Source organism: Helianthus annuus, chromosome 15, assembly GCF_002127325.2.
Source record: "Helianthus annuus cultivar XRQ/B chromosome 15, HanXRQr2.0-SUNRISE, whole genome shotgun sequence".
Classification (NCBI taxonomy): Eukaryota; Viridiplantae; Streptophyta; class Magnoliopsida; order Asterales; family Asteraceae; genus Helianthus; species Helianthus annuus.
Window position 1 is genome coordinate 118,266,662 of NC_035447.2, and position 72,089 is coordinate 118,338,750.

General features: G+C 38.8%; 4 protein-coding genes and 1 pseudogene across 4 annotated transcripts; 2 read left to right on the forward strand and 3 right to left on the reverse strand.

Annotated features, from left to right (window-relative positions):
- The first annotated feature begins 9,536 nt into the window (after positions 1-9,536).
- Positions 9,537-10,938, forward strand: LOC110893940 (NAC domain-containing protein 2). The gene is made up of 3 exons (XM_022141099.2): positions 9,537-9,798; positions 9,877-10,154; positions 10,256-10,938. Exons 1-3 carry the CDS (start codon positions 9,636-9,638, stop codon positions 10,661-10,663), a joined length of 849 nt encoding a protein of 282 aa, XP_021996791.1. The 5' UTR covers positions 9,537-9,635; the 3' UTR covers positions 10,664-10,938.
- Positions 10,939-10,943: 5 nt separating this feature from the next.
- Positions 10,944-12,600, reverse strand: LOC110893941. The gene is made up of 3 exons (XM_022141100.2): positions 12,227-12,600; positions 11,529-11,729; positions 10,944-11,157 (listed from the first exon to the last, which is right to left on the reverse strand). The coding sequence occupies exons 1-3, from the start codon at positions 12,365-12,367 to the stop codon at positions 11,140-11,142; spliced, it is 360 nt and encodes a 119-aa protein (XP_021996792.1). The 5' UTR covers positions 12,368-12,600; the 3' UTR covers positions 10,944-11,139.
- Positions 12,601-13,022: 422 nt separating this feature from the next.
- Positions 13,023-16,051, reverse strand: LOC110893939 (mitochondrial outer membrane protein porin of 34 kDa). The gene is made up of 6 exons (XM_022141098.2): positions 15,886-16,051; positions 15,679-15,746; positions 14,815-14,925; positions 13,870-13,956; positions 13,576-13,784; positions 13,023-13,500 (listed from the first exon to the last, which is right to left on the reverse strand). Exons 1-6 carry the CDS (start codon positions 15,932-15,934, stop codon positions 13,194-13,196), a joined length of 831 nt encoding a protein of 276 aa, XP_021996790.1. The 5' UTR covers positions 15,935-16,051; the 3' UTR covers positions 13,023-13,193.
- A 2,087-nt stretch (positions 16,052-18,138) lies between these two features.
- On the reverse strand, positions 18,139-18,669 carry LOC110892338 (annotated as a pseudogene).
- Positions 18,670-43,936: 25,267 nt separating this feature from the next.
- Positions 43,937-46,763, forward strand: LOC110892336 (serine carboxypeptidase-like 45). Its single transcript, XM_035984816.1, has 9 exons — positions 43,937-44,036; positions 44,117-44,212; positions 44,336-44,392; positions 44,477-44,562; positions 44,682-44,984; positions 45,460-45,593; positions 45,854-45,946; positions 46,171-46,288; positions 46,370-46,763. The coding sequence occupies exons 1-9, from the start codon at positions 43,967-43,969 to the stop codon at positions 46,544-46,546; spliced, it is 1,134 nt and encodes a 377-aa protein (XP_035840709.1). The 5' UTR covers positions 43,937-43,966; the 3' UTR covers positions 46,547-46,763.
- The last annotated feature ends 25,326 nt before the right edge of the window (positions 46,764-72,089 follow it).

Sequence of the window (72,089 nt, forward strand, 5' to 3'; positions counted from 1 at the left end):
GAGTCTACGAAATCCTAGCAAGTGTTAACTCTAGCGTGTAATACTTTATAAATATTTCATTAAATTTCTATTTTTCTATGTAGTAGTTCATTTTAATAATATAAACATGCATCTTAACATTTTCTAAAATGTCAGTGTAAATAAAAACTCTCAACATCATCAACAGTTAATCAAAATAAGAAACAAAACTAAAATGCAAAGGTCTCTTCTCAACTGTTGTAGCACATCTGACTTTTCACGATATTGCACGAATCTATACTTTCTACAAAAGGAGAAAATCTTCCTGACGCAAGAAAACCTGACTTTCGATTTAACGAAAATCGAACAATGCAACTCTCCCATCAAAGAAGATAGCACATGCAACTTTTCACGATAGAAGATACATATCGTCCATTCAAGCTGCAACTCTCCCATCAAAGAAGGCAGCACATGCAACTTTTCACGATGTTGCAACAATGATACTACAACATCGATATTGAAAGGTTGATGTGTGATGGGAAGCTTCATTGAAACGACGATGTTGGAACAATGATACTGGAACGATAACATGTAAACATAATCAACAAAGAAGTGTAATTGGAGATTAGCGGCTGAATCACGAGAAAGATGCATTTGAGAGAGAGAGAGAGATACGCTCACATATATGAGTGAGCGAGATTTGAATGTGAAACCAGATAATTATATCTTATTTATAGGATTAGAATATATGGTTATAAAATGTTGATTATAAAATGTTAAGGGCAGATGTTTATTGGGAACTGATGTTTATTGGGAATCGACAGTAGTGTATATCCTTATATCCTGCTTTATTAAACTAACTAAATATTAGAAATGATATGTAAAGTAGGAAAAAAGAGAGAGAGAACGTCAATTTTAAATTACCATTTTGCATATTTTGAATTTCAAAATTACTGATATTATCAGTAATTACTGATCTGATTTGAAAGCAATTGTCATGATAACTTTTCTAATTTTTATTTTAACTTTAATTAAGAGATAATAACTGTCAGTTTGAAATTCACATTTTGCATATTTTAAATGTCCAAAGCTCAAGAAATTAGCATTAATTACTGATTTGATTTGCAATAAATAGTCATCAAGAATTTTTTTTATTTTTTAACTTAACTTTAAATTTTATCATGAAAACAATGTTGGAGGAACTCTTATCTCATTTGAATGTAACGATTAGGTAAAATGGTAATTTCATTGTAATTCTAGTTTTTATTTGATAATTTCAATCTATCACTAATTAACACCATCAATAATAAAAATGTGAGCAGTGGCTGTTTTTTAGGAAAACCGCTGATGGTCAATATCAGTGGATGTCAACAATAAAAAAGTGAGCAGTGGCTATTTTTTCCTATCAGTGGATACCCAACAGTTTTTTAAACACTGATGTTTGGTCAGTCAGTGGTCAACACGAAGATTGAAGAAACATAGGTTGTATTTCAACAATGGATAACTTTTAACAATCAAATGTTTGAACCAACACAGTGGTCGTAACAGGCTTTTAAACAGATGTTGGGGCTTAAACAGATGTTTCGCCTTATATATCAGTTGTCTGGACTTAAACAGAAGTTTGACCTTAAATAGATGTTTGCCCATAAACAGAAGTTTGGCCATAAACAGATATTTGGCCTTAAACAAATATTTGAGCTTAAACAAATGTTTGCCTATAAACATCTGTTTGCAAAAAAAGACCAATTTCAAGAATACTATACCCAAACAATCAAAATAAGGAGCTTAATAATCATCCAAGTGTACTTGATTTTTATTTATTAGTATAAAGATGAAACAACAATGTCTTCATATCACCGGATTAGATCATGAACCCATATTAGAGGTCAAACAAAAGCACAACAGGACCACATGAATAATATCATTTCCACTTTTACTTCAATGCACTTAAATGATAGGGTGATTTGGGATTTTGTAAAAATGTTTGTTTTTGTACTTCTTTACAAAATAAGATGTTGACCAAAATTCAAACAGATGTTGACCAAAAGTCAATCAAATGTTGACCAATAGTCAAATAGATGTTGACCTTAAACAGATGTTTGGTTTAAGGCCAAACACCTGTTTATGGCCAAACATCTGTTTAAGTCCAAATATCTGATATAGAAGGCGAAACATCTGTTTATGGCCAAACATCTGTTTAAGGTCAAACAACTGTTTAAGTCCAAACCTCTGATATAAAAGGCCAAACATCTGTTAAAGGGCAAACATCTGTTTAACCCTGAACAGATGTTTAACTTAATAAGATCTACTGTCTTCTCACACTGTTTTCCTTTTAAAAACATTGTTCAACCTAACATGGGTTTCCATTAACTATTGACCAAAATGCAAACAGATGTTCAAACCACTGTGTGCTATTGTACTTCTTTACAAAATTACATAGAATTCAAGAAAACGAAACAATGACTTAAAGAACTATAATTTAAAACATAATCTAATCGGGCAAAGCAATCTATTATCTAACAATTCCCTGGTTTTTACAACATGAAACACAGCATCATCATCTGCAATAATCAGATGATATTAAATATACATAATAATACTTATTCAGCTTAAAATTACAACGAAATTTAAAATCTAAGAACAACACCAAGAAATTTACGAACCTAACGGCAAAAATTTAGTGCTTTTAGCTTAAAATTTAGTGCTTTTAGCTTTAAACTCCATCAATGTATATCTTCGACCATCGCCATGAACTCCACGGAAGTACTCAATGCATCAACATCAGGATTTATAGAAACCTGATCTCTCGTGAACAGACCAAGATGCAGTACATGAAAACACTTCTTCAGCTGTTGAAGAGTAGCCCTGTCCTCATATACTTAATCCTTAACTTTGTTCATAAAAAGCTGCTTTAAATCAAACTTTATGCTTCTTTTAATACAAAAAAGGCAGGAAAGACCATTACTCTAGTAAGATAAAATCTTATCTTACAGCAGTAGCAGATCCTTTCTTGCGTTTAGTAGGAACTACTGCGGCTTCTACATCATCATCATCTGCCCAGAGTCATATATAATCATCATTTAGTCACCAGCAAAAATTATTTTAAATGTACATTTAAAAATCTTTCTTTGTGTTTAATTTAAGTTTATGCTTCTTTTAATACAAACCTATAATAACCCGCAGCAGATTGTATCAATTTCAAACAACTGTGATTAGACTGAAATATAAAGCGAGAATTAGAGTATATCACTTCAAAATTAAAAACTCAAAATTTCAAAATTGGAGTAGCAAAAAACACATACTTTAAACAATGTTGGAACAATGATACTGGAAAGAACCGTAGAACAATCATCATCATCATCTGCAGCAGATCATTCACAATCATCATTTAGTCATAACTCAGATAACAAAACTTTAGTAAAAATCAAAAACAAAAACACATACCATGATCAAGACAAACCACATATCACCAAAAAAATTTTTGAAAGTGGGTCAGAGAGAGCTTCAGTTTTCTCTTATACTTTATGAACAAATGCCGTGTATTGAGAAGAAGAGATTTGAGGGAAAGATACATATCGTCCGTTCAAGTTGCAACTCTCCCATCAAAGAAGGCAGCACATGCAACTTTTCACGATGTTGCAACAATTATACTGCAACATCGATGTTGAAAGGTTGATGTGTGATGGGAAGCTTCATTGAAACGACGATGTTGGAACAATGATACTGGAACGATGGTTATATAAGGAGCAGTGGCTAGTTATAACAGTCCTTAGCACATGCAACTTTAACAGGGATTTGTCTTCAACAGTGGATAGGCCTCATCAGTCTTTAAGTCCATCAATCTTTATAAGGAGTAGTGGTTAGTTATAATAGTCCTTAGCATGATCAGCTGTTATAACCATTCCATAACACTTTGAGAGGAAGCAAGGGTCGGTCTATTTAATTGAGAGGAATGATTGCATTACATCCCTGTTGAAAAATAGAATTGATAAATTTAAGGAAAGTGAGGTTAAGAGATGATAACCCAACAGTGGAGGATCTCATTCTACAGCTTTAATAAATTCAAGGGTATTCTCAAATAATAGTTCCTGGATGCTTCCAAAGAAGCAGCACTTTGGACATCTGTTGTTCTTCAAACATCTATTATCTATTATCTATTATCTATTATCTATTCTATCTATTATATATAATATATGAAAGTTATTTCATCCCAAATAACTTTCATTTATTATATATAATAGATAGAATAGATAATAGATAATAGATAATAGATGTTTGAAGACAACATATGTCCAAAGTGATGCTTCATTGGAAGCATCTAGGAAGAATTACATGAGAATCCCGGTCAATTTATCGAAGTTGTAGAATGAAATCTCCACTGTTGGGTTATCATCTTTCAACCTCACTTTCCCTAAATTTATCAATTCTATTTTGCAACAGGGATGTAATGCAATCATTACCTTATTTAAGATACCTTCAACTGCATCTTCTAATAAATCAACATTCATTTCACTCAAATAATAGCTCCAACTGCATCTTTAATCATGAACTATCTAAAGAAATGGATGAAATCATCCAAAAATACCCAAAATAAAACTAATTAAACCATCCAATATTCTTGAGTACTCACCATTAATGTGATGACCAATATAAAATCAAACCCTAAAACCATACAAATCATAATGAAATATGAAATCAGGTAGTTGTATAACAAATCATTATATTATATGAAAACAACATCAAACAATAATAGCAAACAACATCAAACAACAATAGCAAGTGACCAATCAATCAACCTCATAATCATATAGAAGCCTAAAAATAGAATGAAAATTAGATAAGTGAACATCAAAATTGAACAGGAAACCTGACCAAAAATTAACCAAACACCTGATGTTAAATCCACTGTAGATGTTGAATCCACTGTAGATGCTGAACCACTGCTGTTACAAACAGATCATACCTCGGGAACTGGAAATTTAAAAGGATCGGCTTCAAAGGCTTCAACAATCGGAAGATTCAAATCTCAAGCAAATGAAACCCTAATTTCAAAAAGAATAATCAGTGAACATATTCACAGATTGGAACCATATGATGAGATTAGGAGTAGAAATTAGGGTTTAATTAGAAACTTTGTATGAAAATAAGAAGAAACCAACATAGATCTATAAACATACAAATCAAACCTCAAATGGAAGAACCTTGCCGATGAAGAAGATGAAAGAATCTTCCCAACTATAGCTCGGGATGAAAATTACAAAAGACAGATATTACCTCTTCATGGTATAATCAGACATGAAAATTACAAAGGCTGATTTCGAGTTATGTGTTCTTCAATTTCCGGTTCAATGTCGAATTAGGGCTACAAATTCAAGAAAACCGAGTTAGGATTGCGACCAAAATTAGGGCTACAATACTGAAATAAATGAAGATATAGGGCTTACCTGGTGATGTTTCGAATGATTCATGATGAGATGATTTGGTTTGATCTTTGATTCAGAAGGGAGAAGAGTAAAGGAGAAGGAGAAGGAGAAGAAGATTCAGATCTAGGGTTTTGAAAAGGAAAAAAAGGAGACAGAGGGAGTATAAAAGGGATGGAAGTGTGGTACTGTTGGATGGGAAAACAGAATTGAGGATGCCCTAATTAAGTGACATGTGGCCCAAATCACTTTCATTTATTATATATAATAGATTGTTTTGAACGATTTCACCTTCAAAAGCGTGTGTAATGTGTACACAAGGAAAGATTTTCCTTTCATATATAATCATCTTGGATGCGAATTAATAAGAGCTTTCAATAGGGAGAATGATTCCACCTTGTAAAGAGCGTCTATGCAATGTTTTGCCACAATGGAGTGAGTTTTAGTTTCAATTACGTAAATTTCTCAACACTCAAATCGAGCCGATCAGTCTATTTATCACTTCCACCTCTCACTCCTATCTTTTGATTGGAATCTATTAGTGGAGTTACTATAAGTCTTTTAAATGCCCATGGCTTTATAGCCTAGTGGCATTTTGTGGTGAGATAAGGTTTTGGGACCAATAGGTCTTGGGTTCGATTCCCACAAGGGGAGTTTTTCCCATATTTATTGGGTTTCCTCCTGAATTGGTGTATATGCATTATGCCTAGTGAAGATGGATATGATCGGGTGGTTCCGCTGATAACACGATGTTACTATAGTGATCAGTGATCCAAATTTCCCGTTAAAAAAAAAAACTATAAATCTTTTAAAGAATGATTTACCAATCTTATCTAGCAAAATCACCAATATGACAAAATTCATCTATTTCACGCCTTTTCATTAACTTGGTACATCTTCTAATCATGTTTCACTAGAACCTCTTATGTCTTGCAATAAATTGGAAATCAATTTGGAAGCTAAGACTATCCTTTACATTTGAGTAAATGAAGGTTAAGATCTTTTGCTTCCTATTTTCTTATTTATTTAATGGATATTGGATTTAAATAACTCAAACTTTCACCAATTGACCGATATCACTCTCAACTTTCGATTTGTGTTACACCATTCTCAACTTTCAACTTATTTTTCTCTGCCACTCCCAAACTAACTGAACTCTAACCCAGTTAGCTGATATCAGATGCCACGTCATTAAAAGTGCTATGTCAGCTGTCACATCAGCCGCCACGTCATAAAATTTGCCACGCCAGCTGCCACATCAGCCGCCACATCATCAAAATTGCCCTGTCAGCTGCCATTTCACCATACAACGTGCCACATATGCAAAAAACTAATTGGGTTAGGGTTAAGTTAGTTTGGAAGTTGTAGAGGAAAATAAGTTGAAAGTTAGGAGTGGTGTGATACAAATCGAAAGTTGAGAGTGATATCGGTCAACTGGTGAAATTTAAGATTATTTAAATCCAATATCGAGTTATTTAACAACAAACTTTATTTTAATAAGTTGGCGAGTTAAATGCCCGGATAGTCCCTGTGGTTTGCCCTTATTTCACCTTTACTCCCTAACTTTCTAAAATTACAGCTATAGTCCCCAACCTTTTCAATTTCATTCTCGGATAGTCCCTGGCACGGATGGGGGTTAGTTTTCTCAGTTAACTTGGTGCGAAATGACTATAATGCCCATACTATTAAAAATTAATAAATAAAAATTAAAAAATACATGGTCAACCCACCCCACCCTTTCTCCCTTTTTCACTCTATTGCAAGTTCCACCATCACCACCACCATAACACTTCCACACCACAAAAGTCTAAACCACAACCTCCACCCCGTCGTCGCCGGAAAAACGCACGACCATAACATCTCCAACCCGCCGCCACCCACCCCACCCCTATCCCTTCCTCTGCCGATAAACCCCTTCCTCTGTCGATAAACCCACGACCACAAAACGCCGACGAACCTGCAAATTTTCCTGTTTTTCAATCACATCTGCAACCATTTGATTCATCTCGCTGGCTTCTTCGTCCATGGGCTCGTCTGTCTCCATTTTATCTGCAGCAACAGAAGCGCAAGGACTTGAACAGAGTGCTCTGTTTTTTCGCCATTGATGAACCCAGATATATTGAACTGTATGATGTTGTAGATTATCATGGTCCGATTGTTGTCAGCTTTACTGCTCAACTTCTCTACAAAATCTGGCACAATTTTTGACTCCTAAGAAGTTTGTTCTTGCTGATCATTGATATGCTGATCAATTTTATCATTTATATCCGATTCAGAAGTTGTTAATGTCACCTTAGATTCATCATAGTTCATATAATCTTGATTAATCTTCAAATGTTGGCACTAGCTGTCTGATGCAGAATCACAATCTTCCTCTGACCAGAACGATAACCTTCTTCCCATTCGAGGTCGGAACACTCCGAATCCTGAGCGCCTTTGTTTACCTTGTCATCACAATTATAGGCTCTCTAACGACGGGGTAAGTGGTGGTTGATTGGCTGAAGATGCGATGATTGGAGGCGGTAGGCGGTGGTTGGAGGCAGTGGAGGGTGGAGGCGGTGGCTGAGGGGTGGAGGCGGTGGCTGAGGGGTGGAGGTGGTGGTGGTTCTCCGCTGGATACAGTGAACACGAGAGAGAGAAATGAGGGTAGGTTTATAATAAAACATGTTGGGCCCACCTGAATTATAATATATTAATTATTTTATTTTAGTGACTTAATAGTTTCTTTATATTAAGGGTATTTTAGTTATTTCACACCCACTTAACTGAGAAAACTAACCTTCATCCGTTTCAGGGACTATCCGGGAACAAAATTGCAAAAGTTGGGGACTATAACTGTAATTTTAAAAAAGTTAGAAACTAAATATGAAAAAGTGGCAAACCACATAGATTATCCGGGCATTTTTCTCTAAGTTGGCCCTTTATTCTAACATCTTTTAACTTTTAATCGACAATTCCTAGAAAATAAATCGAAAATAACAAACGGGAATCTATTTTCTTTATGTTAAATCTTAAATATAATACTAGTCAAACCTAGAAACTTTTGTTCAAACTTACAATTTTCGCACATTAACAGAATCGATGACTAAGATTTGTAAAGGTCCATGATGTCTGAACTAGTTGCCCGTGAAGAAAGCGACTAACTTGACTTTAACACAAAAGTAGACATCAACGACAGATAAAAGCATTGAGAATGAGATACAAGAGCTAAACAAACAATATGAAAATACAGCTTTATTTCGTCACAATACCTTTTATAGTTGAAAAATCGGTAATAGTCTTGCCTACTATTTGAATTCACATTCACACGTAACATTAAGGTTGTAAACGAATCAAGCCGAGCCTTAGCCCGTTTAGGCTCGAACTCAATGTGTTTTAACTTAACAGGACTCGAGCTCAACTCGTGAGTAGTTTTTCAAGCTCGAGCACGAGCTGGGCTCGTTTATTATTTATTAATTATATAGTTATTTTATGCATATATTTGGGCTCGTTTAATATTTATTAATTATATAATTATTTTATGCATATATTTTATAACCATTTATGTATACCTATTTACAATTATAATTTTTTGGGATATAATATACATCATTTAATATTATAATCATATTTTTATATACTACTATTATATAAATATTTTAATTATATTAGATAAATATATAAATAAAAACTCGTTTAGACCCGCAAACCGGCTCAATCTCTATATGTGGAGCTTAAGCGAGCTCGTTTACTAAACTAGCCTCAATAAAAAAGTTTAAACTCGTTTAATCTCAACTCAATTCAAACATTTAATAAACCAGTCTTAAATAGCTCACAAAAAAATCGACTTGATTACACCCGTACATAAACACTAACCAGTAACCACCAGTGCAAATCCAATCGACCTTTGAATGTGACATGAGTCAAAGCACCACCCACTTCACAAATCACACAGCCTACTTTTCTCCACCAAACTCCAAACCAAATGACGTACGCAATGACCCAACACACGTGGGGTCAACCTCTCACACGTGTCCTCTTCCCATTAGCCAGTCCACTCTCATTTATCTTACAGTGCACAAGGCTGCGGTCAACAAACCTTGTTAACCAAGCATATCCACCTTCTGAGAAACTTCACATCTTCATCCAGATTCAATCCCTCACGTGCCCCTTTTTATTATTATATAAACAACCCTGGTCTTTTCTCGACTACTGTCGAAAATTTCAAAACCCTAAACCTTAAACCCTAAACAGTTACATCAGAGTTAGAAACAACAAATGACCGGAGACAGCTTAATGTTGCCACCCGGGTTTAGATTTCACCCGACGGATGAAGAACTAGTTATGCATTACCTTTGCCGGAAATGCGCTTCTCAAACTATTTCGGTTCCGATTATTGCTGATATTGATTTGTATAAGTTCGATCCGTGGCAACTTCCTGGTAATTATAAGTTCTATTTGTTAATAAAAAATGTGGATGTATTGATTCTGTTATTGATTTTATTTGAATTTTGAATAGATATGGCTTTGTACGGAGAAAAGGAGTGGTACTTCTTTTCGCCTAGGGATAGAAAGTATCCGAATGGATCTCGGCCGAATAGAGCTGCCGGAACAGGTTATTGGAAAGCGACCGGAGCAGACAAACCGATCGGAAAACCAAAGGCCGTTGGGATAAAGAAGGCGTTGGTGTTTTACGCCGGTAAAGCTCCAAAAGGCGTGAAAACGAATTGGATAATGCACGAGTATCGTCTTGCTAACGTCGATAGATCCGCAGGAAAACGAGGCAACAATCTCAGGGTACTTTGCCAGCTCAGCTTGACTCGTTTAGAATTCAATATTTAAATATATTATTAATGAATTATGACTAATTAATTATTTTTATTATTGTATTTGTGTAGTTGGATGATTGGGTATTATGTCGACTATACAACAAAAAAGGTGTTTTGGAGAAACACGTGAACCCGGATATAAAAGATGCATCATTTTCCGATATAGAAATCGATACGAAGCCCAAAATCGCATCATTTTCTCCCATGGATAAAATATCGCCACTACCTCCTCAGTCGTCGATACACTATCCCGTTATGAACGATACATTTAATTTTGAAACATCCGAGTCAATCGTGACCTTACATACGGATTCAAGTTCAGAACACGAACGAGGAGAAGTCGAGAGTGAGGTCAAAAAAGGCGAGTTTCAGTTCCGTTACATGGATCCTTTTGACGATTCGTTTACGAGTCAGACTGGTTACTACAACGACCTTCAACTGTCTCCATTACAAGATATGTTTATGTTTCAAATGTAAAACCGTTTGGGCCCAAATACCACCATTGGAGCATGACGTACAGTACAAGTTGAAAAGCCCGGCCCACAAGAGCAAGTGGGCTTCAAGAGTAATAGCTATTTTGCAAGCCCAGTTCTAGCCTATTAGGTCCATATCATGTTAGTATATCCGTTGGTCCCATGTAGCATTCTTTTAGTTTAAGGTAATTACTAGTATTTGTACCCGCCGCGCGTTGCGGCGGCGTACTTGACTCTTTCCGAACTAAATTTATGTCGAAATAGAGTAACTGGAATTTATACCGTCGAATGAAAATATATTATATTTTAGCCCAAAAAATGCTATGTTAAAAACTATACTAACTCGAAACGTAGATATGTGGTTCTTGAGCAAAATTTATATCGAAAGTTGAACCAAGTAAAAGATAAAGAAAACGTACCAATCCCTCCCTCATTGCGGCAGGTTTAAACAGAAACTAACTCGAATTAAATACCATCGAATCAAAATGTATGAAAGAACTGCAAGCCCAAAACAAAACCATCAAACCCCAAAAATGTATGAAGAATGCATACACAACTATTTCAACTATAATATTAACTAATTTAAACAATCTGATTAAGATTCAATCCAAACACATGAAAAGAAGATTCAAAACAACACTAAACAAACCTAACAAAAAAAAAAACAATTTTAAAAAAATATATAATGAAACAAAAAAGTAGTAATTTCCTAAATCTGGTAGGATATTAACTAATTTAAACAATCTGATTAAGAATCAATCCAAACACATGAAAAGATGATTCAAAACAACACTAACTTATCATAAAAATTAAAACAAAAATAAATAAAAATAATAATTAAAACTGGAATAAAGAAAGAACTCACTTACATTTAAGACTTTGAACCCAATCTCCCAAGGAAGAAACTCATTTTCTTTATACCAGAAAGGGTACAAACTGAACAAAATTCTTGATCCCACAAAAACGACACCGTTTGGATCAACAATACTCCCATCTTTTGTAACCTCTCTCTTCACTGTTCTCCTCAATGAACCAAGAGTGATCTTGGGTCCTTTCCACTTGATCTCCACCTAAGTAGCACTGGAACGGGTACGGGATCGGGGTACGGGGACGATACGGGAACGAGGAACGGCAAAACTCAAAAATCCAAGATACGGGTACGGCAATAAAAAATATAAAAAAAATAAAAATATATTAAACAAATTCCAAAAATACATCTTCCAAAGGTAATTAATTATCAATAATCAAATCAATTTCTAATTCCGGTTCATCTAGTAAGAGATCGGCAATCGATAGAGAATTAGAGATGATGAGACTTGAGAGTTTAGAGATTAGAGAAGCCGAAGATGATAGTTCTATTTATTTAATGGCCGGTTATGGAATTTGAAAGGGTTAAAACCCTAAAAATAAATGGAAACGGGCTGGATACTTCTACCGGATACATCCCCGACATTGGAAACGTTTGGGAAACGTCCCCGACGAGTACCCATGGCGTTTCCGTCCCCGACAAGTACCCGAGACGGGTACGGCCACATAAATGGAGTCCCCATGCTACATAGATCTCCACAACCCTATGATAATCTTTCTCTGTGTCCGCATGTACAGGATCACAACCCCCAAATTCCATCTTTTTCACCACCACTTTCACCTCAAACTTTCTTGATAATATTGGTGGCCAAGGTCTCCATTTCATCATCTTTACCACCATTTTGGGTCAAGATTGAAACTTTATAGCAATTCAGATAGTGGGTGTTGATTTTCTTGATGTTTTAATGTTGGGTTTTCAAGATATTGTGAAAATTCAACGTATTTTGGGTCAAGATTGATAAAGACTGAAACTTTACTGAAATTGAGAAGTTGGGTGTTGATATTCTTGGTCTTTGAATGTTGGGTTTTCAAGAAATTGAGAAAATTGAATGCAACCTTCAACGCAAACAATATGTCAAAGGGGTCAAAGGGTAGAATGGTAACTTGGCAAAGCCACCGACCTTTCATTTTAATGTTATATAAATATGCTTGTAGATCTTGTTTTTTCATTTAATATAAGTTTATTTCTTTATTAAATCATTTATAAATTAGATTTAATTGCAATTAAAAGTATTAACAATCCAAATCTGACACTTTTTGTAAGTCTTATTTAATGATGAACAAAAAAAAAAAAGAGAATTATGACTTAAATTTATTATCTGAACACTAATTATACGGTCAAATGTTCCGCGACTTGTCATGATTATGTTCCGCGACTTGTCCCCTACAAGTTATGCGTTTATTCATTCGTTTTAGTTATTCATTTAACATTAGACAAACAAACATGGACATAACCTTGTTCGTGTTTGTTTACAGCCAAATATGTTCACAATTTGTGCAACTAAGGGTATTAGATTCATCAAGAAATCAACCAACCGGACAACAAAATTCGAGTGTTTACTTGCTCAAGTTAGATTTGCCTAAAACCTATGAAATGTACTTGTAAGAAATGCATCAAATCAAAAGCATCATGACTTAACAGCCAAGGCAATAAAACCCCCCAATCATCATGGCTTAAGGGCCAAGGCAAGACCAAACTTAGCACTCTTGTCAACAGCTTTGGTGTCAATTTCTCCTGAGATGGTAAAAAGGGACTTGGGCCTCCACTCGTGCTGGATTAGAGCATTTGCCTTCCCGAGGTTGTTGATACGGGCCTTGACTGTGGTCAACGGGTCCAAAGCGTGTTGGGTACCGACAGTGATTGTGTTTTCATTGGTTGAGAAGCTGTGATTCACTTCTGCGCCCACTGATGTGTTGGTCAATGGCTTCACAATATGGTAGTATGACGCGTTTAGAGTCTCACACTTGTCGTTCCTGTAAGTAAACAACTTGATCCATCACACACATATATATATTTAAAACTTTTAGATCTAAAAAAGAACCACTCACAGAGTCAAAGCAGCAATAAGGTCAGCATTTGAGAAGCTAATTCCAGCGTTATATTTGGTGAAGTTCCCGGTTTTGGTGTCGAAAGAAACTTCGGTTCCAATAGCGGTACTGTTGGTTCCAACCACACCAGAGAAGTTCACAACAGGGTTTGCGGTTAGCCCCATACTTGTAGAGATACCAGCATAGTCGTGCAAGTATTGCAGTTCCAACTATCGTAATAGTAAGTAATCAGACATTTATATATGTATGTACCATATGGAAGTCATCGTATTAAGGGAGTTCGGTTTCACATACCTTTCCAGACCTTTGATCGGGAACTCTGAAGCTAAGGATTGTCTTCAGCCCAGGAGCCAGTTCATCAACCACGATGGTTGTGGAGAGCTACATTAATGATACGAACAATTTAGTTAATGTTTCATACGCCATATTCAACTTCATAAATTCAGATGTTACTGATATAATCTTTTAATGTTAGGAAATGTAAACCAGAGTCCTTGAGATACTGTTATAAGGACATATCATATACAAGTCAAAAGACCATTAAATTACAACATAAAAAAACAAAGATAACTATATCATAGTTATTAATGGCGAATAGCGATAATGTACCTATATGCTACATAGCAAATAGCGATAAGGTACCCTTCGTTTCTTCTTCTTCCCCTTCTTACTGGTTTCTGACTGAAAACAAGATTGACGTTTGAATTCAGCTAAGGATCGTTGTACCCAATCGAATTGGAACGTCCACCTTGTCTATTTGGTTCGCTGAACCGGATCAGTTTGGATCGTCGTACCGAAGCAACTCGGTTCGCCGGACCATGGCGTTCCGGTACGCTTACGATTTCCGATTGGGTACACCACGATCCAATACGTGGATCGTGGCTACCCTAGCGATTTAGGTAACTATGGGCTATTTTATAAATAGCGATACACTAGAATTTCTATTTTAAAATTTTATATGTATATTATATCAAAATACCCTGGTATATATGTTATTTTACATGTATATTCAACAAAAATCTAAAATCCAGCTTTTATAGCTATATTTAATTGCTATTTATATTAAAAATAAATAAATAAATAAATTGTCGCTATTCTCGCTATCCATCGCTACAACCCTAATAGCGACACTAGACCTATACGCTACGTAGCGCTATTGACAACTATGAACTATATCTTCTTATATCATGGCTGCAAAAGGCATAACAAAATACGTACGACAAGTAGAAACCGTCATACATTAGAGTTTGTGTCGACTTTGATATCGGTGGTAATATTGTTCCTTTTAAGTTGAGTGTTGACATCTGCAAGAAACAGGTCGCCTTTCTTTGTTCCAGACGATGTGATTGCCTGCATGGTACGAAAACAGGAAACGTTCATCTAGTGCAACAAATACTCCACCATAGGCAAGCCGAAAGGCAACTGTAGTACAAATACCAAGTCCTGCATCTTATAACAAAACCATACATATATAGAGACATATATACACAATTTCAAACATATATTCAAAACTGACACATTGGAATCTAGCAACTAAACTCACAAAAACTGCTGCATTTGAAACTGTACAAGTGAAACTCCACACACACATGATACATATACAGAAACATAGGTACACACCATTTGCTCACTTTCCATAACTGTTCCAATACATCTGACCCGAATATTAACTTAAACGAAACTTCATAGAAAGATGGTATTATGGTAAATCAGACATCGTGCATGAAAAGATACTTTAAACAAGGTGGAGAGTTAACTAAACGCTCAGTCCGATTGTCAATCCATAAAGCTAAAAACTCAAACTAGATTTGCAGACAGTCAATATGACTGAAACTGAACCATTTAATCCATACTTTAAGCTCATAAAACTACTAAACCAATTTAAACATTCAAACATGTATACATAAGTCATAAGCATTCCTCAATTATATTTTGTGAATTGCATACACTAAATATGAGAAAATAAACTGTAACCTGCTAAACTCATAGAAAAAATAAAAAGCACAATGACAGAGAGTAACTGACTGCTAATGTTCGTCGGTCAGAAACATAAAGTAATCAAAAAGATTTACAAAATACAAAAAAAAAGAAAAGACAACTCACAACTCCAGTAGGTGAATAAGTCGTAATAGTGAACTTATGATCTCCCTGGTAATCTCTGTACAGAAGATCTTCATTCACAACAACAACAAATATGTAGATCCAATAAATATAAAATCATAGATAGATTTCGAAACTAACAAACTTAAGTGCACACAATTATGCATCTAGTATAATTATGTATATGTAGAGTCTAGAGAGAGAAAGAACCTCTGGTTTTTTTGCCAATGTCGGTGTAGAGACCAGGACCTTTCGCCATGATTTCTTGTAGTTTGAAGATGGAGACGATGAGCTGATGATTGAAATGTTATTGGATTATATATAGGGTGGATGAATTAATTGGGGAAAAAGAAAAGCCCTAGTGGGTTTTGTTTCTATGTGATATCAACAATTTTACGTGCTCTTTTGTCATTTTGTATATTTTGGACAACGTTACGAAGAAATGTTTGCACGCGATTTCATCATTTCTTGGGGAAAAAGACAGAATTCTCCTTTATTTTTCAAATAAAGCGATTTTAAATTCCCGGTAGGATTCTAGAAATCTCATACCAATCTTTTCAAAATCTGGACCGGACGTTGAATCAGTTTTCTTACCGGTTCAATGGTTTAACCGGTTGGATCGGGCGTAAGAACCGAAAGGTATCGTAAATATTATAAAAATTAATATGGTTAAATCTGAAAAAAATATATAAAAAACCGGTCAACCCTTCCAAAAACCGGTCCGACCGGCCGGTTTCCCGGTCCAACCGCCGGGTCACCGGTTCAATGCATTCTAGCCGATACCATGACCCAGACCGGCTCAACCTCCGGTTCCCTGTCCAACTGATCTAGTCCGGGTCTGAAAACACTGTAGAAATGAAATATAGTTTTTGAAATAAAGTAATCAATCATTATTACTCTACTTAAACAATTAAACCCAATTCTCATTTAATCTAATCTAGCTAAACCAAAAAAATAAAATAGACCCATTTAAAAAACACAACGGCCGAAAGTTTGAAAATTAAAGGGGCGGCAAAATGGTGAAGGTGATAAGTGTCCGAGGACCCAAAATTTGAGGCCCATTTTTCTACTCGCCTAAGACCACCGAATTCGCAGGGATGACCATGTGTGAGGTGATGGTTTATTGATGGTAAATATAAATGTCTATATGATGACACGATACTTTGTTAAGACTATCGCCAAGGCTATTAATTTCACATACCGATTGCCCGACTCCACGTTAACTGACCCTCCATCTTCATGGGCGTGATGCCCTCTTTGACTCCCTTCTTCTCCCCTGTCCTCTCATAAAAATTGCCCATCTTCGGCCTTTAGCACGGGCTCCCACCCTTCCCTCTTTCCTTAGTGGCGAAAACTTCTCTCCTCACATCATAAGGGCTCCCTCGAACATTGTATTAGCGATGGTCTGAAAATTGTAAATAAAATAAAAGGAAGACAATTTGAAGTTTGTGTTTTAATTTATTTATTAATTATTAACAAACTATTTGTAACAACAAAACTAACATATCATTTTATGTACTTGTTTGTATTAAACGTGCAGTTTTGTAAATAACCAACAATTTATAGACAACACATTTTGTGTACTTGAATACATGTAATCTACTAGACAACACATTATTTTTAAGCTCCTTTATATAATAATATTTATATAATTATACACTTATATAATTCACACACTACCCCAATATAAGGGGTACAATTATTACTAAAACATGTTATCCAAATTGTTACACAACATATTCAAAATTGGGTTGCAAATTAGGACCATGCATGTGGTCTAAAGAAGCTAATGAGAGTAAAAGATGATACAACAAGCTTGGCATAAAAGCTAACCATGCTCTATACTTCTTTCTTGAAAATTAAATAGAAGCATAGCAATGAAATTTACACTACATATGAGTCGGGTGATCAGATAAGGGATTTTACCCTAAATCATTTACTTGTATTTTAGTTTTGGTGACAAAATCCATGTGATGAGGTGGAAACACTTTGAACGAAGTTTTTATGAAGTAATCTTGGTGACAAAATCCATGTGATGTAACAGATAGTTTTTTTTTCGGACTTTTGGCTCCAGGTTATGGGCTGGGCTGGGCTGGCATAAGCAGCCTGTTGGAGATATGATTTTTTTTACCTACTTAACTAATTCATAGTATAGTTTTGATATTGAGAGATTCATAAAATTATCAAATTAAGTTCGTAAAACATGTAACTCGATATGGCAACTGACCGGATGTATTTGTAATTAAGTGCATTTAGCACCTTGCACTCATGATGCTTTAGTAACTTGAGACAGATGAGAGTTTATGTCTTTTTCAGTCGATAATTTAGGACGAAAGGGCATATGAACCTTACCGCATATGTATATCCAAATGAAGCTAGATTGAAGTAAAAGAATCCAAACGAAACCAACAAAGACATGTTTATTATCAATTATATTCTAAACGTTAAAACATTCAATGACATCTAGTAAAACCAAGTATTTAAAGGGTCATCTAGGTCATGATCGACGGCACCATTTGGTTGAACCAATGGCTCAGAATGGCTCGGTGTAGGTTCGGCTGCTGCTAAGTTAGCATCAAGAAAAGAAAGTTCGGCTTGAGCTTTTGCTAGTTGGCTTTGTGCTATTTGGATTTGTTGTTGCAACGATGATATTATTCCAACACAACCGTACACAGGATCTTGTATTCTACATTTGGCTTCGTAGTACAACGAATCTACTGCATCAGCCCGTAGGTGCACAGGCATTTCCTACATAAAAAACACGCGTAAACGATAAGATTATTTGCAAAAAAAATAACCATCAAATTGGATATTTGAATAAGATTACATTCAAGATTTACCTCAAGCATCTTGCCAATGTTGCTAGCACCATAGAATCTATGAACGCAAATGAACTTTTGTGGGTCATTATTTGGAAAATATGGTGCAAAAAATGCAATCTGATGGACATCTTCTTCTAAAATACTTGCATACCGCGCATCGGGTAGAAGTCATCTTATCTAGCTTGTGAAATCTATTCATGAAGATCTTGAAGCAATCCAATGAAAGATATGGTTTTCTGAACATTTTATATTGAAATTTGTATTGAGATTGGAATAGTAACGGCTAAATTTTTAAATTTTGGTTGTAAAATGGAAAGTTACGTAAACCAATTTGGTAAGAACATAATGCAATTGACTAAATTTCATACACTAGCAAACAATTATTTTTTACATAATTAACGTATGTTATATTAATATCATTCACTTTTGGTCGACAGAATCCAACATGTTATATGTCGAATCACGCATTGGAGTTGGTTTTTCTTACTTAGAAACTGAAGAAACACTGATCTAATTAGGGATTTAATTAAGATTGGTTTATGTTCCTTTCATAATGGTTAATCTTCTTATGGATATTTGAGCTCCGACTTGATAATCTGATCCTGCAAAACAGAACACCGTTACTCGTTAAGAGGGGAATGTGGGGGTTTCCCTCTTAACCAGGCTCCGGCGTGAGAATAAGTGTCTGCTTTGAGAGTAATTAAGTGCTAAGAGTGAGAGTAGGGGGGATAGAATGTTTAACCTGTGGAATGAGGTCTCTATTTATAGCCGGAGAGGTGTAAGGGGTTATGGGCTGATGGGCCTTGGGCCGGAAGCGGACAACAAAACGGATATGCTCTTTGTCTCACTGGCGTCGACCGCTTAGTGGCTTCTAGACGTTCCTCGGTGCTGGCGCACCTTGATTGGAGCCACGTGTCACTGCTGTCGGCCTTGTTGTCCTTCTGTCATCAGCAGACAAGTGGAGATCGTGGGACAGTTGTCTCCGTCCTCTGATTGGTGCCACGTAGGCGTCCTTGTGTACTTCTCGTCAGACGATCGTGGCGCACGATTGACCAGAGCCTGCTGGACGCTCATTGGCTCCTTTTACTGCCACTTGTACCTTGTGTACCACTGTAGGTAGCCGTGCGCTTCCTTACTGTGTGGTTCTTGTTGGACAGCAAACTAACCCGCGCGGGGTTAGTATGCTCATTTGTTCCAACGTTTCATGCTAAGTGCTGATATCTGAGCCTCTTGAGGGCCGTGCCGCGCGCGGGGTAGATCAGAACGTCTAGTGTGCCGCGCGAGGGTCTTATTAATAAGTTTACTGAAATAAGGAGTATGGTCTCACGCGCAACCTGAGAGGAGGTTTGCGTGACTTTTTGGGACCATACCCCTTCAAGTCCCCTCAGTCCAGTGCTGCACCATGCGCAACGCAAGTGGTTGGAGCTCTGGACTTAATGAAAATAAGAGTAAGGAAAAATGTGCTTTTGATCTTGATTAGTGTGGCGCATGTGGAAATTGTTGTTTCCAATTGCACAGCTACCAAGGCAGGTTTTGAGGGTTTTATTGTTTGTCCGATCAGGCGCGCAAGGTTATTGAAGGTGGCGTTTAGCTTGCGCGGCTCATGTAGCTTTTGCCTAAAGTTACTTGTAATTTTTATGGCGGGAAAACTTCGAAATTTGAACTCTGACAAGTTGGGGTGATAAGTCGTTGAGTGCGACGTTTGAGTTGACCCCTGGCACGGATGTCATCATGCCGACTGTGACGGTTGCACTTCGTGTCAGGAGAGTGAGGCCCACGCGCGCGTGGTAACCGTCACCCCTGGTTTTCCGCTTGACGTGGCAGCCTCTCGTTGGTTAGCCTAGCGGCGAAAGCGGCACGGTTACCCATCGCATTAAATGCGATGGGTATATATATCCGAAGAGATGTGAGAGATCCTCACCTCTCTTCGTTGCTTTCTTACTCTCTCAAATTTCCTTCTTTGAATCTTCAAAGTTGGTTCTTCACATCTTCAAGATTTCTTCAAATCTTCAAGATTTTCTTCAAGTTTTTCCAGATTCCTTTTTTCGATATAATGAGTGAAGAACATCAAGAAGTTGCTGTTACTGAGGAAGGACCAGTTCCTGTCCTCAGATGGGACCTAGGGCTTTTCGAACAAATCGTTCGGAGCTTCCGATTCCCACCAGAGTGGGATGCCCGGTATCCGGCTCAGGGCCAGACCGCGGCTGATGCACCACCTGGATACATTACCCTATATGAAGATTTCTTTCTTCAGGGTAATTTCAGATTGCCGGCTACAAATTTCATGGGCCACATTCTTCATCATTACAACTTTCATCTATCGCAGATGAGCCCACCCGGGATGGTGAGGGTTCGTCACTTCGAGTTCTTGTGCCATTCTCATGGCATTGAGCCATATGTGGATAAGTTCCGGGCCTTCTACCAGTTGCAGAGGACGATGGGTTTCTTCTCCTTTGCAAGCCGTGGTGCGGCGAAGAAGATTCTGCTAAACCCCCCGAAGAGTTTCCATGACTGGAAACCTAAGTTATTCTTCATCCGTGAAGAGGTGTTGCCGATTGCCATGCCCTTCAGGGATTGGACTGAAGCAATACCGAAGGAAGACCTTCCCATTCCGAAGAATGCCCGGTGGTATCAGCAGTTGAACCCAACCCCAAATCGGGTGTTTGGGGAAAACGTTCTAGTGGCGGCTAAGATGAGTGACCAGTGGTCACCCAACAGTAGGGAGGTTCCGGTGTTGAAGATCGGCGATCAAGGTCAGTTATCACCCTTTTTCTTTTTTCAAGTGCTTTGCTTTAATTGTTACTTACTTACATTCACGTTTAGAGGCGCAACTGTATCAAGCTGCCTTCTCCACATTTAGTGGTTCCATGGGCGTGCGCCCATTGCGCGATGATGAAGAAAGCTGGTATGACCAGATTAAGGGCAACTTCATGTTTCCGGTTGAAGGTGCCTTTGCTTCGCCGCCAACCGCTACTGAAGGTGCGCGATATCCTAAACCTCGTCCTTTGCGCTCTGTGACTTCTGCTGGGAAAGAGATTCTCTATCTTTCCAGCGAGGAGTCAGTAGGGTCTTCCAACGGCGAGCTAAGTTCGTGGTCTAAAATCTTTGCAGGTGTGTTGCGCGACCTGGGGATTGACCCAGAGGAGAAGAAGAAGAAACCTTTGAAGAAGAAAAGGAAGGTTGATGTTGAAGTGACCAGCAAGGGGACTGGCACCAGTCGCGCAACTACTGCTGCTGTCAAAGGTACTCTTCGCCTTCGACAACGTGACTTAGATGATTATGTGATAATCAGTGACTCATTTGAAGGCTTGTCGCATACAGCTAAGGCCAAAACTGGTGCAGGGGGCTCAAAGAGCTCTGTGAGCGCGGGTTCTCGTAACCCTGATGCTGGCGCGACCCCATCGGTGCCTGAAGATGATGAGGCGGAAGAAGAAGAAGATGCCGCTGCTCAACTGATTGGCAGGAAGAGAGGTAGGAGCGAAACCACGGCTGGTGTGGCTTCCGCGCCTACTGCTGTTGTGCTTCCCGTGGTTGGGAAAACGAGCAACTTGCGCTCGTTGTATAAATTTTCTCCGGGTATGTTCTTTGCTTCTCTTCTTAATACTTTTCTCTTTGCTTAAATGTACTTGCATTATTTTTGCAGAGATCAAGAAGAAGACCCCTGAGAAGGGTGTCACGTTCAGTGAGGCTGCGTCGAAGAGGCCGAAGATTACCATCAAGTCCTCTGATATTGCTGCTCAGGACGCCGCGAAGGCTGCTGAGGCGCAGCGAAAGGCGGAGGAGAATCAGAGGAGAGAAGAAGAAAAGAAGAAGAAGATTGAGGAGGAGAAGAGGAGGAAGGATGAAGAAGAGAGAAAGAGGAAGGAGGAGGAGGAGAGAAAAAGGAAGGCAGAGGAGGAGAGGGTGGCCGAAGCGGCGAAGAAGAGGGCCCTGGAGAAGGAGTTAGAAAAGAAGAAGGCTATGGATCAGCCTGTTAATGTTCAAGGGCCTGAGGTCACAAAACCTACCCACTCCGCGCATGTCATTACTTCTAAGGGGTCAGGTCGTTTCACCTCTAGCGGCGCGAGCTCTGGTGGAGCTAGGGGTTATAACCCAAATGTGATTGGGGTGAAGGACACCGTTGGTGATATCTATTATAAAACTTATAATGAAGAAGAACGCGGTGATGCTCCTCATCAAGCCCCCTGGGGCTTAAAACAGAAAGATACCTTCCATGAGTTCGGCCCTTGCCGCGAGTGGTTCTTGAACTCGTTTACTCCTGCAGAGGTCAATCGGCAAAGGGCGAAGCCCCATGAATTGTTATATCGCACCTTTATACTTGGAGAGGCCAACGCTCGTGCTGCCAATCACCAGATAGTTCGCGAATGGCGAACAATGGTTAGAGAGCGCGCCGACTGGGAGGGTTATCGTGAGCGCATGTTAAAACGCATTGCTGAGTTTGAAAAGTCCAAGCGTGCTTTTGATGAGGAGAGAGCCAAATTTGAAGCCGATAAGAAGGCCGAAGAATGGGGCCGCGAGGGCCTGCAAAAGATACTCCACAATGTTGAGGAGCAACTGGCCAAGGAGAAGGCCGAGTTCAAACGTATCTGCGCCCAAGACAACGAGCGCGCCTACGCGGCTCGACAGAAGATTGTTGATCTTGAGGCTAAAGTTGCTGATTTGACATCGAAGGTAGAGGAGGCGCATGGAGAGAAAGCTGCCAAGCAGCAGATGGAGGTTAGTTTATTTGTTTTCATTTATTCTTGCTATGTTGTTAACAAACTGGCCTAAGTTGTTTTGTCGGCTTCCAGGTTGAGTTATCTGAGGCCAAGGTGCAGCTGTCCAGGAAGGACAGAGATCTCCACACCAAGGACGCTGAGATTGCGGAGCTCAAACGTCGCTTGAACGAGCAAATCGACAGATGTGGGTCGTTGGAGATCGACCTGGAGGCCGAGAGGGTTAAGGCTGCTACAGCTGAGGAGGCGCGTGCTGTCAGCACTGCCGCGCTTAACGTGGCTCAAACCAACTACTCTGAGTCCCAAGGCATCGTTGATACGCTTGTCTCGGAGGCTGAATGGGTGCGCACTCGTGGAGTAGTGCTGGTAAGTTTGTACTTCTGTCTTTTATGTTTCCATCTTGCTAAGGGTTGTCCTTAACGCTTTTCTTTTGTTGAAGGTTGCCAACTCCATCTTAAATGCTGGCGAGCTAGATCGCGCCGTTGCTGCTCTCACGGATGCGGCGCGTGCGGTGGGTCATCGAGGAGGTTACTTGGAATGTGCCAGTCACGTTGAGCAGATGCTAGGGCAAGAATTTGATGTAAGCCATTGCTCGGTGACTGAACATGCTGATGCTGCGCTTGCACATGCTGAAAACTCGTATGACAACCTTACCTTGCCTATCATGGATCTGGTTGTGGAATCTTTGAAGAAAGACGACTGGTGTCAGCGTCTTAAAGCAGTCCTCGATCCACCAGTTACCGTCGAATTATCCGATGAAGAACCAGCTGGTGATGACGGTGGAGATGGTGATGATGATGGCAACGATGACGATGGTGAGGATGACGGAGATGATGATGGTGATCGACGCGATGAATAGAATAGGTTGTTGAATAGGTTGTTGATAGGCGTTTGTGCCTTGTGGTTGTCTTTTGGAACTTGATTGTAAAAAGCTGCGCTGTTGCGCATGTTTACATTATATGAATCGCGTTCGTTTTTTCCGTTGTAATTATTGCATTGCTGTCAAAACTTAGGTTAAATTAGCTCGAATAAATGGAAGTGTTTTTTAAGTAAAAGGTGGCCGCCCGGCCTCGCGCTTAGTTCGCGGAGGACCTTGAAGGCGGCTTTTGTTTAACAAACTCTGAAATGCTGGAGTGTTTTCGCGCTAATCAAAAGTTTAGCATGCATTTGTAACGAAAAAATGTAATAGAGAACATGTCGTATGCTTTCATTAAATCAGAAATTGGCGCTTAGGCCTTCATACATTGATTGCTAATGGCGTATAGCCGACGTAGGAAAGTAAAGGGGGGCGCAAGGCCGAAGTTGATTACATATAACATTTGCGCAGTTGTTGCGCGTTCCATGTTCGCGGTAAGATGTGGCCATCTAAGGTACGTAGCTTGTAGGCCCCTTTGCCCAGGACCTCGTGGATCAGATATGGGCCTTCCCATTTAGGTGCCAACTTTCCTGGACGTTCCGCATTTGAAGCTTCATTGTCGCGGAAGACGTATTCCCCTGGGGTGAAGGTACAGATGCGGACCCTTGTGTTGTAGTACCTTTCTAGCTGGGTCTTGTACTTGGCCTCTTTGATTCGCGCGATTTCACGCCTTTCTTCTAACAAGTCCAAGTCAAGGTGTTTTTCCGCTTCATTGTCAATTGTGTTGACCGCTGTCATGCGTGGTGAGGGTAGGCCAATCTCCGCCGGGATAACCGCCTCTGAGCCATAAACCAAGCTAAAAGGGGTCTCGCCGGTACTCGTTTTAGGCATGGTTCGATGAGCCCATAGGATGCTAGGAAGCTCATCTACCCAGCCTCGTCGCTTTGTGCCCAGACTGGCCTTTATTCCGTCGACAATGCATTTGTTCACGCTTTCTACTTGTCCGTTGCCTTGGGGGTGCGCAACAGATGTGAACGTATGTTCAATTTTCATCTCCTTCATCCATTTCTTGAGGTCTTCTGAGGCAAAGTTGGTGCCATTGTCTGTTACAATCTTGAGCGGGAGGCCAAATCTGCATATGATGTGCTCCCAGATGAACTTGCGCACAATCATAGCTGTGGTGGATGCAAGGGCTTTGGCCTCCACCCACTTTGTGAAGTAATCGACAGCCACTATGATTAATTTTACGGCGCCGGGAGCATCCGGGAAGGGTCCCACCATGTCAATTCCCCACTGCTGGAAGGGCCATGCAGTGGATACAGGGATAAGATCGTTCTTGGGGCGCAGTGTTTTTGGAGAATGCCTCTGACAAGAGTCACATTTGCGGATCTCTTTCAGTGCGTCGACATGCATACCAGGCCAGTAGTAACCGGCGCTCATGATCTTCGCGACAACCATCTGTGGTCCGGAGTGAATGCCGCAGATCCCCTCATGGATCTCCCTTATCAGGTAGTTCGCATCCTGGGGGTCCACACAGCGCAGTAGTGGCCCCAGGAAGGACTTTCGGTACAAAATACCGCCGTTCATTTTATAGTGTAGGTCTTTGTTTTGGATCTTCCTCGCTTCCGCTTTGTTTTCAGGGAGTACCCCTTCTTGCAAGTACTGGATTATCGGGGTCATCCATGAAGGTTGGCCCGTTTCGATCACGTTCACTTGTCGCAGCAGCACCGATGGATTCTTGAGTACCTCTATCCTTACATCTTTGGCAAGATGTTGAAAGGAGGTCGAGGCAAGCTTGCTCAAGGCATCAGCTGGCTTGTTTTCGGAGCGATTGATGTGTATAACCTTGTGAGATTTGAATTGTTGGAGAAATTCTTTCGCTTGTTCCAGATACAAAGCCATGACTTCTCCCTTCGCGTCGTATATGCCATTTACTTGACTGGCTATCAGGAGTGAGTCAACATGTGCGCGCAAGCTTTTGGCTCCCATTTTGATGGCGAGGCGTAAGCCTGCCAGAAATGCTTCGTACTCAGCCTCGTTGTTGGTGTTTTTGAAGTCCAACTTAATGGCGTAAGTAAACTCGTGATTCTCTGGGCTCACTAGGCGCAATCCTACTCTCGCGCCATCTTCATTTGATGCCCCGTCGGTGTAAAGCATCCAAGTTTCATCTGTTGCATCTTTCTCAGGAGTCTCTATCAGCTCGCACTCCTTGATTTTATCGGCCGGCACTTCTGTGATGAAGTCGGCTAGGACCTGACCCTTAATGGCTGGTCGTGGCCTGTACAAGATGTTATGGCCTCCCAGTTCAATGGCCCATTTTGCCAACCTGCCTGATGTCTCAGGCTTCTGTAGTATAGTGCCGATGTGGAAGTTTGTAAGCACAGTTATCACATGGCCTGTGAAGTATCGGCGCAGCCTTCGGGAGGCGTGTAATAGCGCAAGAACCAGCTTTTCCATTGTGGAATATCTTGTTTCTGGGTCAGTGAGTACCCTGCTGACATAGTAGATCGGGGTTTGTACTCCGTTTCTGTCGACCAATAATACTGACCCTACTGCCTTATCCGAGGAGGACAAGTACAGTACGAGGGGTTCTTTTTCAAATGGTGCAGTCAGGGTAGGGAGTTCGATCAGACACGCTTTCATTTGTTGAAAAGCTGTTTCGGCCTCCGGGATCCATTTGAACTCTTGTTTCTTCACACAATTGCGCAACGTGCTAATGAATGGATACGACTTTGCGGCGTGATTGGAGAGAAAACGATTAAGCGCGGCCAGTCGGCCGGCCAGTCGTTGCATTTCTTTGATGTTTCTCAGTGAGGGCATTCGTTCTATAGCTTGTACTTTCTCTGGATTCACCTTGAAACCGCCGTTTGTGACAATGAAGCCTAGAAACTTCCCTTCTTCCATGCCAAAAGAACACTTGGCTGGATTTAGCTTCATATTTACGCTGCGTAATGAATTGAACATTTTTTCGATGTCTTTCAACATTTGGTCCTCCTCGGGACTTTTAACCACTAGATCATCGATGTAAACCTCAATATGCTTTCCGATGTCACCTGCGAAGGTCTTGTCCATCAGGCGTTGATATGTCGCGCCTGCATTCTTCAGGCCGAAAGGCATCTTTGTGTAGCAGAAGATTCCAAGATCAGTTCTGAACGCTGTCTTGTCTTCATCCTCTAGCTTCATCTGAACTTGATGGTATCCTTTGTAGCAATCCAAAAAGCACTTCCATCGGTATGGCGCAAGAGAATCTATTTTTTTATCGATCTCAGGCAAGGAATAGCAATCCTTTGGGCACGCCTTGTTGAGATCGGTGTAATCTACGCACATGCGCCATCCGCCGTTTGACTTTTCGACCATCACTGGGTTCGCAACCCAACTCTGATATCTTACCTCTCGCAAGATCACGGCTTTGAGCAGCTCACATACTTGCTCGTTCATTGCTTTCGTCTTGTCTGCTCCTAGGCTGCGCCTTCTTTGGACCTTTGGCTCGACAGAGGGGTACGTGTTTAAGCAATGCTCGGTGATGTTGCGCGGGACACCGGTCATGTCTGCCGGGGTCCAGGCAAATATATCCATGTTTCGAAACAATAATTGCTTTAAACGCGTTCGGATATCTGACGAAATGGCGTGGCCGATTGTCACAGTCTGTTCTGGGTATTTGCGGTTCAAAGCCCATTTCTCTAGCTCGGTCGTGGAGACCTTCGCCGCTTTCGTAGGGCGCATTTCGTCGGTTGACATCACTTCCTTCTTCGCATAGATGATTGCCACTCCTGTTTTGGTTGGGAACCCTATTGCAGAATGGGGCGTTGAGGTTACCATGTTTAACTCGCCTTGGGTTTCCCTCCCAATTAGCACATCATGCCTTGATTTTACCGGCATCACCATGAAATTCACATTTGTCGTTCTTGAATGTTTCCCGTCAGAAAACGTGACGGGGAAACTGATCTGGCCGAGTGGAAAAACCATCTCGTTGCAAAATCCAGACAAAGGATAATCGACCGGCTCGAGTCTCGCTTTATCCTCCTCATCCAACTGATTGAAACACTGTTCGTAAATGATGTCGGCTGTACTTCCCGGGTCTATGAATATGTAGTCAGTTTCATAATGCCCGATTATACCGGTAATGACGACGGGACGTGTGGCGCGAGGTCCGCCGCGCACTACCGGAAATATAACCTGCTGCTCTTGCCAAGAAGGTTCATAGGGGCGTTTGCCTTTCTCTTTCGCGCTATACCTGGGTCCGTTGACCATGTGAGTCTCTAGTCGTCGGACCTTTTTGTGGTTCCCTTCGTCGTGGCGCTGGAGTTGACGGGTTTCCTTGCGTACATTCTTCACCAAATGGCTTAGCTTACTGCTTTTGAGCGCTCTCTCGATTTCTTGGCGCAAGCTATAACAGTCGTCGGTCAGGTGCCCTGAATCTTTGTGAAAATCGCAGTACAAGTTGGGATCTTGCCCTTTCTTGTTTGTCATTGGCCTGGGAGCCTTGAAATCGTGATTCTCCGTCATCAATACCTCCTTTGGCGTTTTTGTGAGCGGAGTCCAGTGTTTGTCACGATTGTCGTCTCTGACCGCCTTCTTGTAACCAATTCGGTCAATCGTTTCTCGCGCATCTTCTCTGTAGCGCGGCCTGTCGTCGCGGCCTCTTGGTCTCTCAGACTTCCAGTCATTACTCTTGTATTTGTTACGCTTGTTGTTGTTGTCGCGCGTACTTCCTCTTTAGAATCGATCTTCAGGGTAGTAGCCCTTTCCACCAGCAAGGGACTCCTCAGTTTGTGCGACGATTTTTGCGGCTTCCATTAGTTTATCCCACTCCTTTGGCATTCCATCTTTGCCTGTGATGGTTCTAATGAGACTATCGCAGCGTATGGCCTTCTTGAAGTGACAGCGCATGAGTTGCTCACTGACGCCGCCTATTTCCAGACATTCTTTGTTAAAACGCGTGATGAAGTCCTCCAGACCTTCACCATCTCTTCGCCAAATATCTTCTACTTCGGCTGTGTCGCGTTGGTAGCGACGTTGTTGGCTAAAGTAGCTCAAGAATTGCGTCTGAAAATCTGTCCATGATTTAATCTTCCCAGGCGGAAGGCTGTCAAACCAGGCGCGAGCCGCCCCGGTAAGAGTTTGAATGAACAGGTGGCACCACATGGGCATGTTCCAACCTCCCATGCAGCCCACACTCGTGAATGTTCTGACGTGATCGTCTGGATCAGTCAATCCATTGAATTTCCCGACAGTCGGGGGTAGCTTATCTCGTGAAAGCGGCGCGAGTGCAATTTTCGGGATAAACTTGGAGTGCTCCGCGGCTTCCGCTGGTCGGTATGCCAGGCGTAAATCTCTTTCAGCTTCTTCTGTGTAGCCAATGTGTTGTCTTGGCTTGTAGTACTCATGGTTTTTTGGTAAACGATTAAAGACTGACGATTCCTCGTCACCTTCCCATGTGGGATCATACGGGTCCGTTTCTTCCCATTCGTTGTTCATGTTGCGCGGCGTGAGCCGGCTGTGGACAGGGCCTCGTTGAAGGTTCGACGGATAGTCGTAGTAACTATCCGTTTCCCCTCTTGTATCGCGCGTGTCTTGTACGCTTAAACGTCTTGTAGGGGGAGGCCTGTTGATTCTGCCTTGTAGATTGGCTGGCGGGGGCATTTGGCGCACCCCCTGACTCTGAGGGGTGACCAAGGACGGTTCTGCCGTCAAAACTGCTTGCTGCGCGATCAGCGATTGGTATGCTGCATTGATGGTGGCGATGTTCTTGGCATACCACGAGGATGGGGTTTCGCCTTCTGGTAAGCCTATTAATGCAGATACATTTTGAGCTGGCACTTTGTTCGAAGGTCCTTCTCCGTTGTTCCCTGGGGTGACCACTTGGGTGATGCGGGTGATGCTCCCGCGCGGACCCCCAGTATTGGTGATTTCAACTTCGCCGATTTCTTCGATTTGTTGGGCTTGGAAGTTTTGGATTCCTTCACCCAACGCCGTGTTAGAGTTGGTTCCGAAACCGAACTCTGGAATGGTTCCTTGACCAGCCATAGTCGAAGGATGAAAAATATGTCAAAGGCTCAAATAAAAGAAGATGAGGGTGGTTATAGAAAAAATCGGTGGGCGCCAATGAAGAAACACTGATCTAATTAGGGATTTAGTTAAGATTGGTTTATGTTCCTTTCATAATGGTTAATCTTCTTATGGATATTTGAGCTCCGACTTGATAATCTGATCCTGCAAAACAGAACACCGTTACTCGTTAAGAGGGGAATGTGGGGGTTTCCCTCTTAACCAGGCTCCGGCGTGAGAATAAGTGTCTGCTTTGAGAGTAATTAAGTGCTAAGAGTGAGAGTAGAGGGGATAGAATGTTTAACCTGTGGAATGAGGTCTCTATTTATAGCCGGAGAGGTGTAAGGGGTTATGGGCTGATGGGCCTTGGGCCGGAAGCGGACAACAAAACGGATATGCTCTTTGTCTCACTGGCGTCGACCGCTTAGTGGCTTCTAGACGTTCCTCGGTGCTGGCGCACCTTGATTGGAGCCACGTGTCACTGCTGTCGGCCTTGTTGTCCTTCTGTCATCAGCAGACAAGTGGAGATCGTGGGACAGTTGTCTCCGTCCTCTGATTGGTGCCACGTAGGCGTCCTTGTGTACTTCTCGTCAGACGATCGTGGCGCACGATTGACCAGAGCCTGCTGGACGCTTATTGGCTCCTTTTACTGCCACTTGTACCTTGTGTACCACTGTAGGTAGCCGTGCGCTTCCTTACTGTGTGGTTCTTGTTGGACAGCAAACTAACCCGCGCGGGGTTAGTATGCTCATTTGTTCCAACGTTTCATGCTAAGTGCTGATATCTGAGCCTCTTGAGGGCCGTGCCGCGCGCGGGGTAGATCAGAACGTGTAGTGTGCCGCGCGAGGGTCTTATTAATAAGTTTACTGAAATAAGGAGTATGGTCTCACGTGCAACCTAAGAGGAGGTTTGCGCGACTTTTTGGGACCATACCCCTTCAGAAACATACGAAGACTATATCGATTGGAACGATACGAAAACAGGTCTGATTATTTATAAATAATTAAAACCATTTTATTAACCAGTTAATATATGTTTTCTATTAAGAACATTCTTTTAAATAATGGCAGCATCTGAGAATTTGGTATTCATCACAAAATGGTTAGAAGAATTCCCGTTATACAAAGACTCACCGTTCTTCTTAGCGGGAGAAAGTTATGCAGGTATATTGAATTATTGATCGTAAAATGTAAGATATTAATTAATTTGATCATTTTATTTATTTTGTTAAATATTTATTATTGCAGGCCATTACATTCCACAATTAGGGCTGTCCAAATTGCTCGACGCTCGAGACTCGTTCGATGCTCGATCGAAAAATGATCGGAAATTGCTTGTTCGATTCTGCTCGATTGAAAAAGGCAATCGGTTCGGATCAGTTCGGTTTGAAACGAACCGAGCATGAGCAAAGGTCCGTTCAGTTCGGTTCGACTCGGTTGGCTCGAATTATATTTTAATATATATATATATATATATATAGGGGAAGGTTCAAATGAAAACCACTAATTATTGTGAAAACTCGAAAACTAATTAAAAAAAGCCAAAAAAACATACAAAAATTTTTTTTTTAATTTTTTTTTTGCAATCAAAATTTCGCAGGTTTTTTAATATAAAAAAAAATTTTCAAAAAAAAAAAATTTTTTTTTTGTGTAGTGCACATGTGTAATACTGCACATATGTATGTGTACTACACATGTGTAATACTGCACATATGTATGTGTACTACACATGTGCACTACACAATTTTTTTTTTTTTTTTGAAAAAAAGTTTTTTTTATATATAAAAACTAGCGATTTTTATAAAAAAAATTGAAAAAAAAAAAATTTTGTGTGTTTTTTAGGCTTTTTTTAGTTAGTTTTCGAGTTTTCACAATAAAAGTGGTTTTCATTTGAACCATCCCCTATATATATATATATATATATATATGGGGTGAGGTTCCTGTAAAAATGACTTTTTTTCATGAGAAGTGTTTGATAACATAGAAATTGACATGTAGGCATCATGTTTTGAACTTAGCCATGATGTTTTGGGTTGTTTTGGTAAGAAAAACACGAAACATAACAATTTAAAGCACAATGCAACACACTATGAGCATGGAATTTAAAACACACTGCTTAACACTTAAAACACACTACTTAACGTTCTTGTCATGGTGTTTTAAGTTTTAAGCCTAGAATTCATTGCATTGTGTCTTAAATTGTTATGTTTGGTGTTTTTCTTACCAAAGCAACCCAAAACATTATGGCCAAGTCCAAAATATGATGTCTACATATGAATTTTTATACATTCTCACACTTCTCATGAAAAATGTCCTTTTTACAGGATCCTAAGACTACATATATGTATGTATATATTAATAAAATAACTAGAGGCGCATATTAACAATGTTTGGTCCCAAATCCAACTAGAGCCCATTTAATTATAGAATTGAAGACTTATACAAATAGTCTATTGTCTAATAATCCAGAGTAATTGAGTCAAATTGTCAAAATACCGAAATGGCGAAATGTGAAGCGTCGATCGATACTCAAGTGTCAACCCGTTGTTCAATTCAGAAGTAAATATTCCAAATTAAAACCTCGCACCAACCATCATTATTCAAATTCTTTGTCGCCAAGATACCAACTCCCTAAGGTTTTGCTTCAATCGGTTCATTCGATTTCAAACTTCTCATAGATTAAAGGTCTGCTTCAATTGATCGATGATTTATTTTTCCGCTCAGATAATCTCGGAAGAACCAGTTGAGTATTTTTTTTCTATTCCTTGTTATTTCTTAATTTATACTTATGTTCTAATTGGTCGAAACCTTAGGGACGAAAACTGCACTTTACTCTGAAAACTAACAACCCCATCACCACTTTTCTATTTGTTATGTGCCGCTCGATACTCGCCCGACGTTCGTTCGAAAAATACTCGGATCGAAAGGCGCTCGTTCGACTTTGGCTCGGTTAAAAAAAACGCCCGGTTCTGTTCGGTTCGGTTTGTAAACGAACCGAGCACGAGCAAATGTTCGATCGGTTCGGTTCGACTCGTGAACAACCCTATCCACAACTAGCGGAACTAATATTGGAGTATAACATATTCCCAAACATTACTAAAATCAACCTCAAAGCAATTGCTGTAAATATATTCAAATCTACTTACTTTTACTTTTTGTGTTCAGTATTGTTTACATAGCTAGTATGATAATTAGTAAACAAAGAGTTGACATCAACCCGCTTGTTGCAGCGGGATGTCGATTATGAATGTTTTTAGTATCACTATATAAGATGCGAAAATGCAAAACATTCTTTTCATTTTGCTTAGCCTATAGCCTACAACACCACATTGAAGCGTTTTACTTCAAAACAATCTTTTCATGTGTGTGTAAACTTTCTTGTATGGTTATTAAGTTGTCGCATGGGCTGATGATGTTTTAATGGTTGTATCATCATATTACCTATCAAGTTCAATGATATTTGTATCGTTACAATTTAATTGTTCTTTAACACCTCAAAGGCTCAAACCAAATTATTTCATGTATGGAGAAAAAAAAATATAAATAAACCTATAATCATCTAAAACAATACCTAGTACCTGTACTTCGTGTGAAAAGAGGAAATTGATATAATCAGAAACTGAGATTACAGGTCTTCAACCGAAGATTCACGGAAACTACCGATTACAGACAATATTAAACTCGGTGACAAGAACCACCGATTACAAACCAATAGTAAGCAGCAGATCTTCAACCGAAGATTCTGCACAAACAACTTGATCAGCAGTAGCAGGATGAACTCGAACAAGACACAACACAACAGCCTTTGGAATGTTCTCGAGAGCACCTTAATTGCAACGACCCTTTTACTTTTTTGGGATGATAAAAACCAGCAGGGAGAGGAGGAATATGTAGGCAAGGAACCCTAGGAGCAGCCCACGAGATGCAGCGCAAGAAAAGCACACAGCCCATCTCACAAAACGGGAAAAAACAAGAAAGGAAAATATATGAGAGAAATAAATGGGAGGATTGAATTGGAACTAAAAAGGGAAAATATAAAGGGTATATTTTAATACCCCCTCTTAATTCAATACTTGAAACAATCAAACATGTTAAGAAGAGAACATACCTTTTCATGCGGACCTGCAGATAGACCTTTTGTGAGGATATCGGCAGCTTTATCCTCCGTTTTGATTCCCACCGTTTGAATAATGCCTTTAGAAAATTTTTCTCTCAAAAAATAAAGATCTATTTCGAAATGTTTTGTGCGTTCATGAAATACGGGGTTGGCTGCTATGGATATAGCAGCCGTGTTATCACAAAAAAGCTGAGTGGGCAGTTTGACGTCAACCTTTAATTCTTTTAATAAGTTTGATATCCACATGACTTCACATGTTGCAGCACACATTGAACGATATTCTGCTTCAGCAGAAGATCGTGAGACAGTGGACTGCTTTTTACTTTTCCATGAAACAAGGTTATTTCCTAAAAAAAACACAGAACCCGGTAATAGACCTTCGGGTTCCCAAACATTTAGCCCAATCTGAGTCAGAGAAGGCCCTCATTTCCAAAGACTTCGCTTTTGCAAAGAAAATTCCTTTTCCAGGGGCACCCTTTAGATATCTTAATAATCTCATAGCAATTTTAAAATGAGCTTGAGTGGGGGAATGCATAAATTGACTGAGATAATGAACCGGATATGCAATATCTGGTCTAGTGTGAGAAAGATAAATTAGTTTCCCAACCAATTTTTGATAAACAGTTATATTTGATAACTGTTGGTTATCTTTTTCACACAAATGGTTTAGAACATGATTGGGTTCCATGGGGTAAGTGACTGGCTTACAACCAGTCATACCAAATTCAGCAAGTAAATCTAAACAATATTTTCTTTGAGTTAAGCAAATGCCACCAGAATTTTTAACAACTTCAAGACCCAGAAAATATTGTAGATTGCCTAAGTCTTTTATCGAGAATTTGGAATTTAGTAATAACTTAATTTCACTAACATGCTCAGGACAATTACCAGTTATAATAATATCATCTACATAGACAAGAAGAATAATAAAACTAGAATCTTTTGTCATAGTAAATATTGAATGATCACACTTACTTTGTTCAAAACCTAGATTACGAAGAACAGAAACGAGTTTTTCGTTCCACATCCGAGGTGCTTGTTTTAAGCCATAAAGGGACTTTTTTAATCTACAAACTTTAGTCCCGTTAGATTGATCATAGCCATCGGGTAAGCACATAAAAACTTCTTCATTGAGCTCACCATAAAGGAAAGCGTTATTAACATCAGGTTGAAAAACATCCCAGTCAAAGTGGACAGCTCAGGACAAAACACATCTAATAGTGACCATTTTTACAACTGGTGAGAACGTGTCAAAGAAGTCAATGCCTTCTTTTTGGCTAAAACCTTTAGCAACAAGTCTAGCTTTATACCTTTCTATTTCACCATTAGATTTGTACTTTATTTTATATACCCACTTACATCCAATAGCTTTTCTATTAGGAGGTAAGTCAACAAGTTCCCATGTGTTGTTTTTATGTAAAGCTTCGATTTCTAAATTCATAGCATCAACCCAGTTGCTATCGGTTTTAGCTTCAAAGAAATTTTTTGGTTCACAACTTTTATTAAGAACAGCAGCAAAACACATCCATTCAGGAGATAAATTAGCATAATTAAGGACCCTTTCTAGACCACATTTTACTTTCCCATCTACCACAAAATCATCAAGTTTAGAAGGAAATTTGATATTTCTAGAAGACCTCCTAAGATTAATGTTTGGTTGATCCTAAATTTCTCCCTCATAATTGTTGTTGTCCTCATATTCAGTGTCATGCTCAGCCCTGTCTGGTCCTGATTCTTCACTACTGGGTTGCTGATCGTCAGCCATCCCAAAAGTAGCACTTGAATCAGTCGACTGCTGAGACCCACGTCCTGATAAGGTGCTTGTTTGAATACTCTCATCATTGGGAGTTTGGTCAACGTTAGGGTTTTGGGTGTAGTTTAAATCAGATAAGTCAAAAAAGTTTAGGGTATTGCCTTCAGAAAAGGTATCAAGATCAACGGACATTTTCTTTTCTTTAAAAGGAAAAACGGTTTCATAGAACCTGACATCCCTAGAATAAAACATCACCTTTTGATCAAGACTCCAAAGTTTATAACCCTTTTTCTCATTTGAATATCCAATCAAGACACATTTTTCAGCATGTATGTCAAATTTATCAGAGTTATTTAACACAGTGCTAAAACAAAGACACCCTACCACCCTAAGTTGACTTAAGACAGGGGCAAAACCAAACATTAGATCATACGGAGTCTTCCCATTTAAAACAGATGAAGGGGTCCTGTTAATCAGATAAGCAGCAGTAAGAACACATTCACACCAAAAATTGAGAGGAAAACCCCCTTGAAAAAGTAATGTCCTAGCTACATTTAATAGATGTCTATGTTTTCTTTCAACGACCCCATTTTGTTGTGGGGTATGAACACATGAAGTCTGATGGAGGATACCATTTTCATAGCAAAAGTTATACATTTGTTTATTAATGAATTCTGTTCCGTTGTCACTCCTGATTATTTTAACAGGTTTACTAAATTGAGTTTTTAGCATATTGAAAAAACCTTTAATATGGTAAAACACTTCCTCCTTTGACTTCATGAGGTATACCCATACGGCTCTAGTGAAGTCATCTACAATAGTAAGAAAGTATCTAAAACCATCCCTACTTGGAATTCTATAGGGACCCCAGACGTCTAGATGAACAAGATCACCTAAAAATTTTGATTTGTGTTCAATTAAGGGAAAAAGGTTCCCTATGTTGTTTAGCCCTATGACAGGTTTCACAAGGTGCTAACTTAGAGCTAGTTTTAATGTTTAATTTATTCTTTAAAACATGCAGAACAGGTTGAGCTGGATGTCCTAACCTAGCATGCCAGAGATTAACATCACAATTAGCACTACACACCTTATTTGAAACAGAAGAGCTACCACAGAAGTAAAGACCATCAAACTGATTACCAGTCACCAGGACTTTCTTTAGATGAGAATCCTGAATATAACAGTTATGTTCATCAAAGGAAACAGTGAGCTTACAATCTCTAGCAAGTTTATGAACAGATATTAAGTTAACACAATAATTGGGAACAACAAACACATCATAGAGAATAACCTTGTCACTTAATTTTATATCACCAATTTTAGTTACCAAAGCACTTGTGCCATTAGGGTGTTTAACTTTGATGTTGAATTCAGTAACATCCTTTTGATTAATAAGACAATCATCGGTCATAACCATGTGCTGGTTGGCACCAGAGTCTATTATCCATCCAACCTTTTCCCCATTGTTAACAAAGTTTGAAAAACAATAGATAGGTTTAAAATCACAAGTGGGTTTGGATGTAATATTGACAAAGCTATTTTGACATATAGAATTTGCACACATACCAGCAAAGTTACTACTCTAAGTGTCACCCTTAGGTTTATCATTCACGAGACTAAGCAATTTGGCTACCTGATCACTGGTTAAAGAACTCATAACAGAAGATGAATCAGTAGTATCAGTAGTGACATTATTACTTACCCTATTACCCTTGTTCCCACTTGTTTTAGATTTCATCCAAGAAGGATATCCAACAAGTTCAAAACATTTCTCAATGGTATGACCAGTTTTATTGCAATGAGAACATCTGAGATTAGGATTAAGAATTTTTCCGCCTTTTTTCTTTAAATCAACATTTTGATTTGCTCTAGCAGCAAAACCAACAGCATCATTTGGGTTTTTATCAGAAAAATTCTTTGAGTGTAAATGAGACTCTTCTCTAGAGATGACTGCAAAGGCATCTTTCACTGAGGGAAGAGTTTCTCGAGTTAATAAATTTGTTCTCACAGACTGGTATGAACTATCGAGACCCATCAAGAATTGCATTAGTTTTATAAGATGATTAAAGTCATTAAACTGTTTAGATGCATCACAAGAACAGGCAGGTAAAGCAAGTAATTGATCCAATTGTTTCCACATACAGTTCAGTTTATGATAATATTCAGAGACATGCATACCATTTTGACTAAACGAGTTAATTTTTTGATATAGATTAAACACAACTGAGCCATCTATCTTATCATAAGTTTCTTTTAGGTCTTTCCAAACATCAGAAGCAATTTTAGAATAAACCAGGCCAAGATATAATTCCTCAGATACAGACTTAAGAATCCATGTAAGAACAATAGAATTGCATCTATCCCATTGTCTACCCAAGACCTCATCAGTTTTAGACCTAAGACAAGAACCATCAACAAACCCTATCTTTTTTTTTTACTTGTAAAGCAAGATACATAGCATTGGACCAGATCCTATAGTTTTCTAACACTTTGAGTTTAACATTCACTATGGACAAATTAGCAGAGTCACTAGGGTGTAGAAACAAAGGATCACCAGCATCTATTTTGCTAACTAGGGTAGCACTAGGGGATGTAACAACAGAATCATCACCAGGCATATTGCAAACACAATCAAGAACCAGATATCTAACAAACCAAAAACAAATGCAGCAGTTAAGCAAATAGGACTCGATCAAGTGCCGGCCCGACTAATCCGGTAAACAGGGATGCCTAGACACACTGACTCAGTGATGCAGAAAAAAAAAGAATTAAAATACTGAGATAGAACAATCTCACAGTGAGTGCGTATAACTCCGGATAACCACACTTGTAACCTTCACTTAGGTTTACAGGCCTGATTATAAGCAAAGAAGACCAATGAAAAACTCTGTTGGTTTGCTCTGTAACAGAGACCAACAAGAGCCCCTTCAGAAGCAAAAAAGAAACCCTAGGAAGGGTTCAGTCTTTCAGCCAGCCACAAGCCAAAAACCAGCGATCCGAACAATCAGCAACAACAAACCCAACATTCAATCGAAGATGACCTTCAAGGAAATAGCGGATTCACAGGTACCGCCAAGATTCCTTATTCCTTAATCCACAACCCTAGATCCCAAAAAGATCTAATCGAACACTATGTAGCAGCAGCGGAGATGAACGAGTATCAGAGAGCCGAACGTGGCTCTGATACCATGTGAAAAGAGGAAATTGATATAATCAGAAACTGAGATTACAGGTCTTCAACCGAAGATTCACGGAAACTACCGATTACAGACAATATTAAACTCGTGATAAGGACCACCGATTACAAACCAACAGTAAGCAGCAGATCTTCAACCGAAGATTCTGCACAAACAACTTGATCAGCAGTAGCAGGATGAACTCGAACAAGACAAAACACAGCAGCCTTTGGAATGTTCTCGAGAGCACCTTAATTGCAGCGACCTTTTTACTTTTTTGGGATGATAAAAACCAGCAGGGAGAGGAGGAATACGTAGGCAAGGAACCCTAGGAGCAGCCCACGAGATGCAACCCAAGAAAAGCACACAACCCATCTCACAAAACGGGAAAAAACAAGAAAGGAAAATATATGAGAGAAATAAATGGGAGGATTGAATTGGAACTAAAAAGGGAAAATATAAAGGGTATATTTTAACACTTCGACATATGTAACTTGCATTGCATTTATTAATTCACACCTATCATTTTCCCCAACGACAATCTCATCATCAAACAAATCAAACTTCAAATCCTCGTCCACGGCCATATTGTTGATCTCACATATGTTGTGCTAAATGGTATAAGCACATTGCGACCCGTTGATGAACTGGAATCATTGAACAGCGTGTGGTGTCTTTTTTAGAGACAATGGAATCTAACTCGTCACATCATATTAAACATCGCTTTACTCGTTCGGAAAACTTTAATTTCTCAAATTCCTTGTCTGGTCATTTGACGCCATTGTAATGCTCCCACAACATCTTCGACCTTTCCTACACCCACAATTGTTGCTCGTTGTGGTGCTGGCTTGAACTTGCCTCCTCAACTACCGTCACACCGCCCTTGAATTTTGGCGTCCATGTTTTCTTTGGTCTCCTTTCTGTATCCGACATTTCTGAAGCAAAATTCATACCAATTATTTTAGGCCACGAATATCATACAACATTGATGTGAAATCCAGTCAAGGATAATGAAAGAGGGCAGAAAACATTTGAGGATGAAACTGAAAGGACAACAATAGAAGCAGCAACATGTCGAAACATCATCACCAACATGTCAATCATTTTAATATTATCCCAAAATAACATGGATCAAAAGTAAATAAACGATGTAATAAATGTTCTTAATTGAAGTTCAATGGGAACCGGGATCACGGTTCCGCGCCAACCCTACTGTTTGTTACGAAACAAACACAATCAAGTTTACAATTGAGTTTCGATAAGAGGAGGCATAACATGTCCATACAAAAGAAAACCTAATCTAATCATATATACACTAAGTTTTATATTTAAACACATGGTAACATCTCAAATTGTCCAATTCAACCTTATTCATACAAAAAAAAATAAAATAAAAATAATCCCCAGTTTCAGTGTCTTCTTAATAGATATAACATAAATGGTGATGTAACAAACAAATACCGGTTAAAAATCCAGATCTGTACTCAAGGGCTTTGGAGTTTTTGGAGATATGGAAGAAAGTGTATAAGGAAAAGTGAGTAATATACAATTGATGCGGCATAGTTATAAGGAAAACGATTTGATAAAATACAAAAGGAGGAAAATGCTTATCGATATGGTGTGATCGAGAATAGAACCGTCGTCATATCAGTATTGAAGATGCATAACCACTGCCACAACGGTTAGCTATTTGTGGTCTAAAACAACGCGTTGTATACATAAAATCAAAGAGGTGCCTTCCAATGAAAAGATGTGATGGTTTGTAAAGGCAACCCAAGTTGGTAATTGTATAATGGTATAATATAATATAATGAGCAAACATATTACCATTTCTTGTAATAACTTTTGTAGATTGGAAATCCGTTATTAGACATAGACAATAGCGTTCTTGTGGGTGAATTTACTAGACAACACATTTTGTGAACTTGAATACATGTAATCTACTAGACAGCACACATTATTTTTAAGCTCCTTTATATAATTATATTTATATAATTATACACTTTTTTATATAATTCACACACTACGCCCAATATTTCCAAATTCAATATAGTATTATAAGGGGTACAATTATTACTAAAACATGTTATCCAAATTGCTACACAACAAATTCAAAATTGGGTTGCAAATTAGGACCATGCATGTGGTTTAAAGAAGCTAATGGGAGTAAAAGATGATACAACAAGCTTGGCATAAAAGCTAACCATGCTCTATACTTCTTTCTTTACTTTCTTGAAAATTAAAAAGAAGCATAGCAATGAAATTTACACTACACATGAGTCGGGTGATCAGATAAGGGATTTTACCCTAAATTATTTACTTGTATTTTAGTTCTGGTGACAAAATCCATGTGATGAGGTGGAAACACTTTGGAATACCAAATGAAGTACTTTTTTTCATGGTTGCAAAAATCGCGACTAGCCGGCGATTAATCGCCGACTAGTCGCTAGTCGCCCATCAACTGAGTAATTTTCAGCTAATCAGTAAAAAAATCGCTAGTCGGCCTAGTCGGCCATAATCGCGACTAGTCGGTCGGGAAAAATCGGGAGAAAACAAAAAAAATCGGGAAAAAACAAAAAAAAATTGGAAAAAATCAGAAAAAATCAGAAAAATCGGAAAAAATTGGAAAAAAACACATATTCCGGCCAAAACCTCACAGATTCCGGTCAAAACATGTCCACTTAAAAAAATTACGTATAAAAATATATGTATATATGTATAAAAACTTAAAATTATACATAAAAAGTCCGATCCGATTAATCCCGATTAATCCCGAGTAATCCCGAGTAGTCGCTAGTCCCTACCTCACCGACCCGCTAGCGACTAGCGAGTTCTCCAACCTTGCTTTTTTTATGAAGTAATCTTGGTGACAAAATCCATGTGATGAGGTGGAGTTGCAACACTAAATAAAATATTGAAATGAAAGTGTAGACTATCATGTAGGAAATTTAAATGAAGAGAATTGAAATAGTGCAAAAGAGAAATTGTGCTCGGTTTTGAACAAAAAATTCAGACCGAACTGCTAACTACGGTTTCGAAGAACAACAAAACGAACTAGGTTAGTTGGGTCGTCCGGACCGACCAATTTTACAGGTTTGAAACTATTAACCAAAGATATGAAAACTATATTTGACACAAATACTGATAAACAATATTTTACATGTTTGAAACTATTAAACAAAACTATGAAAACTATATTTGACACAAATACAATAAACAATTAATATAAGAGTGAGTAAACTGCCAAAATGGTGCTTAAGGTTTGGTCACTTTTGTCATTTTAGTCAAAAACTCAAACCTTTTGAACCTTCCTATTCTCATCCTTGTGGCGAGTCACCGGTGTTCTGTTTTGCAGGGCGAGCGGAGGAAGAGATTGAACCCTTACTTCACGAGACGACCAGCTGGGATAACCTTGTGTTAATCAGTGTTTCATCATCACCTTAGCTAAAGAAACTCAGAAAACTTCATCTCCACCATCCATCTCATTTAATCAATTTTGCACATTTAATTACATTACACAGAGTCTTGTTGATATTAATTTATACTTTATTGAGGAAAGTGTTTGGTTTTGGTCACGCACGTTTCAAACATTACATGTTCCTTCAGCACACACTGGTATATAGCAGTGTTAACTTGGTTTTTCAAAGACTTACTCTTTCAAATATTTCTCTAAGTTATCATTTAACCAAAACATTTGAAACCTGTAGCCCGGTAGGCGGTAGGTGTTAAGTTAATGTTTCATCTAGTATATTTATATTTTCTTAGAGCATCAACAATGGGACCTTCTCTAGAACGTGTTGACAAACACACCCTGTTCTCTCCTACCTCTCTTCCACGTCGACCACATAAGGCATGTTGACAATGCTTTATGGCTATGTTAAATTTGTAACCCATTGTGTAATTAAGGGCCTCACTTAGTCATTTATTTTTCTAACTTCAAACATATATTTGAGACTTCATGCAAATAACCTAGATGGGGATTTACCAAAATACAATATAATAACAGTTTTTCTTTATTATTATAAGAAGATCCTTCCCTTTTTTCCTTTATCTTAATGGCACTCGATCACAATTTCAAGAATCTAACTTAGTGCAAACAACCAAGAATCTTTAGCCGTATACTTTCCTATAACCAACCAAATTATAATCCTTGTTGCAAACCCCACATGCTGCTATAAACAAAGATTACACTCATAAGAAAACACATCAACTCGTTATCTTCAATGGTGTCGATTTTCATTTATAGCACACATTTCACCAACAACAACACACAAACCCTAAATCAAAACCACACACTTTATCATGGGTTTTCAGTTTCTTGGAACGATATTAGTGCTTTGTCTTTGTTTCTCGCGATGGTGTAATGGCGAGCTTATAAAAGCACTCCCTGGGCAACCGAGTAATTACTCGTTTAATCAATATTCTGGTTATATTGTCACGAACAAAGAACATGGTCGATCACTCTTCTATTACTTTGTCGAGGCCGCTTCACCTAACCACTCTTCGCTTCCCCTAACTTTGTGGCTCAATGGAGGTTTCACTTTTGCTATTAACATTTTTTCATCCGCCAAAACATATGCCTAAGAAGAAGATTTAAACATATGTTACAATAATTTTTTTAATAAATTATAAATTAAAGAGGATAGAAATTAGTCACGCGTTAAGCATTAAACGACAAAGATATATTAAGTTATTGATTTATATTTTAAGGTTTATTTTTAGCCATATATATTATTTTTATATGCATGTATACATGTATATATATTGAAGGTCCCGGATGTTCTTCCCTTGGTTTTGGGGCATTCATGGAAACCGGGCCATTTCAAATTGGTGAAGATGGACTTCTTGTCTTAAATCAACACTCTTGGAATTTAGGTATAATTCATACACTAGCAAACGATTATTTTTTACATAATTAACATATGTTATTAATATCATTCACTTTTGATCGACAGAATCCAACATGTTATATGTCGAATCACCCATTGGAGTTGGTTTTTCTTACTCAGAAACATACGAAGACTATATCGATTGGAACGATACGAAAACAGGTCTGATTATTTATAAATAATTAAAACCATTTTATTAACCAGTTAATATATGTTTTCTATTAAGAACATTCTTTTAAAAAATGGCATCATCTGAGAATTTGGTATTCATCACAAAATGGTTAGAAGAATTCCCGTTATACAAAGACTCACCGTTCTTCTTAGCGGGAGAAAGTTATGCAGGTATATTGAATTATTGATCGTAAAATGTAAGATATTAATTAATTTGATCATTTTATTTATTTTATTAAATATTTATTATTGCAGGCCATTACATTCCACAACTAGCGGATCTAATATTGGAGTATAACATATTCCCAAACGTTACTAAAATCAACCTCAAAGCAATTGCTGTAAATATATTCAAATCTACTTACTTTTACTTTATGTGTTCGGTATTGTTTACATAGCTAGTATGATAATTAATAAACAATGAGCAAACATATTACCATTTTTGTAATAACTTTTGTAGATTGGAAATCCGTTATTAGACATAGACATTAGCGTTCTTGCGGGCGAATTTTTATGGTCACATGGTGCGATATCAGACAAGACTTTGATGCTAGAAAAAACTGTATGCAACGACTCAAAGTACCTCCGAGAATATGTTCATTCGGGATGGTCTCAAGGTTGCAATGATGTTTTCAATCGAGTTGAAAATGAAGTTAGTGACGATGTTCAACACGACGACCTGCTTTTGCCCAAATGCTTGTTGCCAACATCTTCATCTCAACAATTTAAACCTAGAGGGTTACACTCAAAAGCACATTCATCGGTACGTAAAAACATGCCGCTTATTGCCATCATAGTTCATAACTTTTTTCCATTTTTAAAACGGACCGACCTAGCTAATTGAGTTCAGCTTAACAATGCTCACTTCTCGAGCTTGCTTGGCTCGTGAACGGTTTTCAAACTCAAGCTAGGTTAACTTCGGCTCAGCTCATTATTAGTTATTACTGATTATTTAATTATACACATAAAAAGCTCATTTAGGCTCATGAGTCATGACCCCAGTCGAGCTCAGTGTATGAAGTTGTGGTTTGGGCTTGTTCGTTAAGCCAGCTTATATTTAGGCTTGAACTCAGATTCGAGCCTGTTTAAGCTCGGATAAATTCAATTTTTAGCAAGCCAATCTCAAGTAGTTAATGAAAGCGGATTGGGTTGTTTACAAACATAGTTGTGAGTGGCAGCTAGACACACTTGAGCAGTTGAGCGTGTCTAATGTACCAAATTTCGTTATATTTGAACAGGTTGACAGAATCCTAAGGACAGGTGATCCATGTTTGCAATCAAGGATATTTACATATCTCAATAGACGGGACGTTCAAGATGCGTTGTATGCTAACACGACTGACCTTCCAGGACATTGGGACTTTTGTCTAGGGTTTGTTTTGTCTTCCTTCATGTGATAATGTGATAGAGTTAATGGAATATTAGTGACAGAAGTGGAAACAAGGGAGTCAAGAGGGTCCGTTGACCCTATTAGAATTTATCCGATTTTCTACATAAATTTAAGTTTAAAAAAATGAATTGAACCCTCTAGTTTTAACCGGTAGAGAAATTAATCTTAAGATAACCCTCAACTAAAAAGTTTTGGTTCCAAGAGAAAGTAACCTGACTCACATTTTTCGTAATATGTTGCAGGCCTCTAGAATATCAAGAAGAGAATATGGAAATAAATATAATTCCACTCATCTCTAAACTCTTAAAGTTTGGCCTTCCAATCTGGTTTTACAGGTATCCCTTCCATTTTAAGTAAGTTTATTTTTATATTTTTAGATTATAATGTTTTACTTAAGGTTTGAAAATTCCAATTCATTATTTACATTATTAATAACTCATTCTTTATTTAAATTTCAAACGCATTTATCTATTAAATTAAAAAAAAAACAGGATTTCTTTGAGGAATTTTCTTATTCTTTGGCTATGTTATTAGTATTTATTGTTTTTACTTTGTGTAGTGGTGATCAAGATTCAAAAATCCCGCTTACACAAACAAGGATAATTGTTAATAATATCGCAAAAGAGCTTAAGCTTACAACCCTCACAAAATACAGGACTTGGTACAGCGAGAAACAAGTATGTACAAATATATAAATATTTGTTTAAGTTAATAAATCTTGATTGCATAAACTGATTGTTTCTTTGAATGTGTTGCAGGTGGGTGGTTGGTGGCAGTCATTTGGGGGACTAAAAGATGGACACAATGTCACCTATTTGACATATGCAACAGTAAGAGGTGCTGCACATGAAGTCCCCTTCACTTCTCCATTGCAGGCTCTCACTCTCTTTCGTTCTTTCCTTACCGGATCCGCACTTCCTCGCCCCAAATCCTAAATCCTAAAAAACGCATGTAATATGGCATGTATTTGCTATAACAACGATAATAAAACAAACTAATAACTATAATGCCATAACATATTACTTGTTTTCACTCGCGTACTAGCTATAGATTTTGGGTGATATGATGCACTGTTTTGTATGAGACTATAGCTGTTTGCATGCGAACTAACTTTGTATGAACAATTTTTTAGTTAATGCTACATATAAAATTCATTGCTGGATAGTATGAGAATTGCAATATATACTAGTCATAGAATGTTAAAAATGTTGAAACTATCAAGCATTCTAATAGTTGTAATCACACCTCCAACTTTAATTACTTCTATAAGCATGTACAAGCAAGATTTTATGTTTAACATATCGTTAAAAGATTAAGTCCTCTCTCCTTATGTTAGGGTTATAATGTCTACAACTTGTTCTCACTTTACTAATCTAGGTAGTAATATAACATGGGGTTGAATGTATTGCATGTTTTGCCAGAGATCAGGGCCGGCTCAACCATTTTGGTGGCCTAAGGCGAAGTAAAATCTTGTGGCCTTTTCCCAAAAAATGTATGTGATTGAAAGTTAAACTTGAAGGGCCCAAGTGTAATTATTTGAAAGATTGTGTTAAAATTTAAAAACAAGAAAAAAAATGGTGAACCAGGGATTTGAACCCGGGTCTCACCAACATCCATACATACACAAAACCACTACACTACCAACCATCAATCTGTTTGATAACCCACACCCTAAATCTTTTATAAATGGACTGTGGTTTCGTCACATTGTAGAGGCCCTATAGTTTTGGTGGCCCAAGGCTCAAGCCTCATTTGGCTTACCCTTGGGCCGGCCCTGCCAGAGATGTTACCGAAGTAAGCACTTCACAAGCTTTTTCTAGCAACCTATATTAAAAAGGCATATCCCATACTAAAGTGTTAGCTTCGAAATGAGAAACAGAATACCGAAGAAGAATTTCACACAATCAAAGCTACTTCATTGATAACCACCAACTAACATTTATACACTGACTCAACTAACTTTCCCGCCTACTAACCGACTCCAGCCAACTAACAGAAACTTATTACATTTTTGACACAATTAGTCCCTATACTTCTATTTATTACACTTTTATCTAAAACAATAGTAACATAACTCCCCTCCTTAACAAATATCCGGTTCTCAAGAAATAAATCTTGGAAAACACAACTTGAACTCATCTAGATACTCCCATGATGCTTCTGAAATAGGAAGATCTTGCCAATGAACCAATATTTGCTAAACCATCTTATCACCTCTACGTACCACCCTCTTATCCACTACAACTCTTGGTTGTAACACAAAGCGAGGACAAGTTGGTAATGGTAACACAGGTACATTGGTTCCATAAGTTTTTTTAACAGTGATACATGAAACACTGGATGAATTTGCGAAGTTGCTGGCAAATCCAACTTATAGGCAACACAACCCACTTTCTCCAATACTAAGAAGGGACCAAAGTAACGAGGCCCTAGCTTAGAATATTTGTTAATCCGGAGATATGTTTGAACAAACGACCACAACTTCTGTTGGTGCACTTTGTGTCTGTACTTTGTCTGTATTTTGTAATGTATAAAACGATGTCTTTTGTCTGTTGTGTTTACGTCTTTGTTGTGTTGTTTATGTGTTGATATGTGTGTTTGACCAAGTCAACCATCCTCCTGGTTTGACTTGGCCAAACATCAACACTTAGTGTTTGAAAGATAACATGTTTCGAAGGATGTCATCGAAGGATGGATTGTATCCTTCGATGACCTCGAAAGATGATGCTTCGATGGATTCTAATGGACCTCGAAGGATATATCATCCTTCGAGGTATGTTGGGATCCTTCGAGATCTTTCGATAGCAATTCTGGTCGATAGATGGGTATATATATACCCATGTAGTGTATGTGTTAAAGGGACTTGAGAGGCTTGTTAGATAGATGCACACATAGAGAGAGTTTGAGAGCATTCTATCAAAACACACACACACACACTAGAGAGTTTGCAAGTTAGATTTGTAAACATTGTGCTTGTAACCGGAACCTTCATTCGTATTAATACAGTGGTGTTAATCGGTGAACCCTTGTGTGTTTGTGTTTATACTTGTCTCATCCCGGTTTGCTTGCTAGCTTGGATTCCGCACTCGCTAGTGGGTTTGTATAACAAGGTTTAGGTTCGTCATCCTCAGAAGAGGGACCTACAACTTCAAATAAACCCAATCCCCTACTTCAAAAGATCTCTCACTTCTGTTCTTTTCCGCATATTGTTTCATACGGTTCCTTGCTTGCAATAGAGACTATTTTAACTGAGTTAACATCACCTCCCTATCTCTATGTAACACATCTACTACAACCATAGTAGTATCCCAACAATATATGGAATATGTATAGGAGGAGGGAAACCATATAAAGCTTCAAAAGGACTTATCTTGATCGCAGAATGATAAATAACATTATACCACCATTCAGCTAAACTCAACCATTTCACCCGTTGTTTCAGATCATGCATACGCATACACCGCAGATACGTCTCTAAACATCGATTAAGAACCTCCGTTTGACCATCATTATGCGGATGATATGCAGTAGAAAAAGACAAGTGTACCCCTTGTAAACGCATGTACTCTTTCCAAAACTGACTCAAAAATACTGAATCTCTATCGGACACAATTGTCATAGGACACCCATGTAATTTGAACACTGAATCCATAAAAACCTGAGCCACTTAAGGAGCAGTATATGGATGCGACAAGGGCATAAAATGTGCATACTTAGTCATTCTGTTAATGACTACAAAAATAGTATCCTTCCCTTGAACTTTTGGTAAGCCACCAATAAAATCCATCGACACATCAGTAAAAACATGAGCATGAACAGGTAATGGCTGTAACAATCCTAGATTTGCAATTGGTTCATACTTGGCTTGTTGACATATGTGGCATGCTTTAACAAAGTTATAAACTTGCTTCGAACAACCTCTCCAATAACAAAAACTCTTAAGTTTTTTAAGAGTAGGAGTGAAACCTGAATGACCTCCCACAGGTGAAACATGAAACAAATGTAAAATATCCTTGTTCAACTGATCATCACTACCAATCCACAATTTGCCTTTTCTTTTCAACAACTGTCCATCCCAAGTAACTTTATTCTCAAATTGCCCCTGCTGCACCTGCTGAATAATGTTCTAAATATGAGAATCATTCTGCCATGAACCTTTAATTCTCGTTAATAATAAAGGATCCAACGAACTCATGCCCATTTCAAACAATGCTAACCTAGGAATCCTAGACAACCCATCTGCCACTTTATTATCAACCCCTTTCTTATAAACGATCTCATAAGTGTAACCCATCAACTTTGCCAGCCAAGTCTGTTGCAAAGGAGTTGTGATCTTCTGTGTTAGTAAATGCTTCAAACTTTTATGATCTATCTTGATGACAAACTTCTTAGTGACCAAGTAATGATGCCACTGCTTAACAACCAACAAAATAGCCATCAACTCCTTCTCATAGACTGATAATAATTGATGTTTGGTTGATAATGGCTTGCTAAGAAAAGCTAATGGATGACCCTCCTGCATCAAAATGACACCTAGGCCTTTTAAGGAAGCATGAGTCTCCAAAACGAACTCTTTATTGAAGACTAGTAAAGCTAACACTGGGGCTGAGATTAAAGCATGGTTTAACTGTTCAAAAGCCTCTTGAGCCACTACAGACCACAAAAATGCATCTTTCTTTAATAATTCAGTCAATGGCCTTGAAACTAATCCAAAAGACTTTATAAATCTTTTGTAATATCCAGCTAGCCCCAAGAATCCCCTTAACTATTTGAGATTACCAAGAATAGGCCATTGTTTAATTGCTAAAATCTTATGAGGATCTATCTGCACTCCATTGCCCGAAATAATGTGGCCTAAATACTCCACTGATGCCCCACCAAAAGAGCACTTAGACTTTTTCACCATTATTGAATTTTGTCTCAGCGTCAATAACACTTGCTCTAAATCCTCAATATATTGTACCATATTAGGACTATATACTAGAATATCGTCAAAAAAAAAAAAAACTAAAGTAGTCTTTCTCATCAAAGACTTAAATGTGGAGTTCATTAGTGCTTGAAATGTAGCCGGAGCATTCGTAAGGCCAAACGACATTACCACAAACTCGAATAACCCTTGATGGGTTCTGAAAGCAGTTTTATGAACATCTGCCTCAGTCATTCTGATCTGATGATAACCAGCCCTGAGATCCAACTTAGAAAAGACATATGCACCCCCTAACTCATCCAATAGCTCTTCAATTAACGATATAGGAAATCTGTTCTTTACTATAGCTTCATTCAATTATCTATAATTAACACAAAATCTCCAAGATCCGTCGTTCTTCTTAACTAACACAACAGGAGAGGCAAAAGCACTTTTACTTTCCCTCACCACACTTGTATCCAGCAACTCCTGAGTCAACTTTTCCAATACATCTTTTTGAGCTGCAGGATACCTATAAGCTCATTGATTTATAGTAATATTCTCTCATCCTTCAGCCCAATCCTGTGATCACAATTTCTTTTGGGTGGTAATGCTGCAGGAACTTCAAAGATGTCAACCTATTTCTCCAGTAATTCTTGTAGAACCTTACTTGTTTCAATATTAGTGACCTTAGTCTCATGTTGATACCCACCTCCTTCTACTTGCAGACTAAACATCCGAGCCACTGCTACATTAGAACCTCCTTTAACCAAACTATCCATCCTCTCAGCTGAACACATAGTAATGCTATTAGAATCAATACCTTTTAACTCAGTCCATTGTTCTCCTATCTTGAACTTCATAGTGAGTTTTTTTAAATTCCACATGATATCATTTAAGGTCTGCAACCACTGAACCCCTAAGACCATATCATAGTTACTTAGTGGTATCAACATTACATCAGCACTAAACCATTTATTCTGCATGACCCATTTGAAATTTTCACACAACTTTGTACAAGACATCTCATCCCCATCAGCTATTGTAATACTTAAAGCTCCAACATCTTTAATCGGACAACTCAGTCTTGTAGCCAACTCCAAATTCAGAAAATTATGAGTGGAACTTGAATCAACTAAAATATGTAAACATTTTGTACCAATTGACCCTTTTACTCTCATTGTTGAAAAAGAAGGTACCCCCATAATAGCATTCAAAGATATTTTAGGTTCTTGATTCTCTTATGATATAATATTCCCCAAATCTACTTCCTAATTCTCCTCCACCTCAATTAATTCGATGGAAAATAGCTACTTATTCTTACACACATTCCCAGGGGTATATTTGTCATTACACCCAAAACATTCCCCGTTAGCCCTCTTATCTTCAATCTCTTTATGTGTCAATCGCCTAGAATTGAGAGGTTTTGGTTTGCTCAAAGGAGAAGGTAACAATGACAGATTAGATGAATTATTTGTAACATGAGACTTATTACTATATTCTGCACTCCTATTATTATAAGCAGGTCTAACAAAACTTTTAGCAGGAGTAGGTTGTATGGAAGCTAGTGACTTTTTTTGCATTCTTGCCAACATATAAGCCTTAACAACCTAACTGGGAACCCTATTTGAGGTTTAACAGCTCCTAAAAACAGACTTACAACATACTCATCACATATTGACACTTTTGTTAAGGCTAAATCGAGTTCTTGACATAATTCTTTTACCCCGTTTGCCTCAAAGAAGCTAATGCTCCCATAGCATCTTGATTTAAGAAAACCCCAAACCTAGCAGTTAAAAAATTCTTATATTCTGACCACAACATACCCTCTATACTTCCACCTCTCGATTTAACAAATGATTGATGCCACAATACAACTATATCTTCCATATGAACAATAACATACCTGATTTTCATGTGTCCTGGAGTTTCATCAATTGCAAAGAAATGTTCAACTCTACAAAGCCAACCTTCTAAATTATCACCATTAAACTTGGGAAAATCCATCTTTGTCAACCGATTATTGAAACTATTGTAAGAATTACCATTTGAATGCCCATGATTACTGTCTGTACCCATTGATTGAATACTCTGCAACACCTCAGTCATTTGTGCTTCTATTTGGTTCTTAATTGCTGCCAAATTTTTTCGCAAAACGATTCATCGAATTCTCAAGATCCTACATCCTCTGCTCTAAAGTTTGATTTCTGGTTGCCATTATTAGGGTTTCTAGATTCAAACTGACCGAACAATGATCAATTTGCAAAATTGAAATGAAATCGCACTGAATTTGACCGAACAATGATCAAATTCAACTAAAATGAAATGAAATCGAACATAATTTGACCGAACAATGATCAAATTCAAAGGAATTGAATTGAATTTTACCAAGAGCTAGCCAAGGATCGACAGCTCTGATACCAATTTGTTAGCTTCGAGATGAGAAACAGAATTTCACACAATTAAAGCTACTTCATTGATAACCCCCAACTAACATTTATACACCGACTCAACTAACTTTCCCCCTACTAACTGACTCCAACCAACAAATAGAAACTTATTACATTTTTGACACAATTAGTCCATATACTTCTATTTATTACACTTTTATCTAAAAGAATAGTACCATAAAGTGATTATTTCTAGTATCCTTTCACATCGTTTCTTTATATCATAAAAATGTATCACGAATAAGTATTGTAGGCTATCAATGTTGCATTATATTATTAGTATTGGTCGCTAAGTTAATATGTTACAAATATAACCTATAAATGCCATGTAACCTATTAGAAAGCACGATGTAACAAAACATGTTTCGACTAATTCTCACCATACATACTCTCTCCATATGAGATGAGTAGTTGTTGTTAAGAGGGTCACAATAAAAAGTTCGTCTTAAGACGATGGTAGATAATTGTAATTATTATTAAAAAGGCAAGAAGAATGAACCAAATATTATTAAAAGGGCAAGAAGAATGAACCATTTGTGACCAAGCACAAATAATGGACGCGAACCTCACATTTTCTACAAAATTTCATAAACATATACAACTACATCATGTCACTAGTCAGTCATGACGTCATGTCACCGGTCGTGCTTTTAACTTTTAGAAATGTTCATAGCATTTGGCTCCCCAATTCAAGCATGATACACAATTAGGTGACTTGCACTCATGGAACACATTTCCATGGATTTCATTACATATAATCATGTACTGCACCCATTTATGCATGGTGTCATGACTAGTCGTGCTCTCACATTTGATAAGATGATCATGCTACATAACACCACTTTGCTAGACATCATTAATATGTTTGGATCACTACTATTTATAGATAAAAGTCAATGCAAAATGACAACCTTTTGTATTCATTGTATTTGTTTACATGAGCTATGAAGTTATAAATTAGTAATATATACTTGTTTCTAAACGTCAAGCCTGAAGTATCATATCCCTACATGAAACTAACTGGTCCTATTTGAACCCAAGTCGCTTTGTATTAAATTTCCTCAGCAGAACATATGTTTGATGAACATATGTGAGTGAATAGTATATACTTCTCTTACGGCATGATTTTCAGCCTAGGATGATGGTTTATTAATGTGCTACATGAGCAAAACTTGATACACAAGCCAAATGTCGCATCATCCATGGATATAAACATGAACTTATTTCAACATAACTATAAATATTAGAGTTGGGTGCACACTGTTAAGAAGAGAGTTAGGGCTCTAGGCTCTGGAAATTTTTGGCCCCTACAATCATCATCATCATCATCATACTTAGTAAATCCCACCAATAGCAAAGCTAAGGTAGGGTCTGAGGAGGGTAGATGTACACAACCTTAACTCTACCCCGTAGGAATAGAGACGCTGCTTCCAGTGATACCCCCCGACTCGATTGTAGTTTTGTATCAAGCCTTGGACCTAAGACACATAACACTCAAACAATCGAGACAAAGACTGATTGGTGCATGTACCCCCGTGTCTTTCAGCTATCAACGTCACCACATGATGCATGATTAACCATCCGCCGCTTTTTACGTTATTTTCACGAGATTAGTAAAATAACGTTAAAGTTAGTGCCATTTCACTTTTGCCCCCCCCCCCCCCCCCGAGTGCCTACACATATATACATTATATGTGCACACCAAAATCTCAAGCCTAATTATTTTTACTAAGGGCTTTGCCTCTCAAAAGTCCAATTCTTCATGCACTACTTTTGAAGAGTTTGTAGAGGCGAACATGGGGACTTAAAACATACTTAAAATAGGGACCCCTTTTGCAAAACTTAAAAAACAACAAAAAATAAGACTTATAGACGACTATCTTGTGAGAAGCTAAAAAATGATCAACCAATTTTTTTTAAACTAGTGGCTCGATTAGATTGGGGGCCCAAAGCCCTAGCTTTAAAATACTCCCCCTTGAGTCAGCCCTGAGCTGAAAATGGTGTGACATAAGCGTAATCAGATGAGGATGATGACAAGTACTTAAGTTTTTTCTGTTCTCTATTGCCATCTTTGTATGTTAAAATAGTACGTAAACTTGAGGACACAATTTTTTAAATTCAAGATATTATACTAATGATTCAACTGTCGGCTTAAGTTTAGTTTATTTAATAAAAAATTATATTATGTACATTATATGTGACATTATTTGTACATAGTCTAAAGGTCCTAGGGATGTGTTAGTACTGATGTGCACCAAATGCAACATATAAATTACATCAAGTGTGGCATAAAACTAACCCCTTTTTAGTACTAATGTTGGAAAAAGTGTGTTTTTGTATTCCTTTTGTATTTTCAGGATTAAATGAGCTCAAATGAACAGAAGAAGCAAAAAGGCAGCTAAATCTAACATAAATACAAGAAAAGGAACAAACGTGGCATGCCCGACCCCCCGACAGCATCTTCCCAAGCAAAAACAAGAGAACAGAAGGCTGAACACGCCCCGTGCTCAGTGAGCACGGGGGCGTGCCCAAGTGTCTGTAGAAAAGACAAAGTTGTATAAGCTTCTATCACCCACCACGGGGGCGTGCCCACCGGACACGGGGCCGTGGTCAACTCTAAGATTCGCAGAATCTGAGGAAATCTTGATAGTACAGATACGCTTCTGCACACGGGGTGGTGCCCAGCGGACACGGGGGCGTGGTCAACTAATGCAGAAAAACTGCAATTAATAAAGAAAGAGAAGGAGGATGGACACAGGGCCGTGCCCAATGGACACGGGGTCGTGCCCAAGCTGCTGTTCAGGCTATAAATAGGGGTGCTTGGCTCATTTGCAAACGATCCCTTGGCACACCACCTCTCTCACACTTCACCCACACTCCACCACCACCACAACACCATCATCCACCACCATCATCCATCATCCATCATAGAGTGTGTGAGTCGTCTCGGGATCCAAGATTGATCGTAAGAGTTCTTGACAATCAAAGGCCATGTTTGCCTAAGTCTCTTACATCACTTGGTGAAGACAAGTGTTTAGTGTAATACTTTTTATTTTTAATCTTTTCACACTTTTTATTTGGTTATGTATTAATGACTTTAATAACTAGTTTCTTTTGTTGAAGATGATTCTTCCTTATCATTTGTCCGTGGTGTCTTGGCGTTATTTTACTATCTATATAAAATAAAAGATTTTCACCATTCATATCTCCACGGTCTATATGGAGATATGTTGGCTACCTGGTCGGGGGTTAAGGGAATGGTTTGGTAAGAGTCTTGCCTTGTTCAGTGTATAGATCCTGCAAGGACCTGGGTCAAATTTAGTAGGACCTCTTTCAATACCCACCAGTATTGGATGGCGGGGGTCCAAACTCTTTGATCCCCTCATATGTAACCTACTATTAAAACTTTAACCCGGCTACTTAGGACTGTATCCCTGCTGACTCAGACTACTTAGCGGATGGTAACGTCACCTTCGAATGAGGGGCCTTCCACATTATGCATTAATAGCTTAATTAATTATCTTTCAATAATCCGACCCTTTAGGATTGTATCCTTGCTGACTCAAACTACTGGGTTGAGGGTAACGTCACCTTCAAAAGAGAGGCCTACTACAATAACTAAGATAATCTCTTAAAAAGTGCAAAAGTGCGGAAATAATTAAAGGTTACACTACACACGAGTCGGATCCAAGTGATTTATCTTGTCTATCTGTTTTTACTTTTATTTTTATTTTCAGCATTTTTAGTTTTATTTTCTAGTTTAAAACATTTTTCTAAACTTTTGATTTGATTAGACGTTGAGGATAAACCGGTATTAAAAGCTCTTGTGTCCTTGGACGACCTCGATATCTTACCAACACTATACTACGCTCACGATGGGTGCACTTGCCCATATGTGTGTTTGGTGTTAGTAAAATATCGTGTTTTATAAATTTAAAACTTGAATAACATGTAAAAAGGGCTAAAAATATATATAAAAACATACAACACCACACGCGCATCAAGTTTTTGGCGCCGTTGCCGGGGACACAAGGATTTTAAGAAAGTTAGGAATCAGCGGCCTAATCGTTTTTTCTAATTTTTCTGTTTTTTTAAGATTTTCTTAATTTTTCAGCTTCTGCAGAACTCAGCACGGGCCGTGCCCACTGAACACGCCCCGTGCCCAATCTTTGGAACTAGAAATCCTGTTTTAAGTCAGACAGTAAGCTGAACACGGGGCCGTGCCCACTCAACACGCCCCGTGCCCAAGTTTCAGTCACTGAAAACAGAACCGTAAGATCTCGACGGTTGGTAATTTCTGACACAAACATGAGTGATACTGATATTTTTTACTTTCGGCACTCTTATGGTACGCGGTGTCAAATATGTGGAGGCCCTCATAAAGATTTAGAATGTTATTTTCTAAATTATAAGCCCCATTATATAGACCCATTGTTTTCCTGTAGCCTTAAGAGGGGCGGAAGTAAAAATAATCCCTATCTCTCTCTCGAATGCTCTCAACCAGACCTTCTAGGAGAAATGCTTCTTGATGAACTATTTCAAATGGGAGATTTAATTCTTAATTGGTTAAAAGAACTTGAGTTAGACTTTCTATCTCAAGACGATACCCAAGAAGAACTGTTGGGATCGCATTCGAATAAAAACAACTTCTTTGTTCCCGATATTACCTCTAACTCTAGCGAAGACTCGAGCGATAGTCGTTCCTGTGTTGATTGTGCCGTGAAGGACTCTCCATCGACTTTGTTCGGTGCATACATAGACCTGAGCGATTCGGCATACACCTTCTTTAACGAGAGCCCGAGAAAGGGTTGGACTTGTCCACCTACATTTAGCATAGGAATCACCCTCACCGACAACCTCTTGCGTTCTCGTCTTAATCTAGAGCAATTAAGGTATCTCAGGCACTTTGGGGTTGTTCCATCCAGTAAGGAACCACCCGATCCGGATAAGTTCCTTAGAAATAGACGAAACTTCATAAACAGCCTCTAGACACGGGGGTTGTGTCCAGGTCAACATGCCCCCGTTTCCACCAAAAGATTCCTTTCTGACTTTTTGTCAGAATACGGACAAAATGTGTCAGGGTCGTGTGCAGCGTGCTGTCGCTTTCTATAAATGCAACCAAGAATCCTGCACATTTGGACCATTCCAGGGACAGAGATTTGGTGGGATCTTCACACACACCATCCTAGGTATTTTCTAAAAGAAGGTTCTCAACAACCATCTTGTCCTTTCCTCTCTTGTCCATTACCTTCTTCTCCATTTCTTTTACCTCAACACCTCCATTAGAGCTTGAAATCACTATGATTCCAAGATTTATTGTGATGTTTGTTAGATTTTTATTCAAGGAATCTTGTTAAAAATAAGTTTTGCAACATTGTTTTAAGTTATTTCTGCTCAAAACTGCTTTAAAAGTTGGAAAAATAATTTAAAACTCCAAGATTCCTTGTTCCAAAAATCCGCAGAAAGGTGAACACGGGGTCGTGCTCATCGAGCCCGGGGCCGTGTCCGAGGTTACTGTTTCATTAAAATGAACTCTTTTCCGTTTATTTTCGTAGAATGTCAAGCCATAACAGTGGAACCTCTTCTGTGCACTCCAGAAACAGTCGAATGGAAAGAAGGTCTTCAATTGAAGCGACTCTCGTACGCTACGTGATGGCATTACGTGAGGCTCTTGATGAGATGACATCGGTAGAGGAGGTCCTCATAGACCGTATAAATTATCTTACGGTGGGGTTGGAAACCAGTTTTCAAGAAATCAACCTCTTGCACCAGAGGTTGAATATTCTTGTGACACCTCCCATGTAACCAATCCTCCTTCAAGAGGATTGGAACCTAGCACTTGGAGTCAACAATCCTACCGGATGGGACGACATTCCAGCGGAGCCTCCTCTTGAAGATCTACAAGAAGTCCCGGTGGAGGTTGCACCCCCTCAACCTGATGCCAATGAGCCCGCCTTTCTTCTCCCAAGGGAGATAGAGGAATGGCTCGCCGACGTGTGAGGAACCCATATCCGGAGGAAGAAGTTTTTTGAGCCGCATCCAACCGAGAGAATTATCTTTTCGGAAATTTTGCTAATAAAATAAACTTTAGGCTTGAACTTCTTGGTTTAAACTTCTTGTGCTTTGACCTTTTTATCTAGAATTTTAACTTATTAGGAATATTATGTAATTTTTCTCTATTTGAATGGAAGATGGTTTTAGTTAAATTGGTGTTTGGATGATGTTGTAATGGGTAAAACACACTCGGGATGGTGAAGGATACCAAGGGAAACTTGAACTAGCACCCCATGCACAAAAATAGGGCCACCTGACAATTTTTCTTCATTACAGCAAGTTCAGCACGGGGCCATGCTCACCCAACACGCCCCCGTGCCCAACCATCTGCAGAAAATGCCCAGTTCAGGTAACTGGACACGGGGCGTGCTCACTGAACACGCCACCGTGCCCAGGCTTCTGTTTCTTTTTACCAATTTCTGTTACTAGCGATCTGAACACGGGGCCGTGCCCGGACGCCACAGGGCCGTGTCCAGACGCCCAGTAACACAAATTTTTGCTTTTTTCACACCTTTTTACACATTCAATCAACCTAAAAACTTATTTTTGGGACATATTGAGGACAATATGTAATTTAAGTGTGGGGGGGGGGATGCTAAAACCTTGAATCTTGCAAGTCCTAATTACAAGTCTTACACAAAACTCTATTGGAACCACTAATCACCCCAAATTTTTTCAATTTTTTTTTCATTTTTTCTACTTGTCTAGGTTTAACTTGGGAATTTCAATTTCTAAAAAGGTTATATTTTTACAAATTTACAACTGATAGCGTCGTGATAAAAAGAACCAACATAAGAAAATTATGAAGCGGCATGACAAGTTTAGTTAAAATTTGATTATATATACTTGATCACATAAAAACCCATTCCCACAAAAAGTGAGTTTTGAGCCTTTATTGAGCATACAAATACACATCTTTAAACTAAATGCTCATTTTTCATTTCTTGTGTGAATAGCCGCTTGGTTCTTACGACTCAAGAGCTTGCCACGACGATACATTCCCGGTCCTTACCAACTTAAACCCGAGTAAGTAAATGATGGAGGCATTAGGATTAACCCTTTTTATTTCTACACCATTATTTTTCTTTTTTTCTACCACCTACCCAAAATCCCCCTAGTTAACTCCTTTGAGCCTAAACTTTTTCATTTCTTAACCCAAAACAAACACCCTTTTACCCACCAAAAACCTTTTTCATTTTAAACCCTTTATTTTAGTAACAAAGCTCGGTTTTTCTTATGACTTCCTTATAAAAAAAATGATGATGATGATGAAGCCAAAAGAAATAACTAAACAAGTTTATCAAAAAGAACTTTGTTTGAAAAAGTTCTTCATTAAAATTAAAAGTTACAAAAATAAAAAGTCTTACGAAAACCGACTCTTTTAACGCCTTTCGCCCTTTTACTAACCACTAACCCAACCACCAACCTTTAACCCAAGCCTAACCCTTCACCCCAAAAGTCCTCTTGATATTTACAAAGGTGTATAGTTAAAAAGGAGGAGGAATGATTGCTTGACAAGCTTGTGGTAGGAGTAAGTTCCATGCCACTCTCGAGTGATTCACTAAAATACATATTCGGCCGAGTGTTGAGTGATCCCCCGTGAGGTATGTGAACTTGTATATAAATGGAATTTTAAAAAGGCATGTTATGCCCTAATAAGTAATTTATCTTATGTAACGTTTTAAATAAATCATGACGAATAGGATTGTAAATAAATAAAAAAAAACTTAATAAAGAATCTCGGAAATCCCGACACTCTATGACATTAACAAGCCCAAAAACCTTCTCTTCTACCTATTCCATTTGTGAGTGTAAAAGCCACATTATAAAGAGTTTTGCTTGAGGACAAGCAAAGATTCAAGTGTGGGGGTATTTGATGTGCACAAAATGCAACATATAAATTACATCAAATGTGGCATAAAACTAACCTTTTTTTAGTACTAATGTTGGAAAAAAGTGTGTTTTTGTCTTCCTTTTGTATTTTCAGGATTAAATGAACTCAAATGAACAAAAGAAGCAAAAAGGCATCTAAATCTAACATAAATACAAGAAAAGGAACAAACGTGGCATGCCCGACTCCCCGACAGCATCTTCCCAAGCAAAAACAATAGAACAGAAGGCTGAACACGCCCCATGCTCAGTGAGCACGGGGGCGTGCCTAAGTGTCTGCAGAAAAGACAAAGTTGTAGAAGCTTCTATCACCCACCACGGGGGCGTGCCCACCGGACACGGGGCCGTGGTCAACTCTAAGATTCGCAGAATCTGAGGAAATCTTGATAGTACAGATACGCTTCTGCACATGGGGTCGTGCCCAGCGGACACGGGGGCGTGGTCAACTAATGCAGACAAACTGCAATTAATGAAGAAAGAGAAGGAGGATGGACACGGGGCCGTGCCCAATGGACATAGGGCCGTGCCCGAGCTGCTGTTCAGGCTATAAATAGGGGTGCTTGGCTCATTTGCAAACGATCCCTTGGCACACCACCTCTCTCACACTTCACCCACACTCCACCACCACCACAACACCATCATCCACCACCATCATCCATCATAGAGTGTGTGAGTCGTCTCGGGATCCAAGATTGATCGTAAGAGTTCTTGACAATCAAAGGCAATGTTTGCCTAAGTCTCTTACATCACTTGGTGAAGACAAGTGTTTACTGTAGTACTTTTTATTTTTAATCTTTTCGCACTTTTTATTTGGTTATGTATTAATGACTTTAATAACTAGTTTCTTATGTTGAAGGTGATTCTTCCTTATCATTTGTCCGTGGTGTCTTGGCATTATTTTACTGCCTATATAAAATAAAAGATTTTCACCATTCATATCTCCATGGTCTATATGGAGATATGTTGGCTACCTGGTCGGGGGTTAAGTGAATGGTTTGGTAAGAGTCTTGCCTTGTTCAGTGTATAGATCCTGCAAGGACCTGGGTCAACTTTAGTAGGACCTCCTTCAATACCCACGGGTATTGGATGGCGGGGGTCCAAACTCTTTGATCCCCTCATATGTAAGCTACTATTAAAACTTTAACCCGGCTACTTAGGATTGTATCCCTGCTGACTCAGACTACTTAGCCGAGGGTAACGTCACCTTCAAATGAGGGGCCTACCACATTGTGCATTAATAACTTAATTAATTATCTTTCAATAATCTGACCCTTTAGTATTGTATCCTTGCTGACTCAAACTACTGGGTTGAGGGTAACGTCACCTTCAAAAGAGGGGCCTGCTACAATAACTAAGATAATCTTTTAAAAAGTGCAAAAGTGCGGAAATAATCAAAGGTTACACTACACACGAGTAGGATCCAAGTGATTCATCTTGTCTATCTGTTTTACTTTTATTTTTATTTTCAGCATTTTTAGTTTTATTTTCTAGTTTAAAACATTTTTCTAAACTTTTGATTTGATTAGACGTTGAGGATAAACCAGTATTAAAAGCTCTTGTGTCCTTGGACGACCTCGGTATCTTACCAACACTATACTACGCTCACGATGGGTGCACTTGCCCATATGTGTGTTTGGTGTTAGTAAAATATCATGTTTTATAAATTTAAAACTTGACTAACGTGTAAAAAGGGCTGAAAATATATATAAAAACATACAACACCACACGCGCATCAGTACCGGTAATAATGGGACACCGGTTGACATGTTATGCCCAATATCAACCAACATAAATGTTGAAACATACCGGTTAGGAAATTTAAAATCAACGTTAGTTCTAGATGATTAGGTGGAGGGTTTACTGGTTACCAGTAATTTAAAGAATGGGAAAAAAGGGGTGTTTGAATGACAGCCTCCAGGTAATGGGTCATAAGTTAATAGAGATAGGAAATTTAAAATCAATGTTAGTTCCTGATGATTAGGTGGAAGGTTTACTGGTTACCAGTAATTTAAAGAATGGGGAAAAATAGGTGTTTGAATGACAGCCTCCAGGTAATGGGTCATAAGTTAATATTAGAATATTACTGGCTGTCACATCCCGATATTTCCATGTATTATCGGTGGGCCCAGTGGGGATTATCGTGACGTAGTTGATATCATCATATTCAAACAACACAAATTTAAATTTATAGCGGAAGCAAAAGATAGATTTATTTCAACTGAATAAATTGTAATATTAAGTATCACAAAACAGTTGAAACAGATCCACAGGTGGATCAAATAAAAAGGAAAACTGTTCAACAGACTTTGACATCTAGAGCTTGCGAGACTTGATTATTGATGCCTGGAGTAGCCAGCCTATTACGTATAGTACCTGCACTTAGCCTTTTTGTAAAATACGTCAGTTTACACTGGTAAATACAACTTAACTGACTCATTTTGAAAAGAGTTTGAAAATTAGTTTGAATACCCTTAGGCAAAAATATCTTTTATAACTTGGGACAATTTATTCAAAAATAATCTTGTATACATTTTTATCTATTTGTCGTCCACCAGGGCTGGTTTGTAGGGCCGGTCTAGATTAACTAACACGCCACGGGTATAATACCCACAAGGCTGATTCCTTTAAGTGGGCTACCAGTTTTTACATATGCAGCTGTCAGGTGTACGCCTACACCCCGTGCTTAGGTCGTGGCCATTTTTTTGAATGATGCCAAGGATATCCGGGACATGGCCATTTAACCCCCAAAGGCCATACACCAAATAATACAAATTAAACAGGTCATGTAAATACATAAATCACAATCCGATATAAATGACTACACACCCGACCAAGCGGTACTTTTATAGTACCGTATCCTAAGCCCGTATAGGGAAAATAAGTTAATAGTATTTACCTGAGCAAAGTATAAATCAAATACAGCAAGTGCACGTAGCTTTTACTGGGCTCCTAATCTGGAACGAAGGTTTTTAATAACCTATTAGAATCCTAACGGGTCTTTAATTAAGCCTAGACTTAGACCGGTTAGTTTTCAAAAGGAAGACATGGTTCAAACGCATGATAAAGCGAAGACCGGTTTAGAATGTGGTTTTGACCCGACAAGCTTGTATGCTTGTTTAATATGGGTAACTTAAACACATTCTGGATTTTGAGACAAAAATGATATGGTTTGACCCGTTTCGGCTAATATATGCAAACTAGTTACATAAGCCGATCCGAAGGTGAAAAGTGCGTAACGGGTAACCATATGAGTCATATGCAGGTTTCCTAAGTTAATATGCCTTAAATATGTTGTGACATCAGTAAGATATCTTCTATTATGCCACAAATGAATTTAAACTCAAATTATGCCCCGTAAGGGCATTTTGGTCATTTAAAAGGTTATAAAAGAGTTTAAATATAAATCTGAGTTTCGGGTCTGATGTAATCAGTAAAAATACTTAATTTACTAAGTTATATCAGTAGGATATAACCTATATGTGAAATTTATCATTTCTAACCATGCTATGCACCGAAGGGGTATTTTGGTAATTTCACCTAAGGTTTAAAGGTCAATTCTGGAAATCTAAGTTTAAAACTTTTGTTTACTGCTAAAGTATAGAAATTCACTTAAAACATCAGTAGGTATCAAGTCTTATATATCTAAAATGGTTTTAATACATACTATGCGCTAAAAACGCGTAAAAAGGCGATTTTGAGCTATTTCTGGGTTTTATAAGAAATGCTGATATTTTTATTATTCCAGAAGGCTTAAAATGTTCTATTTATCATATTAGATCAGTAGAAAAAGGTTTGGTATCAAAAGGTTTGGTAAAACTCATTTTATAGCCTAAAAGGGTAAAACCGACAACTACCGAATTAAGCTTAGAACTCTAGGTTATGTTCAGCCTAAAAATAAATAAAAATCTCCAAAAATCCCAAAATATTATTTTATATCAGTGGGTAAAAAGTTTGGTATCAAAATTTGGGTTTAGATAGGCTATATGCTAATTACGCCATTTAATTACTAAAAACTTTCTAATTACGCTATTGAGCGTAACTCTTAATCTAGACCTCAAACTGATGTCAAAATTTAGGTACAAGCTTATAAATCAGTAACTAAGGTTTCTACTCTTTTACATTTTCAAAATTCATGTTTTAAGGTCATATGGGCATAATAGTCAACATTTAGGCGTTTAACGGAAATATGCATATGAATCGGATAACTAATGAATCAAGTCGTATAATCACAGAGGGTTATACTTATATGAAATCTGGTCCTAAATAAGCTCTAAGGCATTTCTAAACTATGCTCTAATGGGTCAGAACTGAACGTCAAAGCAAAAGTCTACTTTTGCGACTTTCGGTTCCGAACCGAGCTTAAACTGAAAATTGTCGAGTTGAACATGTTTAGACATGTTCTTACATTAATTACCAAGTTATATTAATGACAAAACAGGTTGCATAGCTTCTACATTGATAATTATGCATTAATTTGAAAATAAGCTTTCTGTTGACTTTTTAAGATTAACTTTGACCCGACAATTGACCTAGTTAGAGTGGGAATCAGAGGGTGCCCTTTTAAGGGTTTATTGCCCACATAATTACCAACTCATAGGTACTTTCAATTTGGAATTTGACTGGAAAAATTAAGATTAATGACGAAGTCAAATCTTAATTACGACGGTTTGACTTTACACTAATTAACTAAGCAAAACTGAATTAAGGAAGGTTAATGATACTTACCAAGGTCCTATGCACGACTGAAGATCACTAGGAAGGGTGCTTGAGCTCCAGGAACCTCCAGAAATGAAGTTGTGAAGCTTTGAATGCAAGTGTCGAAGTCTTGTAAGCAAATGGGTCTTTATATAGGGATTTAAATTCACCAAGATCATGCCAAATGAGTCTATGGATGTTGTGGGATCATTCCAAGTGTCCTTAGTCCATTATAAACCATCAAACAAGCCCATAGAATCGAAAACAAGGTTTTTAAGTCGGTTACACCGGCTGTACAGGCAGCTGGCAAGATTTTTTGCATCTGGCATCCTTAGGCAGCCCGCGTAAGACTTGGGCCTGGTCTTATGCGGCCCGTGTCAAGGCCTAGTCCGGTCAACAAGTTTGCACATATTGCAATTTTGGTCCCTGGTCCTTCTAAACTCGTTTTAACATGGTTTCTTGCACTTTTAACCCCCAAGCTTGACTTTTAAGGACCCCAAGTCATAAACCAACTTTGTTAAGTCCCTGGTTATTCATACGATCACTGAAAAGTCTTAAATTTCAACGTTGATGCTTTTAACCCCTCGTATACGAATATTGTCATAACTTTCTCAAACGACAACTAAACTTTGTGAAATTTTTATCACTTATTCTGGTGAGCATATTTAATCGTTACAAAGCCTCGGGTTTGCTAAAAGGTCACTCAGAGGTATACTTTAAACATGTTGACACATTTAACCCATGTAGCTTGTAATCTCTCACTTTCTTTCACGATTAGCTTCATATGATCCATGATTTATTCGTTTAAGGGTATAAACATCATGTAGGGTTATTGTAAAGTATATTTATCCATTGTTGACATTTTGAACCCTTATATTCACATACTTTCCTTGTTTGTCAACTTTAGTCCCTCTAAAGCAATTCTTTACACGTTCAAAGCTCATAACACGTGTCGATACATTATTGGACATAAATTTACGAGGTGTTACATCCTCACCCCCTTAAAAGAAATCTCGACCTTGAGATTTACTGAAATAAATGAGGGTATTTTTCTTTCATTGTGGACTCTACCTCCCACGTATACTCGGGACCTCTGCGGGCATCCCATTTAACCTTTACAATAGGCACATGCTTCCTTCGTAGCTTCTTAACCTGTCGATCCTCAATCGGCAAAGGTTTTTCTACAAATTTCAAGCTCTCATCTATGTGCACATCTGTATGTGGTATGACTGGCGATTCATCTGCTAGACATTTCTTCAGATTGCAGATGTGGAATACATTGTGAATACCACTGAGCTCTTCAGGCAAGTTCAACTTATAAGACACTGTTCCTACACATTCGATGATCTCGAATGGTCCTATATACCTTGGGCTTAACTTACCTTTCTTACCAAACCGCATCACCCCCTTCCAGGGTGATACTTTAAGCAGAACTTTATCACCAACCTCAAACATTAGAGGTTTTCGCCTTTTATCAGCATAACTTTTCTGCCTATCCCTGGCAGCTTTCAGGCGGTCACGAATTTGGACAATCTTGTCCGTCGTTTCAAGGACTATATCAGGTCCTGATAACTGAGCTTCTCCTACTTCTGCCTAACAAATAGGCGTTCTGCATTTCCTACCATATAATGCCTCAAAAGGCGCAACCTGAATGCTTGTATGGTAGCTGTTGCTATAGGAGAACTCGATTAATGGCAGGTGGTTATCCCAACTACCACCTAAGTCAATCACACATGCACGAAGCATGTCTTCCAAAGTTTGGATGGTACGCTCACTCTGCCCATCCGTCAGAGGATGGTAAGCTATACTAAAGTTTAAGCGCGTGCCCAAAGACTGTTGGAAACTTTTCCAAAATGCGATGTGTATCTGGTATCTCTGTCGGAGATAATAGATACTGGTACGCCATGAAGAGATACTATCTTATCTACGTACAATTGGGCTAACATGTCGGAACTATGAGTCTCCTTAATGGGTAGGAAATGTGCTGACTTAGTCAGTCTATCTACTATCACCCAAATAGTATCATTTCCTTTCTTGGTCTTTGGCAACTTGGTGATGAAATCCATTGTCACCATTTCCCATTTCCAGGTGGGAAGTTCAGGCTGTTGTAGCAAACCTGGCTGCTTTTGATGTTCAGCTTTGACTTGCGCGCATGTCAAGCACTTAGCTACATAGGCAGCTATAGACTTCTTCAAGCCTATCCACCAATAATTTGCCTTCAGATCCTGGTACATCTTATCAGCTCCAGGATGAACGGAATATTTAGAACTATGGGCTTCCTGGAGGATGACATCCCGAAGTCCTCCACAAACTGGAACCCATATTCGTCCATTTAACCTTAGGATTCCATCCTTGCCATGGGATAACTGCTCTTCAGTTACTCCTAGCTTTTCATCAGGATAGTTAGCCTCTAGCACAGCTTCCTTCTGTGCAGCTAACAACCTTTCATTCAAGCTATTCTTTATCTCAATGCTCTTGCCATTGATTCTTATAGGTTTCACTCTTTCCTTCCCGCTTAAGGCATCGGCAACCACATTTGCCTTGCCTGGATGGTATCTTATCTCACAGTCATAATCATTTAGAGTTTCCATCCAACGTCTTTGCCTCATGTTCAAGTCCTTCTGATTGAACAAGTGTTGAAGTCTCTTGTGATCTGAATAGATCACACACTTAGTTCCATACAAGTAGTGCCTCCATAGTTTTAGTGCGAATACAACGGCACCCAACTCCAAATCATGGGTGGTGTAATTCTTCTCGTGCACCTTTAACTGGCGTGAAGCATAGGCAATGACCTTGCCTTTTTGCATAAGCACACATCCCATCCTGGTGTGTGATGCATCACAATATACTACAAACTCATCAATTCCATCAGGCAACGACAATACTGGAGCGGTACTCAACTTCTGCTTTAGAATATCAAAAGATTCTTGCTGCTTAGGCCCCCAATCAAACTTGCTATTCTTTCGAGTTAGAAGAGTCAGGGGTGCTGCAATTCTTGAGAAGTTTTCAATAAATCGCCTGTAGTATCCTGCCAGTCCTAGAAAGCTGTGAATCTCTGTAGGCGTCTTCGGCTCTTGCCAGTTCATAATGGCTTCAATCTTAGCGGGATCCACTTGGATACCACGCTCACTAACAACATGTCCAAGAAACTGGACTTCATGAAGCCAGAATTCACACTTTGAAAATTTGGCATATAGCTTTTCCTGTTGAAGCAACCTAAGAATGCAACTGAGATGCTTCTCATGGTCAGCTTGACTCTTCGAGTAAATGAGAATGTCATCGATGAAGACGATGACAAATTTGTCCAAGTATGGCTTGCAGACACGATTCATGAGATCCATGAACGCCGCTGGTGCATTAGTGAGCCCAAAAGGCATCACTAGGAACTCGTAATGACCATAACGAGTCCTAAATGCAGTCTTGTGCACATCTTCATCTCTAACCTTCAACTGATGATAACCTGACCTCAAGTCAATCTTAGAAAAGTAGCTTGCCCCTTGCAATTGATCGAACAGATCGTCGATCCTGGGCAAAGGATATCTATTCTTGATAGTGACCTTATTAAGCTCACGGTAATCAATGCATAGACGCATTGATCCATCCTTCTTCTTCACAAACAAGATTGGCGCTCCCTAAGGAGACGAGCTAGGTCTAATAAAACCTTTAGCTAGCAAATCATCTAGCTGCGTCCTCAATTCCTTCATCTCTGTTGGTGCCAACCTATAAGGTGCTCTCGCAACAGGTGCTGCTCCGGGGATGATGTCGATTCTGAATTCTACTTGCCTATCTGGTGGCAAACCAGGTAGTTCCTCAGGGAATACTTCAGGGTATTCAGAAATGACGGGGATGTCTTCAACCTTAGGCTTCTACTCATCAATAGTTACCTGTGCCATATAAATGACACATCCCTTCTTCAAACACCTAGATGCCTTGATCATAGACACTTGCTCAGGCAGTCCATACTGGGTATCGCCCTGAATGGTAAGCGGCTCACCAGACGGAGTCTTAATCACCACTTGCTTCTTGTTGCACATAATCTGGGCTTGGTTATGCGATAACCAATCCATGCCTAAAACTATGTCAAATCCGGCTAATTTCAAAGGAAGCATGGATAATGGAAAAGAGTGGTTCCTAATGGATATAACACATCCATCTAATACAGTTGAGGCGGTTTCTATGGTTCCATCAGCTAACTCCACCTCGTATTTCACACTTAAGGTTTTAACATGCATTTTTAACAACTCACAAAACTTATTATCTACGAATGACTTATCAGCTCCTGAATCAAAAAGTACTCTTGCATAGACATCATTTATGAGGAAGGTACCTTTGATCACATTGTCGTTCTGAATCGCCTCCTGTGCGTTCATCTGGAAGACCCTAGCATTGGTCTTCTTGGCTTCCTCAGGCTTCTTGGTGTATTTACGGCACTTGGTTTTGATGTGCCCTTTCTCATTGCAGTTATAACATGTGGCATCTTTAATCTTCTTGCAATCAACAGTCTTATGCTCTTTAGACTTGCATAACCCACATGCAGGTGATCCTGATTGAGACTTGGTCTCAAGCCTGCATTTTCCAAAGTGGCGTTTTTGACAAGTCGTGCACTTTGGCTTCTCCTCTGTTCGTTGATTACTCTTTCCAGATCCAAACTTCTTGGAATCAGTGTTTCCCTTGTGCCTCTTCTCAGACCCTCGTGAGTTATCATCCTCACGCTTTCTCTTACCTTCTTCAGAATTCTTGAGCGATCTTAGCCTGACCGCATCCAAGGTAAGTGACAGAGATAGATCAGCTGCTGATCTAAAAGTAGCTGGTCTTGAAGCCTTAACACTGGCTTTGATTTCTGTGGCTAAACCCCCAATGAAGCGAGCAATCCTTTTGGGTTCCGGGGTTACCAGATAAGGAACCAGTCTGGACATGGTATTGAAACTGGTGAGGTAAGCTTGACAATCTAAATTCTTCATCACCAACGATAAGAAATATGATTCAATCCTTTCAACCTCATGCTGAGGGTAGTAATTCTCCTTAATGAGAGCAACAAACTGATCCCATGACAAATTGTAGAGTGGGATCTTCCCAGCAACTTGAATGAGAGACTTCCACCAAGCTAATGCCTCTCCCTTGAACGATTGGGATACATACTTCACTATATCCCTTTCAGCACAACCGCTGACATCAACAACAGTGTCCATTTTATCTAACCAAGTCATACAATCAATTGCCCCTTTCTCCTCAGTGAAATCCCGGGGTTTGCAGGAAACAAAGTACTTATAGGTACAGGACTTGGTACGCGGTTCACCATCGAACGCTATCCTCTTGGATGGAACACTGTGTTGGTTTGAGGAATGTTGAACATCCTCTTTCTTGGGTTCATCTTTCTTAGAGGGTGGCTTGCTGTGAGCTTCAGAATCAGTTTTAGGGACAAATTTAGAGTGGGGTACAGGTGAGGTTCTACTATGTGTCCCATTAGATTCATTATACTGTCGCTCCATACGTAACACCTCGAATTTTTGTGTCCAATGATGTGTTAACACGTGTCATTTGATTACACGTGGCATCTATAATAAATAAAGGACTAATTTTGACAAACCTTGAAAGTATATAATTCGAGGGTTATAAATGTCAACAAGGGTATATATACTGTATAGTAACCCTAAATAACGCTTGTACCTTCAAACGAATAAATCATAAATCGTACGGAAGCGAAACGCGGAAGAAAGTGAGAGATTATGAACTACAGGGGTTAACTGTGTCAACATGTTTAATTATACCTCTGAGTGACCCTTTAACGTTCCCAATGCTTCGTAACAGTATTATACGCTCACTAGAATATACTGTATAAATTCCGCGAAGTTCCGTCTTAAAACGAAAGAGTTATACTCAAATTCGTATGAGAAGGGTTAAAAGCGTCAACAGTGAAAGTTAAGGCTTTCCAAATAATTAATAAACTAACCGGGGACTTTATAATGTGGGTAAATAACACGAGGCCCCTATCGGTAAATAACCGAGGGCCAAACCGCAAAGTTACCCCTTCAAACCCGAAAGGTCAGGTAAATCATTACGAAAGATTTCGTTATTAATTACCAGATTCTGTAATCATTTCAAAAGATTTAGAAATTCTGGAAATCTAACCTCTCGCGGCCCGCGTGAGGTTTAGACATAAGTTGAGGCGGGCCGCGAGCCACCTCAATTACGCGTCTGAGTTCTTAAACTCAGGCGGCCCGAGTGAAAGTAGCATGGAATGTCCGTGCGGGCCGCGTGGGACGCCCAGATGCAGAAACATTGTAACTACTTGACCTTTGGACCCTTTGAACGACCAACAACCAATTAATGGGGCATGGGCACTCTATGCTCGACCCATAACACTTAGGGGACATCTGCCCATCATCCACACTCAGTGTAGCATGAGTTGTAATGATCTTAGAGCCTAAGTTTCACTATAAATAGCCATATTGGCTCATAACAATTCACACAACACAAATCAAC

Bases quoted from the DNA above. Each gene is read 5' to 3' on its own strand.
- LOC110893940 (XM_022141099.2), top strand. From the start codon at position 9,636: ATGACCGGAGACAGCTTAATGTTGCCACCCGGGTTTAGATTTCACCCG. The intron at 9,799-9,876 runs GTAATTATAAGT...AATTTTGAATAG, and splicing joins CGATCCGTGGCAACTTCCTG to ATATGGCTTTGTACGGAGAA. The intron at 10,155-10,255 runs GTACTTTGCCAG...GTATTTGTGTAG, and splicing joins AACGAGGCAACAATCTCAGG to TTGGATGATTGGGTATTATG.
- LOC110893941 (XM_022141100.2), bottom strand. From the start codon at position 12,367: ATGGTGGTAAAGATGATGAAATGGAGACCTTGGCCACCAATATTATCA. The intron at 11,730-12,226 runs GTGGAGATCTAT...AGTGCTACTTAG, and splicing joins AGAAAGATTATCATAGGGTT to GTGGAGATCAAGTGGAAAGG.
- LOC110893939 (XM_022141098.2), bottom strand. From the start codon at position 15,934: ATGGCGAAAGGTCCTGGTCTCTACACCGACATTGGCAAAAAAACCAGA. The intron at 14,926-15,678 runs GTGAGTTGTCTT...CGTACCATGCAG, and splicing joins CTTATTCACCTACTGGAGTT to GCAATCACATCGTCTGGAAC. The intron at 13,785-13,869 runs GTATGTGAAACC...CTATTACGATAG, and splicing joins CCGATCAAAGGTCTGGAAAG to TTGGAACTGCAATACTTGCA.
- LOC110892336 (XM_035984816.1), top strand. From the start codon at position 43,967: ATGGAAACCGGGCCATTTCAAATTGGTGAAGATGGACTTCTTGTCTTA. The intron at 44,213-44,335 runs GTCTGATTATTT...CAAAATGGTTAG, and splicing joins TTGGAACGATACGAAAACAG to AAGAATTCCCGTTATACAAA. The intron at 45,947-46,170 runs GTATCCCTTCCA...TACTTTGTGTAG, and splicing joins CTTCCAATCTGGTTTTACAG to TGGTGATCAAGATTCAAAAA.